This window comes from Elgaria multicarinata, chromosome 15, assembly GCF_023053635.1.
Source record: "Elgaria multicarinata webbii isolate HBS135686 ecotype San Diego chromosome 15, rElgMul1.1.pri, whole genome shotgun sequence".
NCBI lineage: Eukaryota > Metazoa > Chordata > Lepidosauria > Squamata > Anguidae > Elgaria > Elgaria multicarinata.
The window spans coordinates 27,476,163-27,547,622 of NC_086185.1; the positions used below are offsets into that span (position 1 = coordinate 27,476,163).

General features: G+C 42.9%; 3 protein-coding genes across 4 annotated transcripts in view; all 3 read left to right on the forward strand.

The window, feature by feature from the left end:
• Positions 1–24,165: 24,165 nt before the first annotated feature.
• On the forward strand, positions 24,166–25,623 carry CCDC160 (coiled-coil domain containing 160). The gene is made up of 2 exons (XM_063142084.1): positions 24,166–24,224; positions 24,630–25,623. Exons 1-2 carry the CDS (start codon positions 24,166–24,168, stop codon positions 25,621–25,623), a joined length of 1,053 nt encoding a protein of 350 aa, XP_062998154.1.
• A 4,273-nt stretch (positions 25,624–29,896) lies between these two features.
• Positions 29,897–49,756, forward strand: PHF6 (PHD finger protein 6). Of its 2 annotated transcripts, XM_063141594.1 has the most exons (11): positions 29,897–30,098; positions 38,336–38,519; positions 38,928–39,029; positions 40,015–40,148; positions 40,350–40,393; positions 42,262–42,422; positions 42,555–42,698; positions 43,618–43,722; positions 44,250–44,383; positions 47,608–47,737; positions 48,070–49,756. In XM_063141594.1, the coding sequence occupies exons 2-10, from the start codon at positions 38,382–38,384 to the stop codon at positions 47,735–47,737; spliced, it is 1,092 nt and encodes a 363-aa protein (XP_062997664.1). In that variant the 5' UTR covers positions 29,897–30,098; positions 38,336–38,381; the 3' UTR covers positions 48,070–49,756. The 2 variants fall into 2 exon arrangements, with proteins under 2 accessions (XP_062997664.1, XP_062997665.1); XM_063141595.1 differs by having other exon boundaries at positions 42,265–42,422; positions 47,608–49,756.
• Positions 49,757–59,656: 9,900 nt separating this feature from the next.
• Positions 59,657–71,460, forward strand: part of HPRT1 (hypoxanthine phosphoribosyltransferase 1) — a 21,006-nt gene continuing 9,202 nt past the window's right edge. Inside the window, exons 1-3 of the mRNA XM_063141705.1 lie at positions 59,657–59,779; positions 67,365–67,471; positions 68,664–68,847. Of these exons, the coding sequence (XP_062997775.1) occupies positions 59,723–59,779; positions 67,365–67,471; positions 68,664–68,847 (348 nt within the window). The 5' untranslated portion in view covers positions 59,657–59,722. The remainder of the gene's footprint in view (positions 59,780–67,364; positions 67,472–68,663; positions 68,848–71,460) is intronic.

Genomic DNA, 71,460 nt, shown 5'->3' on the forward strand with positions numbered 1-71,460 from the left:
GAGCTTCTTGCTGGGAAAAATTTGTAAAAATTTGAAATGGGGGGAAAAAAAGGAAACTGAAATGAGAGAAAGCCCTCTCTACTTTTGTCTTCCTCTTCTTTACAAGAAAAGTTATAAAAGAAGGGACATGCACCCCCAGATCTTCTGGGACCACAACTCCCATCACCCAACCATTGGCCATACAAGCTGGGGCTAATGGGCATTGGAATCCAAACCCTCTGGAATTGCCTACCCCGATATAACAGAACGGCTCCACCCCCCAGCTTTCACCCTCATATCTGGCTGTTTGGACACATGGCCCAGAAACCTACAAAATAGTGGGGCCATTTGGAGCTCCAAAGGAGAACCTGAAATAAAAGTTTGGGGTGTTTTAAAAGGGAATAAAAGGGAAGCAACCTTTACCCCCTTCTGCCTCCCCCCCCCCCCGCCTCCACTCTCTTTGCAGGGCTCACCACGTGCAAGCCGGGGAGGGAGAGGCGCGCGCGCGCTAGCCAGCCAGCCACCCCTCGTGCCGCGATTAAAGAGAAAGGGGCGGCCGAGGCATTGTGGGAAAGCGAGTCCTCCATTCAAAGTGCCAAAAACGCGCCAAGCCCGGCCTGCCCCCGCCTCCTCCTCCCCCTCCAACCCATCACCCCCAATGGCCGCGAAGCCCACGCGCCGCCCGCATGGCCCAGAGCTAGGGGGGGGGGAACGCGCCCCCGGAAAACGCGCTCCCCTCTCCAGGAAAAGGCAACCAGACCCCCCCCCAAAAAAAACCCTCCAGCGGGTCCCCCCCCACACACACACACCGAAAAATGAAAAGCAACCCCACACCCCACAAAATGCATCCCTGAACTTTCCCTGAACCCGTTGGGCGGGGGGGAGAAGGGGCGGCTGCAGAGGGAACCTCCAAAAAAAGCCGCTCCCATCCCCGCTGCAAACTTCCCCGCCAGCCGTGCAAGGGAGATAGAGGGCGAGTGCAGCGTCGCGCTTTTGCATCTTTTTCTTTTTTCTGAAAAATAAATAAATCCCCCCCCCTCGAGTTTTAAAACCCTGGTTGCACTCTTGCTCCAGGACGCTCCCCTCCCTCCCTCCTCCCGGGGAAGGGGCGCGCCCCCTCCGCAGCAGCCCGCGGAGCGTCCGGCCGGAGGCAACTCGGGGGCCCTTTGTCTCCGCGCCTGGGGTAGAAGCAGCGGCGGCGGCGGCACGGATGGGCAGCCAGCCCGGCCCTCCGGCTCCCTTCCTCGCCCGCCCGCCCCCCGGAGCGGGGAAAAGTTTGCCAATCCTCCCCCCCCCGAATTACCCCCCAGGCGACCAGGCGGTGGAAGCGCCCCGAAGGCTCCGTGCGCTCCGGAGCAGCGAAGACGCCGGCTGGCTGGCCGGCCGGCGTGCGCGCGGGGCTCCTGCTGCAGCCAAGTCTCCGCGTGTCCCGGCCGCACCGCCTCCTCGTGGTGGTGGCGGTGGGCGCCGCCGGGAAAAGGACTACAAGCCCCGGCGTCCCGCGCGCGCGCGCCCATGCGCAGTACCGGCCGCGCCCCCCTCGCCTCGCCTCCCCCGCCCCGCTTTCTTCTCCTTGCAGCCCGTGCAAGCCAGGGCCCGAACGCCAAGCCGCGGCGGCGGCCTCCTTCCCCGCGCCATGTGCACGCGCAACAATGGAGAGATGCCAGGATCTCTGGATATCCATCCATCCATCCATCCATCCATCTCCCCCCCCAAAAAAAACTAATAATAATAGGGCTTCAGCGTTTTTGCACAGCCACCCGGAGGAGGCGACGGTCTCCCCCTCCCGCGTGCACGCGCAAATACGCACCCGATTTCAACCCTCCCCTCTCCCCAACGAACACCACCAAACAAGGCTGCAGGGTTCCTCCAAAAGAAACACCCCGAAAGACAAAGGGAGAGAAACCGAAGCGTGCTTCTGCGGGACGATCGGGGGCCCCCAAAGAGAAACAAAGCAAAATAGGAAAGGCCGGGGGTGGGGGAGAGAACATCTGAGGAGTTATTTTTCCACTGCACCCCCGTCCGAAGGAAGCAGCCCCGGCGCTCGCACCGCTCCAGATACGCCTTGTAGTAGTAGTACTGGTAGCAGCAGCCATAAGCGCCATGTGAGTTTGGAAAAAGTACCGCCGCGAGCCAGGGAGAGACGGCCCGGCCAAAAGCAGCTACGTACATAAATAGACGGACGGCTATTTAGGTATAGGCCAGCCGGACCAGAGATCCGCTCGCCGGACCCTCGGCTGCTGGTTGCACACAGCAGCGCACTTGCTCCCCTACACACACACACACACACAAAGGCGCGCGCGCTCGGTCGCGATCCCACTCCTACAGGTGGCTTCTGGGCACACAAAGAGTCCGCCTTGCAAGGGAGCGCTTCGCCCCGTCGCCTGCGGGGTGGCCCCATCGCCGCCTACCCCCGTCCCCAGCCCGATCCGAGCCACCTTGCAGAGATTTGCACCGGGAACTGCGAACTAAACCTGTAAAGCAAAGAGCAGAAAGAGACCCAAAAGGGTCGGGGGGGGGGGAAAGGAGCTTTAAATAAAATGGTGTTTTAGAAGCCCAAATTCTCTATCCTCCCCAGTTGTTTTGATGGGAAAGGGAAGAGACAGATAAACGCGTTACCTTTTAAGTCCTGTGCAAAAGGCTGGAATAAAAAAAAAAAGAGCGAAAGAGAGAGAGATTTACGAAAGTGGCGCGAAGACATTATCATGTGATCATAAAGCTGGGCGTCCCCTTTCAGCAACCAGCCAAAAAGAGAAGAAGACGAGGAGGAGGAGGGTGGAATAAAAGGCGGGGGAGGGAGCACATCCGCTCCCCACGCAATTAGCATAATTAATTGTGTCCTGCAGCTGCAACCCACCCCACTCCGCCAATGGGAGCCCGGGCAAACCCAGCCTCCACCATGCATCTTGGCAAAACATGGACTTGCTTTATTTTTAGTTTTGTGTGTGTCTGTGTGTGAGAGAGAGAGATTTGGGACATGTTTAAATGCTGTGCATAAAATAAGCACCCCAAATTATCAAGGATGTGGATCGCAGAGAAGATAACGAACCCGATCTCCCTGGTGTATATTGGGTGTGTATTATTATCATCATGTTGATTAAACATCAGTTTGTAAATTAAAGTAGCTTACATTTTGATGCAACTTGTCAAGGTCTGTCTCTCGCCCCAGAACATTTGTGTTCATTTAGGATTTCTTGAGACAAGATATTGCTTTGATAAGGCAAGCCTTACGGAGGAGTTATTAGCCCAACGGAACAAAATGCCATTTATTCTTGAATAAACATGCATGGAATTGCACTGTTAATGTTTTAAGGGTTTGGTTTGGTTTTTGTTTCGCTCTTTTTATTACGGTGTATTTAAAGCAGTGGAGATCTTGGCAAACACATCTTCTTATCAGAGGTGATTAAAAGGTACGAGTGATTTACAGTGCAACCCTATGCATGTTTTCTCAGAAGTAAGTCCAAATGTGTTCAGTGGGAACTATTCCCCAATTGTTGTGCATTGGATTGCACCCCATAATATGTAATAATAAACTAGGATAATATGTAATAATAAATTAAGGTAATTCAGTAACTGGAGTAATCTCACACTTTTTGGTGGAATGTCCTAAAATACCCAACATGTACAAAAGATGCCCCTGATTCAAAACTCCCCTTTCCAATCAAAATTGGGTCAGGCAAAGTCTTAAAAAAATAAAACAACCAGCATTCCTCTTATTTGAACATCAGTATCTAAAAGGATTTGACCATTTCAGGGAATGGAGAAATCCTGCAGAACAAAAGCTACCCTAACACATTCCACATTCTTTACCCTCGCCCCCCACCTCCCAAAAAGTGTGGAGAATAGCCACAGTTCAGCAAAAAACACGTGATCCCCTCATGCTTAAAAAAAAATAAAACCAACCTTGTGCTGAGGCTAAAAACTAAGCGCTTCTGACCCTCCTGAACCTCATTCTCCTTCCCGCTCTCTGCAATGGCCACAAGAGAAGAGCTGTTTTGTTTTTCATTTTTAGGTGACCAGCAACTTGTCCCAAACCACACAGTTCCAAAGCACGTTGCATTGGATTTGGGAGTCACTCTGAAATCCCCTCTATTTTCCACTGCTAAATTGTATGAACGTTTTCTGGTGTTGTTGTTGTTTTTAAATCTAGATCTCTGCTTCTAATTAACAATAATACTTACGATCTATCTACTTTATGGTGCGTTTCAAGTACCCAAGGTATTTGACTTACATTATCGCATCAGGAATTAGTTAAGAAACAGTAAACAGCCAACGACGAGGGAAGGAAAATATGTCACAAAATATCTATTACCTTTGGATCACAAGGGAATGTGAAAAGTTTAAAAGAAGGCCACATACATTCTTTATCATAGGGGATATTTGTAAACCTGACTCAGCACGCAGGGCCCCCGAGATGGTGTGCCATCTCAGTAACAACATGAAATGCATATTTATGCAGAATTTGTACGTGTAATTTGCAGCTGATCTTAAATGTGCCTTTCTGGCACTGAGAATTAGATGCAAACCACATACACACACACACATACACATATATATCCATCTCTTCCAGTGTAGAACAGCTTTTATCTGATTCTGAAATAAAATTAGGTGCCTCATTTAACTCTAACCATTGGTATCTTAGATTAGAACAGAATCAAACAAAAAAACCCAAGTCCCCATAGAAACCACCAAGTATTATGTTTGTTACGCAAGTAGAAATAAGCTTTTGTTTAGCTGTTATTTACTACTGTTTAATTTCTCTTTTTACATTCTAAGGGCAACTTATTTTACATTTTAACAAAGAGTTTTCCAGAGTACCACTGTTGTTGTGTTTCCAGTGTGTATATTTGACAGAGAAAGGGGCCTGCAAGGAACCAAATGGTTCCTTGAACAAGGTGGGAGGGCTCTTGGGGCTGAGAGAGAGAGAGAGAGAGAGAGATGCTATTTTGTTACTTGATACATCTGCAAGAGCAATTTGAATCTCTGCAGCGAGCAGAAATGCACTTTTGTGTTACTCAGAATGTTTTCTCTAAATGAGTTAGATTTCTCACATACACTAAATGAAACATTTATTTGCCTCTTCTTCCATACACATACTCCACCACCCCAACAGGGTGAAGAATATAAAATATGGAAATTAAAAAATGACACTTTAAAGGCCTTTTAATTCATGTCCGCTTGTCCATTTCTGAGAAAATCAGATCACTGCTAAGAAAAAATAAAATACAGAACAACACTATAATAATATTTGCTGTGGCAGATGTTTTCCAGAACCATTCAATAGCAGACAGTAAGTAACTTTTAAAATAATCAGTTGCAACATCAATAGAGTTGCTGGTTAAACTATTAACTTTTTAAAAATATCCAGAAAAAGAGGATTCCCCCTCCTATATATACTATTTATACAGATCTGTTAGCAGTAAGGAATAAACTCATGTACCTTTCATGAGATAAATACTGCTCCTGTTGACGTGCACATAGAACATGTAAATTTATGAAAACAGTTTACAGAGCACACTTTGACAAAAAGTTAAGTTTTTATTTCTGTCAATTTATTAGAGACAATATATTTTGGAGAAATGGGCATTATTTTTATTTATTTTATTTTTTGGTAGTTTTATTTGTTTCCCATTCCCTCCTGCTGATTATCTAGCTTGGCATATAATCTTCTGGATCTGTAAATTTGCAAATAGCTAGAAGAAACACAATATCCATTCAGCACAAAAAGGTATCTAATATAAAAAGGCATTGTCTATGTAATTTTCACTCTGTCACAAGTTCACTGAGAAACAAGGTAAGTCTTTCTATGCAATGGATTTCTTGTAATGCGTAATTTGTAGTGTGCAAAGCTCTTTTAAAAATCTACTAAGATATTAACACATTATTCCTACATTCTAATAAAACTATGTCGAGTTTCCTTTGAAATTCTGTATCAGGTCACCTAAAGCATGATGGTTGTGTGCAGGCTATCAACAAACCACGCCCCCTTAAATTGTATAATATTGTTTTGAACATCCTTTTCCTATTTTCTTTCTTTCTTTCTAGTTAATGTGCTCTGTCCCCTGTGATTCACACTGTCTCAAATGATTACTTGGCTACTCACTACACATCGACTTCCTTTAAGAATGAGAAGAATAGTTCAACGGTTTTTGTGCTGGGGAGAACTAGTTCGAGTGAAATGTGGGGAATTACTCATATTCAGGAAAAGAAAGCATGTTAAAAGTGACAATAAAGTGCAAACACAAAAACAAAACAAAGCTAAATCCCAGTTTTGAAAGGAAGAAAGCTTTCAAAACAGGTTCCAGAAAGATCTCCTAATTAAAGAGGTCTGAAAACAAGACCACAAAGCTCTAGAACCTTGTTAAATTCTTTGCCTTAGAAGTAAAAATTGAGGTTTACAAAATAAAGGCAATACTTGATAGGTTTGCTGCAATCTCTTTGACTTGAGGGTATACAGGATTGTGTAATTCTAAAACAAGAGTGATGTGTCCTTCCAATATAGGTTTGGGAATAGGCTAAAGAGTTTTAAAAAATAGAACCTCTGGTATAAGATATATATCTTATATTTATCCTGAACAAAACTTCAACAAAACTTGTGTTAAATGTGTTTTTATTTTTAATTTGCTTTTCTTTCTTTTCTAAATGACATTCGTTTTTAACAGATTAAACATCTTCTCTTTCAAGGACAGAACAATATTCTTATGAAACACTAAGCTGTGCTCTATGTTAAGTTTATATATGCACAGTTTTAGTATTACCTTATTTACCTATTGGATGTTGGCATCCCCATAAACTGCATTTGTTGAACTATCTTTGCAACATTTAAAGAGTTCATTACTTTTGCATTTGCAAATGAGTCCTATCATTTTAAATTTTTGCTGCTTGCCCCTTTGTTCGCTGCTTAATTACTGAAAATCTTCTCACTCAACCCAAACTTCAAAAGTTTGCTAAGGAATGGGACAGTGTTTAGAAGCCTCTTCCCAGAGACTCTGATCTTGCACAAAAGCAAAAGGAAGAATAAAGAAATATCTTACTATAAATACAAAACATAAACTCCTAACTAAAAAAAAAAAAAGATTAAACCATATGCAACTGACTAGCAAATTAAAAATTAAATGGAATGCAATCAATATATTCCAGCAGCGGGGTTTATACATGTGCAAAATTTGTCCTATGGGCACAGAGCTTGCTTTTTCCTCACCCACCCACTCATACTTGTTACTTTCACAAACACATTTTCTTACCTGTCCTGAATAAACCATATGATCTAAGTGCCCCTGTTGACCAGGGACATTCAATTCTTTCTTTTTCCCTGTTACCTAGGTCCAGTAAACTACTCTTCTCATATTGTCCCTATTTTTGCCTTTGGGGCTCCGCATTCCTAACATTTGATTTATTTATTATTATTATTATTATTATTATTTATTTATATAGCACCATCAATGTACATGGTGCTGTACAGAGTAAAACAGTAAATAGCAAGACTCTGCCGCATAGGCTTACAATCTAATAATTTTGGGTATAATTTTGCCTTTTGGGTATCTTGTGGAAAGAATTTATTATTTATTTTTAAAGTATTTTTATGCCCTACTCAAGCCAAAAAGGCTCTTAGAATGACTTAAATTAAACAAGACAGTCTCTGCCTGCAGACACAAAAGGAAAAAGGAACGCGGAGGGTAGAGGGGAACATTTCTTGGTGTGAGTTCCCAGATTGGTCATTTTTGGAGGTTCACTTCCCTTGGCAAGTTCTCTAAAAGATCACAATGCAGTCCTGTAGATGCATTAGGATGCCATCCTATACATATTTAAACAGGAAAAAAAGTCCTACAACTCCCAGCATGCCCTAGCCATGCTGGGGCATGCTGGAAATTGTAGGACTTTTTTTCTGTCCAAAACAGCACAGAATGGTGCCCTAACTCAGAAATAAGCCCCACTAAGTTCAATGGGACTTACTCCCAGGCAGTGCTGTAGTAGTAAATTTTGAAGTACAGGCACTCATGGTGACAGTCGCCAGAACCATGCCTCCACGGAGAATTTATTTATTTATTTATTGCATTTCTATACCGCCCAATAGCCGGAGCTCTCTGGGCAGTTCACAAAAATTAAAAACATTCAAAGTATAAAACCACAGTATAAAACCATAATATAAAATACAATATAAAAGCTCAACCAGATAAAAACAGCAGCAATGCAGAATTACAAATTTAAAACCCCAGTTAAAATTTATTTATAGACTGTTAAAATGCTGAGAGAATAAAAAGGTCTTCACCTGGCGTCTAAAGGCATATAATGTAGGTGCCAAGCGAACCTCCTTAGGGAGCTCATTCCACAGCCAGGGTGCCACAGCAGACCACACCAGAAGGCCCTCCTCCTGGTAGCCACCTGCCTCACTTCCTTTGGCAGGGGCTCACAGAGAAGAACCCCTGAAGATTATTTATTTATTTATTTATTTATTTATTTATATAGCACCATCAATGTACATGGTGCTGTACAGAGTAAAACAGTAAATAGCAAGACCCTGCCGCTTAGGCTTACATTCTAATTAATGTAAGGATGACCTTAGGGTCCAGGCAGGTACATATGGGAGGAGGCGTTCCTTCAGATAGCCTGGCCCCAAGCCGTTTAGGGTTTGAAATGTTAATACCAGCACTTTGAATCAGGCCTGGACCTGGACTGGCAGCCAATGAAGCTGGAAAAGGACTGGCGTGATGTGGTCTCATCGGCCAGTCCCTGGTAGTAACCATGAATCCAAAAATGCAGGCAGTTGTGTTGATGCATATCAACAAACTGAGTCTAGCCGCTTTCATCTCCAGCAAGAGCTGGTAGGTAAAGCTAATGGGTCTTCAATGCCAGTTCAGGGACCACCCCAAGGTACTTCACATTGCAAAGGGGACAGCTCACAACAATATATTAGTTACTGGGGAAATCCATTCCCCCTCCCCAACTACTGTGAGGTGGTTGACAGATGCCCTCATCATTATTAAACTATGGAATTCACTACCACCTGATGTAATGATGGCCACCACTTTGGACGGCTTTGAAAGTTGATTGGACAAATTTCTGGAGGAGAAGGCTATCAATGGCTGTTAGATGCTACCTCCAGTATCGGAGGCAGTAAGCCTATATACACTGGTTGCTGAGGAACATGGGTGGGAGGGTGTTGTTGCACTCATGTCCTGCTGGTTGGTTCCTGGTCGACAACTGGTCAGGCACTGTGTGAACGGAGTGTCTCTAGATGGACCCTTGATCTGATCCAGCACGGCTCAGCAGTTCACCGGTTTCCTTAGCTCCTTGTTATAGTTAAACCAGTTTAAAACTGAAGTTAAACTTTTAGGATGCCACCTTATACCTGGGAGCAAGTCCTGTTGAACTTAATAAGACTTGCTTCTGGGTAGAGAAGTCTAGGATTGAACTGTCTGTCATCTTTTCCTTTGCTTAAAAATATATTTTTTCTAACTCGCCTGCTCCTATATATCTTTATTAACTAACTCTGGCCTAAAATGATACAGCCTTCAGACTTTTTCATAGGTGAGAACCAAATTTAACCACAGCCTGCAACCATGGAAATTCATTTCAGTTTTGTACCACAGATGTTATACATCTTTAGGCACTGGTATATTGTGTTCAAGACATTTGTTTGCCCCCTTTCCATAACTTTAGACTTACTGTTCAAATAACTTGACATTCACTAAATACGTAACAAAAGGACAATGATCCAAAGGGGAAAAAAATAACAACAATAATAGCAAAGTAGCCAACAACATGAAAAGCAAGCCAGAAGAGATGTGTCTTGCAGTGGAGGCTGGTGGCACCAATGTCAGGGGGGTATAGAATCCACTCCAGGTTTCAGTCAGAACCAGAGAAAGGTGGGGGGATTACGATTGTGATCAGGTGAACTGTGTACCTGCTGCTCAGCCTGCTATCCAGCTACTCACTGTTGAGGATGGGCACCTTCAAGATGCTTATTCTCCCTTCTTAAGGTTCTTTCATTTTATACTGGACATGGATTTGACAGTCCTTCAAACAGAGGACTGTCCTCTGTAAAGTAGTAGGCCACATGGTCACCCTGGTATAGACGATGTTGAGCCAAATGGACTAATGATCTGTGTCGGTATAAGGTTGCTTTCCGTGTTCGATTTTTAAAATTATAAACTGCCTTTTCATCACTTTGATGTTCAAGGCAAGTGGGGCGGCCCTACCATTTGGCAGAGGGAGGGAGGGAGGCAGCCACCTAACAGGTGGATGTTGAGGTGCAAGGAGCAGCAGCTGAGCGTTGGAGGGCAAAGCTGATTGTGCCATGTAGCCTGCCATGCATCACTTGAGCTAGCCTGCTTTGGGGAGAAGTTCTTCTGTCTGTCCTGCCACTGTTGGAGACATGTTTGACAGGACTGCAAAAGGGGCACCTCCTAGGCTCTGGAACTCTCTGCCAAGGATGGATAGCTCCATCTTTGATGTCCTTCCACTGTCAGGCAAAAACTTTCTTATTCAGACAGACTTTTGGCCCTTAAGCTGGTATCTGTGGCTGAAACAGGCTTTACCTGGTGGGTACTGTTTACTTTGTCATTTTGTTGATGCATTGTGCTTTAATTTTTTTAATTATAATTTTGCATTGTATTTTGTAATTTATTGCTGGTTGCTGCCCTGAGCACCATCTGTGGTGGAAAGACAGGATAGAAATTAAATTAACAAATAAATCCATGATCTGGATGCTTTGCGAACTGCCCAGAGAGCTTCGGCTATTGGGCGGTATAGAAATGTAATAAATAAATAAATAAATAAATAAATAAATAAATAAAGGAGATGCCAGAAATGATCCACCAACTGACGTTGCAGCCATGGATGTTAACCTAAGTCTTCATGAGTATAGCAGACTCTAAAAGCATCCCCAACCTGTGGTTCTGATCTTTTAATGGGAGAGCAACATCATCCAGTGCAGGTCGGGTACCATCTCCAAAGCCAACTACTTAATCTACCAAAAGTTTCTCGGTCTTCGGTGGAACAGAGCCTCAGCTCATCCACTTTCATCCAGGCACCAACTCAGCACATCAGTTTCCACATCTGGATTAGATTAACATGAGAAATAGAGCCGAGTGTCATCAGCATACAGATGACAACTCATTTGAAATCGTTGTATGATCTCGTTCAGTGCTTTCATGTAGATGTCAAGCTGCACTCTTAAGTCAATTTTGGTCAGTGAAGGTGTCTATAGAACAGAACAAACGGGAACACAAAATGCGATGGCCATGCAAGGGTGAAATGTATAGCCTGTATCTCTTTTGGACCCCACCAGCCCCTGTTTAAAAGCTTCATCCCACGTACCTGCTTCCCTGGGATTAATTGTTGTTTTTGCTACCAGGCAACAGCGATCCTTTGCATAGGAAGTGAGTTTAAGGAGGGAAATGTAAAAAATCATTAAAAAAATCAACGGATGACCCAATTCAATTCAAATTTGGTATGCTTAAAGCTCTCCCTAATATCTATTACTGTGCCAATTTTGGGGTCTTTATCTTTAAAGCTTACCCAGATGTAAGCATTTCTTTAAAATCCTGCTCCTGCGCCCCAGCGGCGGCTCGGAAGATATGCTCAAAACGTAGGAGCTAAATACGGCGAATCTTTTGACTTTATTGCACACTTAAGGCAGGATGCCTGGGAGTCCTTCACAATCAAAGCAGATTATAAGGTGGAAAACGTCTGAGTCCTTTGCATGCAATTTGCAGTGATTGCACAGTATAACGCTGGTGTGATAAGCTCTAAGAATCCCTGAAGAAATCCTTCTGAGGAGTCTTGCGAGCACGCATGGGTGGGTGGGGGTTGTCACAACCCAGGTCTTGAGAAGCCCTGGTTAGGCGGTGTTCACTGCCTTTGGCTCTTTGTTTACCCTGGACTTAGACGTTTTGCATCTTTAAGGATCTGTGCCTTATGAGGACATTCTATTTATCTTGCCCGTCTTTTTTAATGGAAATGCCCAAGTTTTCTTGCAAACAGGGATTTTATTGTGGAATCCTGGATCCCCTTGGAGAAGCTCATTTGACTGGACAATAGTTTCCCTTCGTGTCACCACCCTTTTGATTTCCCAGTGGTCACAGGCTATAAAGGTCACGCAAAGTGCATCCTTTTGTTATAAAGAACCAAGAATGTTGCACAGTGGGGTGGGGGGCGTAGGTGGGTGTAGTTAGGGGACCAAAAACTAATACAAAGCCTTTGGGCTAGCAACCTGAAAGGCCGTTAACTCATATGAATTCTACTCTGCCTATAAATTAAAGAGCTATATCTTGTTTATTTCATTTTATCTTTGGAGTAATTGCTAAAATGTGTTTCCAAAGCTAAATGTGCTGTACAAAACAAAAACAAGACACTCTCCAAAATTACTCAGTGCACAACATTACAATCCATTTATTGGTATTCCTAGAGTGCCATTCATGAGAGTCAGTGCGGTGTAGTGGTTAAAGCGTCGGACTGGGAGTCGGGAGATCCAGGTTCTAGTCCCCACTCAGCCATGGAGACCCTCTGGGTGACTTCGGGCCAGTCACAGACTCTCAGCCCAACCCACCTCACAGGGTTGTTGTTGTGAGGATAAAATGGAGAGGAGGAAGATTATGTACGTTGCCTTGGGTTCCTTGGAGGAAAAAAGGCAGGAAATAAATGCAATAAATAAATAAATGTGTGTGGCACATTACAAAACTGAGAGGATGGCTCCCTGCCCCATAGAGAAGACAGGTCCAAGGATGATGACCAGGAAGCCTCGCTACTAAATGATTCCTAGGTTCTGCAACATGATTTCCTAGGTTCCAGACTGGCTCCATCCACCCAGGCTGGCAATCAGGCCTGGCTAAATAGGAAGGTTTCTTCTTTGAGCTCTGATCTTGCCCAAGCAACTGTTGCCTTCCTGGGCATTGTTTGTTCTTTGACATTGATTCGTGGTTCCCAACTGCACCATGACAGCTGCCTGCACAGCTCAGGAAGGGAGATGACAAAGAAAAGGGGGAAATGGAGGCAGCAGGAACCCGGGACAGACACGTATGTGATTGCTGCAATTTCACATGCTTCAGCTCAGTTACAGCAGGATACGGGGACTCAGGGCTTGTGCCAATCATGGCTTCAGGGGAAACGGGCTTTCAGGAGAGGCTTGTAGAAAATGAGACAAGGGTGGGCAACTTGTGGCTCACCAGCTGTTTTGGCCTACAACTCCCATTGTCCCTGACCATTGGCTATGCCAGCTAGGGCTGATGGGAGCTGTAGGCCAAAACAAGTTGCCCACCTCTATGCTAAGATCTAGATATGATGGAGGCTTGCTGGTTGTTCTGTACCCACCTTCTGGAAAATTGGGAGGCAGAAAATGTGATACCTCCTAAAAATGCACATGTTCACCCAGGCTTTTTAAGTATTAAAAGAGGGAAAGAAAACCATACCCCAAATTACAGCAAAGTTGAATGAAGACAGCATTTTTTAAAGCTATCCAAGCAGCAGAATCAAAGCCTAGAGAAATGCCTTGCCTTGCCAATGAAAAATCAGCAAAGTCTGTCCTGAGCATTTCATAAGAACATATGTAGGTAGCTTCCTTATGCTGAGTCAGGTCACTGGTCTATCTAGCCTTCTTGATACAGATTGCAGCAGATCGGAGATCTTTCCCATCAGCTGCAGTCTTGTTAGCAGAACCACCTCCATTTTTAACAGGAAACTGTAAAATCTCCATTGCACACCAAGCAAAATGTCATAATGCCCTGTATGAGAATGTCTCCTTGTGTGCATCCTTGCATCCTTGATTACTAATATAAACAAGAGTCCTGGCTCCAGCTGTCTGTGTCGAAGTTAACTCTCTGTAACTTACTGTCAGGCCAAAGGTATTGTTTACAGGACTGTTTAGCATAATTAGCTATGCCTCAGTGTTATGTTCTGATTGGTTAATGCTGCTACTGGGCCCTGCCCCTTGAAAGCTTTAATACTGTACCATATTCCCTATGTCTTTTGTCTGATTGCTCCCTTTGAAGAGACCAGGCCTTGATTACTAATCAATAAAGCGCTTTTGAACCCTCTGTCGTTGGAATGGTGGAGTCGTGCTTAAGGGCTGTTTGGATCTCGTCCTTGGGTGAAAAGAACATTGATCTAACAGTCTGATGCGTCAATGGGAGATAACATGGATTGAACTTGGGACCTTCTGCATGCAAAGCCACACCTTTAAAACTGTGGTGCCACCACTGAGAAGGCCCTGCTGTGACACATACACACACACACACACTCACTCACTCTGGATAGCAAACATGCTGAGGAGGTAAGACCTGAAATCAAGCCCAAAGATAAAATGAAGAAGGCACTGCTTACTATATATACAACCAAAAGCAACTTGATCTAAGCCCAAAATCGATCTGGCAGCCAGGGTAAAGTTGCTAGAATCAGCATGCTACATTTCCTATGTCCAGTTGCTGGTGGCAGTCAAGTTTGCCAAATTTGACTAATTTTGCAGTTGAGGTTTCTGAACCACCTTCAAGAGCAGCTTTATGCCTTGTGATTACCAACAGAAACTGGGATGAAATCCTTACTCCTGAAGTAGCAAATGGAAATATACTAAACTGAAAGACAGCTTCCAAACAATTCCATTGTAAAATGTATGCGATCTGTTCATGTTCCCTTTCTCATTGAAACACTGAGTTCCAAAAATGGGCTTCATTTGTCAACTAGCAAAGTGCCCATTCATATGAAAGGCTGCCTGGACTTTCTCCCATAAATGTGAACCGCTTTCATTGACTTCCATGGGAGAGGATGACATAAGTGGGATTTATTTTTTTCTTCTTGTTGTCTTCAACCATTTTTGTTTTACTTTTTTATTTTTATTTTTGCAATGGAATCTACATGCAACCACACCTTGAGTAACTTGCCTCTTTTTAAACACTTGCTGAAACCATAGCGACAGCAAATTACTCTGCAAATGGGACCCCTTTTATGTCTTATAAATCCATTGGATTCCTCCTACTCAGTGAGTGCAAAAGTAATTGGACATTGGAAGAAAAACTTAATCGGAAGGGAACTGGGACCATAAATATTTTTATGTGTATTTCCAGAAGGGTAAGCACTATTAGTCTGTTATAGCAAAAAAACAACAAAGAGTCTTGTGGGACCTTGAAGACTAACAATTTATTATGTCATATATTTTCACGGACTGCAATCTTCTTTATTGATGAAATGTTCTGTTCATATACAAATAGATTATATCTGGAACCGTTTAGCCAGTCCCTCTCCACCTCACACCCCGAATGAATCAATGAACAACCTTCTGAATTCCTTTTAAGTCTTATTTCAGGAGCTCCAGAAAAAATTAAATTGATACCCAATTCTGTTATGATGTTCCAAGGCATCTGCAGTCATAAGATCTGTTCTGAAATTTAACCCATAAGTACAAAGCTTCACAGAGGCCCTATCTCCTGTCTGTTTAATTTCCCAAGCTTCAATGGTACCTGTGAACATTGTACTCCCTTGATCTGATGTGGATGAGAAGAAGGATTTTCTTGGAAGTCCATTTAAGCAAGAAAGAAAAAAGTAATAGGGGAGTGCACCAGAATCTTGATGACACAAGTCATGGGCATGAACAGCGACACAAAGGCCGCTGGGATTGTATTGTGTACTCCTGGTGCCTCTTGAGGCGCCTTCTTTGACTGGACAATAGCTTTCCTTCGTGTCGCCACCCTTTTCGGTCCCCAATGGTCACAGAGTCCCAAGGTCAGGAAGAGGGCAATCTTTTGTTCCCAACCCTAAAACATTCTCTACAAAAAGGCTAGTTTGCAAGGTTCCTGAAGGTGGGTAAGAAACGGATACTATTCTGTTTTGCAAAAGTTTGTGGGGAGAAGGACATTAAAAAGACGGCTAGCAATTAAACATTCATTCCACATTTCCTAGCAATTCAAACCATAGCGGAAGATTCATCGGATGCACCACTGTTACGTGGAAATAAATAACCAGTGCCTGCTTTAGCTGAGGAGATGGATGCATTTAATATAAAATGGGATTCAATTGCATTAAAATAAGTTTGTTTTTTAAATGTCAAAATTATGTTTGGCACTCGCGGAGAAAACCCCCCACCAAGTGCAGCTAAAAATACTGTAGATCTAGGGTCAACTGAGCTGTAACCAGTCACAACAAACCGAATCCTGGTTTGGGATCCTGGTTTGAAGGCAAATTAACCAGGATTTGCCCCATTTGGACAAAATAACAAACTGGAAGCAGAATCTTCTCATCTCTTCCCCTATTGTGTAAAAGGAGACAGATGGGGAAGATGTAGTTCATGAGGTTCACTCACCGTTGTTCATTCTCATGACCAGAACCAGTGTCAAGGATAGGCATGGCCGGGCAACTGTCGAGGGCCCACACCCCAGCAGGGGGCCACTAAGTATCCCATGGAGTTGCTCCTCCTTTTCACCAATCAATGGAAGAGGTGAGAAGGGAGAGCAGGAGATGCCGCTGCCTACCTGCTCCCTGAATTTCATAGAATCATAGAATAGCAAAGGTGGAAGGGGCCTACAAGGCCATCGAGTCCAACCCCCTGCTCAATGCAGGAATCCACCCTAAAGCATCCCCGACAGATGCTTGTCCAGCTGCCTCTTGAAGGCCTCTAGTGTGGGAGAGCCCACAACCTCCCTAGGTAACTGATTCCATTGTCGGACTGCTCTAACAGTCAGGAAGTTTTTCCTGATGTCCAGCTTGAATCTGGCTTCCTTTAACTTGAGTCCATTATTCCATGTCCTGCACTCTGGGAGGATCGAGAAGAGATCCTGCCTGTCAAGATTTCTGCCTGTCGAGGCAGCAAGTGGGAGCCACGATGAGAAAGAAGATGAGGAGCCAGAGCACCTGGTGACAATGGCGGTGAGAAGGTCGACTCACGAAGGGACAGTGTCTTGCACTGCTCATGACAACAAACTATGCAGTTATGTCAGAGAGCTCCATCACACCCACACGTTTGTCCTGGATTGCCCTTGATTTATCCGCCTTCATTTCCGTAGCCTATGAAAGCCTGAGCACTTACACCTTTGCGCTTTTACGTTTCATTCATCTTTACACCTCTCCTCTCCTGCGCACCAGCGTATTGCTGTTGTTCCATTGAGATGCACTCTCAGATCTCCTTTGTACCTCCCCCTACAGTTCATTGGTTGGTGGTAGTTGGACACCTCACCCTCCCTAGTAATTGACATGGGGCACTCCTGGTCTTGCACTGCTTTTTCCTAGGACGTGGCTTCTCTTGTTACTAAACTCACTTTGGGAAAACTCTGTCTCTCTCCTACGTACTTTCATGGTTATTCCCTGTTGTCTGGGCCACGCCCACTCCCCTCACCCTGCCTGGAGGCTTTGAAGCGTGAACTGGAGAGAGTTTCAGGGTTGTGTAAATCCCATTGATTTCAACTGCATTTACATCCAATTCATACTGAAATCCAACGCATGCTTACCTTTGAGTAAACCCCATTGAACAGAGACAGACTTGCTAAAATGGGGTTCACTCAAAGGTAAGCATGCATGAGATTTTAGTATGAATTGGATGTAAATGCAGTTGAAATCAATGGAATTTACTCTTGAGTAAAGGAACCAGCAGATCACTATTTTATAAACGTGAAAATGCACAGCTTAGCATAGTCAAACGATCGATTCTTCGCACTTGATAATAATCAAAGGATGGACCAATCTCATTCAAACTTGGCATGCTGAATTCTACTTAGGAGCTATTGCTGTGCCAATTTTGATCTCTTTATCTTTAAAAATGAAGGAGCGGTGGGCAAGGAGGGTGCATTTTCCACATTTCTACTAAGGTGAAAATGTACCCCTAGTTATACCTACTCAGGAGTAAGAACATAGAGTTAAATGGGACTGTTCTCCCTCCCCCTTCATGGTTGAGTGGAGAATCACACCATCCTCTTCTTTTGTTAGCGAGACCGCCTTAGATACACACGCCCCCAACAAAGAATGGGATGGTGGATAGAACGCAACCACAGAAATTCACAGGAGGGAGGAGAGCATTTATTCACAGGGAGGGGAAACAATCCAGACTTTCTGTGCTGCAAAAAGAAATGAAACATGGAGGATAAGAGCTGACATGAGTGCAGGATGTGGACAACGTCATGTGGGTATCGGGCTGAAAAACTGCATACCAGGCAGGGGGAGTGTTGTCTGACAGTTGACTGGCCCAATCAATATGGACTAGTAACCTCTAGAATTTTCAGGAAATTAAAATCAATACATTTATTAACTTCCAAAAAGTATTTCAAAGTGATTTACAATGAAATAAAATGAACGCAACATAAAACAACTGGAGTTAAAAAACCAAATAGAACAACAGAAGGACACTGCAACCCCACCCCCACCCCCACCCCCACCCCCACACAACAAAGTATGAAAAGCTGCCATGGCAAAATATAACCTAACAACCAAAAGGAAGCCAAGTTGAATATGGTAGAAGTTGTTGCAAGCCCTCCTCAGCTGAATGTTACCTGCGGCGGGGCGGCAGTGTTTAATATAAGAAATATATTCATAATTTTGTATTATTTTTCTCCTTTCGCAAGTGCGGAAGAATACGCTTTCTCCTGTCTGATATGTATAGTATTGCCTGGTCAATTTCCTTGTAGGTTGCAGCTCTCAACAGGAGCAGGGAAGTAGAGTAGGTAACATATAAGGAAATTGACATGAGGAGGCCACCTAATAGGCTAATTTGCGCACAGTTGCAAAGGACTGGGGAGAGAAATAATAGCAAGAGAAAGGGTGGACCCAGTAGCACAATCCAGAAGCACCGCAAATGGGTGTGAAAGGGAAGAGCAGTAAGTGTACCAAAGGGTAGGGTGACCACTTGAAAAGGAGGACAGGGCTCATGTATCTTTAACAGTTGCATAGAAAAGGGAATTTCAGCAGGTGTCATTTGTATATATGGAGAACCTGGTGAAATTTCCTCTTCATCACAACAGTTAAAGCTGCAGGTGCCCTGCCCTCTTTTAAATCTGGTCACAGTATAGCTGCAGTATAGCTCCTGCAGCTTTAACTGTTGTGATGAAGAGATAATTTCACCAGGTGTGACATGCATACAAATGACACCAGCTGAAATTCACTTTTCTATGCAACTGTTAAAGATACAGGAGCCCTGTCCTCCTTTTCATATGGTCACCTTATACCCTAGCTTCTCCAGTCCTTTCACCACCCACTGGAATTCCCCGTTTACCCCCTCTCCGAAGTCAAACTCCCAACCTTGGAGAGGCAGCTGGCTTGGTTATTTATTTATTTATTTATTTATTTATTTATTTATTACATTTTTATACCATCCAATAGCCGAAGCTCTCTGGGTGGTTCACAAAAATTAAAATCATGAAGAGCATAAAAACAACCAACAATCTAAAAACACAAATACAAAATACAATATAAAAAGCACAACCTCTTGGATCCGAGGTTGGAGCACTGTCTCTGATCTCAGATCCAAGAATCCAAAAAATCCTATGCTCTCCCCCCACCCCCCGACACTGCCTAGGGGCTACACGATTGCTCCCCCCCACCGCCCGCCAACTTTCCCGGTGCTATGCGAAATCTTTTTTTAAACCTTTTAGATGGTTTAGCTTGCTACCTGTTTTACTCGTCATGTTTTAAAATTGCATTGTAAACTTTTCCTTCTCCATGCTGCCTTGAGATTTATCTTGCTTTTAAAATGCTGCTGCTGCTGCTTTCAATTTCTTTTGTTTTTAAGCAACGTTGCTGCTTTTATTGGGTTTGTTTTGTTTTGCTTGTCACCCTGAAAGGTTACAGAGATTCAGAAAGAGACTGTCCCTGGTACACAGAGGGGCTTGGGGTGTATAAACACAGCGAGCCAGGGTTGTGGTTTGAGCAAAATCCCTCCTGCTCAGCTTTGTGAAAGTATTGGGAGTGCCTGACGCCATCAATACTTCGCAAAGCTGCAGAGGGAAGGCCGGGCAGCTTTGCAAATGCAGGCTGCTCTTCACAATAAGGGACGCTTCGCTTGACAGGGGTGCTCCCTTCACTGCCTTTCCCTCCCAACTGCCATGGAGGCTGAGGTCTTTCCTCTCCTCCTAGGCCTCAGTGTTGCTACGTAAGCCCTAGCAACCGCCGCTCCACCTCCTCTTCGTCTTCTTGCAGCCGGTTCAACAACTGGGGAACGAAAGCCGGCTCCAGGGGTGTCAGGTAAGTCCAGAGAGGGGTGGGTGGGATTCCTTTAAACTGCTTTAGAGCACATTGTCTCTATTGCACCATGCAGACCTGGTCATCGGCCTTTTATTTACTTTAACCTAGCGTGGACGGCATTTATACCTATATATTCTGCAATCTGTTTTCCTTCTCTTTTCTCTTCCCCGCCCCCCATCTTTCCCCTTGATGATTTTTCTGCACAACATTGTCTGTTTTTCTTGGGGAATTTGATCTCCTGCCAGCATTGTGAGCATCTTCTTCTTCTTCTTCTTCTTCTTCTTCTTCTTCTTCTTCTTCTTCTTCTTCTTCTTCTTCTTCTTCCTCTTCATTGTAAACAGTTCTCATATTTATTCATTTAATTATTTTCTGTGGCTATCAATACATACACAAGGACAATGTGTATGGATATGGATGTATGGATATGTGTGGATATGTATGGATATGGATGTATGGATATGTGTATGGATCGTGATGGATATGGGTTACCTTTCACGCGTCTGCTCCACTCACATGAGAAGTGGGTGGTAGGGCCTTATTTTAATTATTATTATTATTATTATTTATTTATTTATTTATATAGCACCATCAATGTACATGGTGCTGTACAGCGTAAAACAGTAAATAGCAAGACCCTGCCGCATAGGCTTACATTCTACTAAAATCATAGTAAAGCAATAAGGAGGGGAAGGAAATGCAAACAGGCACTGGGTAGGGAAAACAGGCACAGGGTAGGGTAACAGAAAAAGAGCATGCAGGAGAGGGGTGTTGAACCCTCCCCCTAGCACCTTTTAACCTTTCCTTGGTTTGTTGCTAAAGCCGCTGTTCTTCATTCATGGCTCTGGTATTTCAAGTGAGACGGGACTGGAGTCACAGAGCGAGGAGAGGATAAGGGCCAGTATGGGTGAGGGTTCAGCAGTCCTCTCCCATTCGCTTCTCATGCTGTTAAAGTAAGGGCCAAATTAGACAAGATGACAGAGAGGCATGATCAGATATCTCTCATCTGTTTAGGTTTTCGTAAAAAGCCGCAGAGAAAGGGGATGCATCAGATTTTGATCTGGATTGCAGTGGTGGCAAAGAGGGTCAACTCTTCTGCCTGAACCACTTTCCCAATGGAAATGCACCCCTCCCCCAAAGTTGCTATATTCCCTGTTAGGGAAAACTTACATGTACCCATATGATTTCCCTAACTGGACAAACAGCATTGAGATGTGTATGTATGTGTTTGTGTGTGGGTTTTGCTGAGGAAACGATGCCAGGATTGGGCGCTAAACCTCTCCACCAGTGCCGTGATCCTGAATCAAAGCACCCTTTCCCCTCTTGCCTTTCTGCCGAAATTTAAAGAGATAGAACAGGTCCCAGATCACTGTCCTCTCTTCTACGTTTGGCCCTAAGACACATGCACACACCACTTTCTGGTGTGGCTCTGGTCAGGGCCAGTTTGGCCCTGTGTCCTCCTGGGTGGTAGAGAAAAATGGGTTTAAACGCATTTTAGGGCTTGCGCTGTTTTATTTTGCTATGCCTTTAGCTGTGTAAGACAGATATTCAAAAGTTGCAGTCTCCACTATCAGGAGAAAACTTCACCTGTTGAATCTTCTGCTGTAACTAGAGAGTGGTGAGAAGGAAATAGCAACCTTAATTTTTTGGCTTCATGTTTTACTTTGTGGGTCATTAGTGGGGAAGCCATAGCAAATACTTAAAAAAAAAAATCTCGAAGGAAGTTTTCAGCAGAAAGTTAAACTGCAAGAAATACTAACAACAAAGAAATATTTTTTAAAAAAACTTCAGTGCAGCAGCTAAATCATACGTTTGTGCAATTGGGCAGATTAGATTCACAAAATATTCAACTGAACAGATCACAGAAGGTGAAGATTTGACAGGAAAGACAGAGGGAACTATTGTAAATATATTTTCAATCTAAGGTCCTAGGAAGAATTTCTGGTTTTCCCGTAACCATAGATTTATAGAGATAGATTTATAGTGCTGGGTGGTATAGTGCTTTCCCAGATTTGGAATTCGTATATGCATGTTTTCTCAAAGTTGAGTGAATCCACTGCATTTATCCTAGCAAGCCAGCTTGTGCCTGATAATCATAGCGCACACTTTAGACAGCAATTCTATGTGAGTCGAGGCCCCATTGCATCCCGGGGCTGCTTTAGCTTCCAGAAATAAACAAAATCACATCTTTTCATGCAAGGCCCCTGAGCACCCGCTTAACGTATTCCTGGCTTCACACAACATCCGAGGTTCATCTTTTGAGCTGAGTAATAATAGGGAAAACACGGTTGAGCAAACAATTTTGTGAGTAAATGACACAGTAGCTTAATCCACAACTCTTTCAGTTCCGGAGGACAGCAATTGAAACCTTGCTTTATTCGCCCGCCCAATGCCATCGCTGGGCTTTGCGTTTCATTGTGGTGTTTAATGAACCCGGGTTCTCGTCTTACATATTTCAAGCATCTCTGCACAGTTGGGGAGTTGGGGCTCAAAAAAGAGGAGCGCGAAGGGAATATGAGGAATGCCGAAGGAGAGGCGGTTGGCAGCGTTGCAAGAAAACTTGGAATGCATTGTTGTTTGCTGCTTACATTGTAAATAGCAGATTTATTTGCAAACAACAATTACCATATAGAACATATAACCCGGCTGGGCAACGTCTGGTGGCCAGACCTAATCAAGCTCAGGTTGGTTCCTCATCCTGCCCACGAAGACTGTGAGCCCCAGTCATTCCCGTCCCAATCCCTGCCCCATGGCCTGGAGGTTATTGGGGGCATGGGGAGAGGAATCCCTTTGCAGGAGCACCTGCATGTGCTGGTGAGTCCTGCAAAGATGAGGGTGTAGCCAGGGGACCATTATTATTATTATTATTATTATTTATTTATATAGCACCATCAATGTACATGGTGCTGTACAGAGTAAAACAGTAAATAGCAAGACCCTGCCGCATAGGCTTACAATCTAATAAAATCATAGTAAAACAATAAGGAGGGGAAGAGAATGCCAACAGGTACAGGGAAGGGTAAGCAGGCACAGGGTAGGGAAAAACTAACAGTAGAAAGTAACAGTAGAAGTCTGCACAAGAGGAAGGAGCCACAGAAGGCACTTTGCTTAGAGTCTTTAAAAAGTCTCTGGCTTTTAAACTGATGGGAGAACGGGTCCAGATCTACACTAAGCAGGATGAAAACGGTATATGTAATGTGTCCTGGGCCCAAACAGTTGTCAAAACCATTATAAACCGTTATAAAGCAGTAGTGTAGATCCTGCCCAGGTGATCACAGGGTAAATGCGTAAGAATATAGTAGGGTGACCAACTGTCAGGATTGCCCCGGATTTGTCCTGGTTTTTGTTCTTTCCATGGTGTCAGGGGGGATTTTCTATAATTTTCAATAATGTCCTGGAATGACACACCTTCCCCTTTAAGGCTGCCATTAGCATGGCAGGAGGGAATGACATGCTTTCTTGTGGCACATCATTCCCGGACTCCGAGGTCTTAAAGGGGAAAGTGGGTCATTCGTGGACATTATAGAAAAGGCACCAATTGGAGTGGATGGTGGTGGTGCAGAATGAAATCCTTTCCCCTCCTCCACTCCAATCGAGTTCTTTAAGGTGGCGGGGGAATAACATACTTTCTGCAGGACTCAGAAAGCTGCTTCCCCACACACACACTAGGTGTCCTCTTTTTTGGTTTCCCAAATATGGTCACCCTAGAATATAGAAGGCAGGTACTAGTTCCCTATGATGAGACTGGGGTGTTACAAGACTGTCCCTGTTTTCATTTATGAAGCATTGGATGGGACATGCTCAATGAACTGGAAATAAATTTCATTATTCAGTACTGAGTAAAATTCCAGGTGCTGGTTATACTGTTTAGGGCACAATCCTATGCATCTTTAGACAGAAGAAAGTCCTACAACCCCCAGCGTGCCCCAGCCAGCATGCCCCGGTTGTAGGATAGTTTTCTGTCGAAACATGCATAGGATGGCACCCTTAATCGGCTCAGGCCTAAATATCTGAAGGAGCACCTCTTCCCATATCACGATGTTCAAAGCTTCTTCGAGTTTTGTCAGTGGGAGAAATACAGTACGCATTTACAAAAGGTAGTGTCTTCTCTGTGTTGGCTCCCTGGCTTTGGAATACCCTCCCAAGGGAGAGAAAATTGCTTTCCTTGCTTTCTTTCTGGCACCAAATCAAAATGTTCCTGTTTGCCTCAGTATTGGTGGATTTGTGTGTGTGTTTGCTGGTTGAATAATTCATATGTATCTTACTTTGTCACAGTATTGTTACTATATTGCATTTGTCTTCTTTAATTTGATGTGCACCCCCTTGAAATCCCTTGCGGATGAAAGACAGTTTATAAAATTGTAAAATACATACATAAATTAAAACCAGTGGGTTTTTACTTCCAAGTGAAGAATCTTAGGAATTTCCTTTTTAAAACTTACTAAAAGGCCCTAAATATATCCTACTTGTTACTGATTTTATTTTGTATTTTAATTTCCTAGTGACCAGGCAAAGGAAGCTTTTGCAATGGAGAGCTCAGATCACCATTGGTTGGAGAGGCTATTTCCTCCTCATTTCAGTGAGGAAGACTTCTTTCGTGGAGCCCATCAGCCTGAACCACTAATTTGCGAAAAGCTGGCTTTGGAGAGAGCAAGGAGAACTGCAGAACTTTACAATATGGCAACAGCCAAGCTTCAAGCTGACCAATGGTTGCAAAGGAAGGGATCTCCTTCCAAACTAATTATAAATGAGCATGAGCCAAGCTTAGCAGGGACAAAGATAAAATCAAAGGAGGAAACAGAAAGGGATTCTGCCTGCTGCAGATCCACTAATTTAGATGCTGCATCTGAAGAAGGCATGGTAAAGACAAAAGGTCACTGTATCTGGAATGCAAAGGAATTTGCGGCTTTAAGGCAACAAATGAAAAAGGAGCATTCAGGAAACCTTGCTTTAAAGCTTCAGCTGTCCTTTCTAAAGGCCGAGTTGGTGGAACTTAAAGCCAAATGCAAAAAATTAGTGACTGAATTTGAACAAGCTCAGGAAGAGCTGAGCCATTCCAGAAAAGAGAGACTGTGTCAGGCTGCCCAGTCAGAGCAGATTCAAAGGCAATGCTTCGAAAAAGACTCCAAGATCGAAGCTTTTCAACGAGATCTATGTGAGAAATCGGGAAGCATCAGAAGCCTGAAGAAGGAGCTACAGCAGGCCCGAGAAGAAATCTTGCGCTTCGATCTTCAGAAGAAGGATTTGCAACAAGAGTTGGAGAAGCTCAAGGAGCAGAGAGATTTTGAAAACAAGTTAGCGACCGGAAAGGTGAAACTGCATTATGATATGAAAGTTAGAAAAATACAAAAGGAGTTGGAAGAGGCCAAAAGGGAACTGAGTATCGAGAAAGCCTTGAACACTAAAAATACTAAAGCCCTAGAAATGCTTAAGAAACATTTCTCAGGCCAACCATCATCTGATGTTGTTCAAAATCTGAGGCTCTACTTTCTTTAATGCAAATACAAAGTAAAAGAGATGATTATATCTCCCTAGTACGTGATTTCCGTTCTGTCTCTCTCTCTGTGGTTCTAGTCTGGGGATCTTTTAAAAATGCAATCATCTGTGTTGTTAAAACAGCATCTCTTTTCTTCACAGAGTCTTGCTTTTGCAGAGATTCTGATCTGATTCCATCTCAGAGAACTCTTGTGAGTCTTAAAGCCACAGGCCTCTATTATGTCGCCTACTTGCAATACCAGGCAGTTATTTTCCACATGAGAACAGCTCTTCCAAGGAACACTACTTCTTATTGAGAGAATCGTATATGGGATACCGAGTTTGAATGCACCATTTTATATTCCTCTCTGTTTATTGTGCAAATTCACAAAGCATGGATAAACAAGCTTTTACGATGCTGGAATTTGCCTGTATAGTAATGGGTAAAATTAGAGAAATCACCTATTAAGGTGTTGCTGAATGATAATGTAGCGGCTACCATCTATCTCTAACCTGATTTCCTTCCAAACTTTTTTGCCACTTTTTAGAATACTGCCAAATTGCCTGGGTGTATTTATTTTGTCAGTAGCACATGACATTTTAATCCTTAGCCAGTAGGGGGCAGTCCTTGCCCAGCTCTTTGCAATTTCTATAAGGCGTCTTTAATCTTTTATATGGACATCTTATATAGCATACGGTAGTGTAAGGGTTATTACTTGAGATCTACCAGAATGATTTTGCTCATTTTGGTTTCAAACTGAAGCTTGAGCAGTGTAGACATGCAGAAAATTTTGAAAGTTCGAAAAAGTTCAAGGCTTGAGGTTTAGTAGCCAAAGAGTATGTTTCTGTGCCCTGGCTAGGAGTCTGAGGTGGTTGGGGGATCACAGAATCATAGAATAGCAGAGTTGGAAGGGGCCTACAAGGCCATCGAGTCCAACCCCCTGCTCAATGCAGGAATCCACCCTAAAGCATCCCCGACAGATGCTTGTCCAGCTGCCTCTTGAAGGCCTCTAGTGAGGGAGAGCCCACAACCTCCCTAGGTAACTGATTCCATTGTCATACTGCTCTAATAGTCGGAAGTTTTTCCTGATGTCCAGCTGGAATCTGGCTTCCTTTAACTTGAGCCCATTATTCCGTGTCCTGCACTCTGGGAGGATCGAGAAGAGATCCTGACCCTCCTCTGTGTGACAACCTTTTAAGTCTTTGAAGAGTGCTATCATGTCTCCCCTCAATCTCCTCTTCTCCAGGCTAAACATGCCCAGTTCTTTCAGTCTCTCTTCGTAGGGCTTTGTTTCCAGATTGCAGCTCCCATGTAGCTCCGTACTGTGCAGGCATGCAGGCAGAATAGCACAAAGGCGGGCAACAGAGGGAGGGCCTGGGGCTTTGCAAGTCGGTTCTCCTTTTGAAGCAGCCACATTGGGGCAGGGAGGCTGATGGAGGCGATTGGCAGGGGAAGCCACCCCAGGAAAAGCTGGGTTTTTAAATGTGTGTGTGTGGTGGTGGGGAGGAGGAGGGCCTGAGGGGAAGAAACAAATGTCGTTCAGCAGCGATGGGTGTGAGGAAGTGAGGGCCAAAAGTCCTCAGTGGTGTTGAAGGACTTCTTCATCTTCTGGAAGACTGACAAATAGCACGAGTCAAGGAATAGCATTTTTTTGCCCTCAGACTACTAGTGCACATGAGGACATGGGCTTTACACTAGTATTAAATAGGAGGCTTTTTTATTGCTGTTTTTTTTTTTGCTGATGTGAAGATGTGCAGATTTTGGACTCACACAGCAGTTTTTGTCACACTTCTGTTTCTGAGTGGCCCCTTTGGATCCCAAATCTGTCTGCATTCACCTCCTATTCGCTATTGGAGATCCTTCTTCTGATGCAAGTTCTGTCTAGCTACGGTGGCTGATAAGACTACCTTTCACCATGACTTTATTTAATCCTTTTAAAAAAAAGCCATCTAAACTAGACAACCATCACCATGTCTGTTGAAGTCGAATTGTGTAAGTTAAGTATACATTGTGAGATAAAGCATTTTGTTTTGTTTGTCCAAAGCCTTCTTTAAAGAATTTAATTGGAGGGGACATGCCAGTTCTAATGTTATGGCCGTTAAACTTTTCTATCTTCATTGTATTCTAAAATGTGCAGATTTTGTATCTCATAAGGCTCCAGCACTTCTAAATGCAGCACAACAGAATAATCAGTGCGTTGTAGGGGACAGAGTGTGGGCGTTGGAGGCCTGGGTTCAAAACCTCCTCTTTACTGGGAGGCTAATCTGTACCATCTGAGGATGATGGGAGTTGCAATCAAAGACATTTGGGTTAGGAAGGCTGGCTCAAACTAACCTAACTTCCCAAAATGAAGAGGGGAAAGGGGCTTGTATTCCATCGTGAATTCCTTGGAGGAAGAGTGGGATAAAAATAAATCACAGAAAGTCAACTTGGTATACTCTAGATGTGTTGGATGCTGGCTGGATGGGGACAATGGGAGTTTTAGTCCATAGAACCATAGAATAGTAGAGTTGGAAGGGGCCTATAAGGCCATCGAGTCCAACCCCCTGCTCAATGCAGGAATCCACCGCAAAGCATCCCTGACAGGTGGTTGTCCAGCTGCCTCTTGAAGGCCTCTAGTGTGGGAGAGCCCACAAAATCCCTAAGTAACTGATTCCATTGTTGTACTGCTCTAACAGTCAGGAAGTTTTTCCTGATGTCCAACTGGAATCTGGCTTCCTTTAACTTGAGCCGATTATTCTGTGTCCTGCACTCTGGGAGGATCGAGAAGAGTTCCTGGCCCTCCTCTGTGTGACAACCTTTTAAGTATTTGAAGAGTGCTATCATGTCTCCCCTCAATCTTCTCTTCTCCATGCTAAACATGCCCAGTTCTTTCCGTGTCTCTTCATAGGGCTTTGTTTCCAGACCCCTGATCATCCTGGTTGCCCTCCTCTGAACACGCTCCAGCTTGTCTGTGTCCTTCTTGAATTGTGGAGCCCAGAACTGGCCACAATACTCTAGATGAGGCCTAACCAGGGCCGAATAGAGAGGAACCAGTACCTTACGTGATTTGGAAGCTATACTTCTATTAATGCAGCCCAAAATAGCATTTGCCTTTCTTGCAGCCCTATCGCACTGTTGGCTCATATTCAGCTTGTGATCTACAACAATTCCAAGATCCTTCTTGTTTGTAGTATTGCTGAGCCAAGTATCCCCCATCTTGTAACTGTGCATTTGGTTTCTATTCCCTAAATGTAGAACTTGGCATTTATCCCTATTAAGTATTTGAAGATTTATTTCTCAAGGGTTGGGGAAGGCGAGGCACAGTTGCACCATCTGTGCCTTTGTGTGCAAGTAAAGCCGCACAGGTGGAATTCCTGCCATACAAGCTGGAAGGTGCAGGATTCCTAGCCATAAAAGAAATAGTTGTGATCATATACCTGGAAGTAAGTATTGCTGAACTCAATGGGATTTCCTACTGGGTAGGCATACATAGGGTGGCGGTAAGGGTTTTTGCTTTGTATGCGTGTCCAATAAAATGAATGTTTAAAGGGCGCATGTTTAGAGAGAAGAGAAATTGGGGAATGGCTGGGAATTGCAGGCCTTATTTAATTTCTAGTCATACATTTAAAGTCTATGCTTTAAATTTTGTAAGGCCACCTTGAGGCTCAGTATTGGGCAAAAGGCGGGATACAAATTAATATTATAATAATAATATAATAATATAATAATAATAATAATAAACCACACACACACCGCTTTCCGCTCTAGTTCCATTAGATTTACTAACAAATGTCCACTTAATGTCATTTTATAAATGGACAATCAAAAAGGAAGAAGAAACAATTAATGTGATCGAGGGGGGGAATATACACCCCCCACAAAATTTAAAGTCATGGCCGTTTCGGATGTTTTTAGGAGAGAGAGACTTAAAACATTCAGAAATTGAGTAAAATCACGCAGAAGGCTTTGCGCATGCTCCGTGCGCTGTAACCCTTTTCGAACCAACTCGCCCCGTCTCCTCTTGCTTTTACTGCGCCTGCGTAGAACTCCTGGTTGCCTTGAGTGGGAAACAAGTGCGCACGCGCGGCTCCTCCTCTCACGCACACGCAAGGCGGGCTGCTAGTGTCTTTCCCCAACCGTCGTACACGCCCTTCCAATCGCCATGTTGCGGTTTTTCCCTTCCACCCCCTCCCCTCCCCTGTGGCGCATGCGCTTTGAGGGCGGCCGCGAAAGGGGTGGGGCAAGAGAGAGAGAGAAAAATCCCACCAGGCCGCTGGACGCGACCGACGCCGTGACGTAGGGACGCCGGTCTCGCGGCTCGCGTCCGCTTCCAGCGCGCCGTACGTGCTTGCGTCGGGCTCCGCGGCGCAGCGTCCTCTCGCCTGCCTCTCCGAATGAAAGGGAAGGTCCCAGGCGCCGAGCGAGCGAGCGGCTCTCCAGCGCACGACGGCGGCGGGTCTGGTTCAGTTCTGAGGGGCTTCGCGCCCTCCTTCCTCGCCCTTAGCCGGCCCTGGTGAGTTCGACGCCCCCCCTCAGGCAGGACCCGGTTGCCATGGAAACCACTCCTTCCGTGCCCCCCCTCCGAGGCCATTGACCCTGGATGGATGGAGGGATGGATGGAGGGATGGGATGGGTGGGGGGATGGAGGCGCCCACATGTCTGTGGGGCAGCTGGACACCGCCGACCCTCCCCAATACCGTGGGACGTCACCGTCGCCCCCTACCACTGCTCTCGGGGGAGGGGGATTTCCCCTTCCCCCCCCAATGGGGTGGGGGTGTGTATGTGGGTCTTCCTGAGTTGTGTTGCGTTGCATTATGTGTGTTGCGATCTTGCCTCCTTCCCTGCCCAGGAAAAAAAAAAACCGGGGGGGGGGAGAGAGGGGACCCTCCCCCATCCCCAGCATCTTAGACCTGGCCTTAACCAAAAGAGCTTGGCTGCAGCGCTTGGTCACCTCTTGGCTGGTTTTCCTTACAATTCTGCCACATCTTCCTTCTTTCAAGGCGCTCGAGGCAAAGTATGTGGTTCCTTTCACCCCACCTCCCTCTGTTTAATCCTTTACAACAACCTTGTGAGGTAGGTGGGTGGATTAGAGCGAGAATGTGTCACTGGCCTATGCTCACCCACTGAGCTTTGTGGCTGAGCAGGGGTTTGAAGCAGAGTATTGTCTGTTCTAGTCAGTTACTCCAGACTTTTGTATGTGTGAGTGTATGTAAAATGGGTGTGCAAGGCCTGCTTTTTTGGAGTAACCCCACAGTGAGCTCGGTGGGATGTATTTCCAAGTAGGCATGTATCTGCCACTGTATGAACAGAGTGCTAAACTAGATGGACTCTTGGCCTGATCCATCATGGCACTGCTTATATTCTTATAGAATTCCACTGACAGACATGTAAAACTGCAGAACCTGACTTTCAGAGCTGCCTTGTGTAGGCTTAGTTGGAGGTGAGGCCCACCATGTTCATTGGAGGTTCTCCTTACTAGCATGGATTGCAACGTTCAACGTTAATGACCTCTTCATTAAAACAGGAATCTGTATTAGTAATATAGAATAATAGCTACCTAGCTATTACTATGTGCAGTGATAGAGCACATTTTAAACTCTACAGAGTTCTTGGTGTAACTCAGCTATCCTTGCAACAGTCCAACAAAGTAGATTCGTTTTCTCCCCATATTGCAGATCCGAATGTGAGGGAACAGTAATCTGCTGATGGCACAGCCCCATGTATTCAGTGCAGCTTACTTCCTAGTAAGTGAATTTAGGATTGTTGGAGGCTGAGGTCCAAGAAACTGGGGCTTCTAACTGCTACACGCTGTCAGCGGTGTCTGCTGAAGAAGGGATGCCTCCCCTAACCTGTTACCCTATTATCCCATCCACTCCTTGTTTCAGTCATAGTCTGTTGAGCACATCCTTTCCCTCCAAAGCAGGACATGATGGCAATAGTGCTCTCCTATTGTTCCCCAGCAACTGATACGCGGCGGCATGCTGCCTCCAATCCTGGAGGTAGCTTATAGCCATCATGACTAGTAGCCATCAATAGCCTTATTGTCCATGCCTTGTCTAAAGCTGTCTAAGTTGATGGCCATCACCAAATCCTGTGAAAGTGAACTTCATCGTTTAACCATGCACTGTGTGAATAAGTCTGTCCTGAATCTCCTACCGCTCAGCTTCAGTGGATGACTCCAGGTTCTAGTATTATGAGAAAGAGAGAAGTTTCTCCATACCATCCATAATTTTATAACACCTCTCTCATGTTCCCTCTTACTTGCCTTTTTTCCAGACTAAATAGCCCCAGCATTGTAACATTTTCTTATTGGGGAATCATGCCATAAATTTGTATACAATATTGTATTCAATAAGGCATTACAATTTTGGCAGTTTTATTTTCATCCCTGAAGAGTTCTGCTGAAAGTTTTACTGCTCCCACTTCAAGGGAGCTGAATACCCTGGCTGTCTCCAATATTTTCCATGTGGCTGTGTTGTCTCTCCCTGCCTCCAAAAACAAGGATGTTTGTTGGGATCTTGTTATAATAAAAAGCCTCTGTGGATATCAGAAGCTGCTCAGATCTGTACCATTGGAGGGATCTTCATGATCTCTAGAGCCTATAAACATTTGGGTTATGTGTCACTGGCCCTAGATAGAAATCAGAATCCATTGAGCTGCTTGGAAGTGTTGGGCCTTGAGCAATTCTGTCAATGTTTGAGAAGACAACTGGTTTAGAGGGCTTTGTCCAACCATCTAAGCAACATTCAGGGTTTTAATAACTGCATTGTCTTTTTAGGTCGCCAAAGCTTATCTCCCATTGGATTGCCAATGGTTGGCACTTGTGTTCAGTTTTGAGACTCAGTGCCCTTAATATAAAAATTACATGGGGCTGTTTTCTCAAAGATTTATTTCTTTGGCCTTCTCTCAAAATATTTGGAGATCAGTCACTTCCTAGCTATCTCCAGCTGTCTATACCTGTGGAAGAAATTACTTTGACTTGACAAGTACACGGTTATTGTGTCAGTAGTTACACTGTTTGTATTCTTCTAGGTATTTTAAGTCCTATGAAAATGTAAGCACCTAAAGAAGGTTTTGCTAACTCATAAGATCAACTCCAGATTCAAACAGCAGAGGGAAAATGGAAGGAGTCTGTTTTCCACAACATTGTGCCAAAGCAATTTAGGGGCTCATAGGTTAAACCCAGCACTTTTGTGCCTGGTTCACAATAGGGAACAATGTTGGACTACTGGTGTAATATGTTCCTGGCTATTTGCCATTGCTGGTGGTGTGTACACAAAATGACAACTGGGAAAAGCACAGGTGCCATTTGGCCTGACCTCGGTGCCTTTAAGAATTAGCCAATATAATGCTAATTATAATGCACAATATATCAGTGAGTGACTCCCACTGTCAAGTTACCCAAGAAGTACACTTTTAGGGGTGCAGGTTTACATTCTACACACATACATGTGAAGATGTCGAAGCATGAAAATAGTAAGTGTGTATCTTGTTTATCAAACAAATGTACAGGTTGAAAAACCAGGATTGACTGCAGTTTCCTGTTGAGTGCACTGTTCGTAGCAAACCTACTGCATACATTCTGTAAGCAACCGCACCGTTTCTGAATCTTTAGAGCTAGCATCATCATTATGTGAATGACATGCAAGCTTTACCTCTCTTTTTGAACTTCTAATCTCATGGTGATGATGATGGAAACTGAACAGGTGTCTGGCAGTAGTTTGGGTATAGAGGAGGGCAAAGATGAAACTTATATCGAAACAAGACCAGTGTTGTGGGTCAGAAAATTTGCAGGTCTGGGTAATGGTGTACAATTGGACTTGCGCTCCCTAAAGGGCCAAGTACACAGATTGAAAGCTTTCTGTAGAGGTGTAGGTGTCATCGGTGGTCAGGAGTGCTTTTTACCAGTTTATCTAGAGAAAGTCAGTGACACATGGGATTATTGCCATGTGCTCTGTGTGAGGCCACCTTAAAAGATACTTCGGAAGTTTCAGTTGATGCAGAATACTGCAGTGAGAGTGCTTGTAGGAATCAGGTGTTCTGATCATCACATTACACTCATTCTATGTCAGTTGTATGGTTTCCTATTTGTTTCCAAGCCTAATTGAGGGTACTGCTAATAACCTTTAAAGCCTTAAACAGTTTGGGTCTGCACTTAGATGTAGCTTGCTAAGTTTTAAGATTGACATCTGAGGCTCTGCTTTCTGGTCCACCAGTAAATGCAGCAACCGGGCATTTTCTGTGGTGACATCTCTGGACTATCCTCCCCAGGGGAATAAATTTGGTCTCCTCCTTGTTGAGGCTCCCCCTTATTTGGGCTCTAAAGTCCTTTATATTCCACTCAGCTTTTGGATTATCTGTAGCACTGTAACTGATTTATCTGTTGCTTCTATTAATGTTTTTATTTGTTGCTGTTATTTTTAGCTGATTGTTTTATACAATCAGATTTTAATACATTAATGTTATTCTTGCATTGTTTTACTGACTATTGTAAACTGACTTGGGAGGATACTTTTCCCTGAAAGGTGGTTTAAAAATCAGTTAAACAAATAAAATAAATAAGTGTCCTGTTTTGGATCCAACTATTAATCTTTTTCTTCTATACTCTCATAGGAGCAAAGTTATGATTTTTAAAGTCTGATCAGAGTAAATTGTACTGATTTAAGCACTTGCTTAACTTTTCCATTAAAGTCAGAATGCTGAATATTGGCTAGCTTGTGTTCATATTATTTTGTTAAAGGTGTTTAAAACAGGAAACTAGTTTACAACAGATACCAACTTTTTTCAGAAATAGATTTTAGGATGCTTGTTTTGCAATCCCAAAAAGTATGTTGCCATTTTCATTTATTTGCTTTGCGTTTCTGAAGACCAAACATAAAGGCTTCCAGTTTAAAGCATCTTTCAGAAACAATGTTAGTTTGTATAATACCTTTGGTCTAAAAGTATGTACTTGATTTATTGAATAGATGCATATTCTTTTGTATGTATCACTACTGCACAAGGTCTCTTACAAATGTGGGAAATCCTAAATATTTTTTTAAAATTTACTTATAACCTGAATTATTTGGAGTATAGAAATGAAACACACTAAATGTTTGGCCTTTTTGACATCTGTGAAGTGCAATCCTCTTGGGAAGATGACATGCTGGGTCTTGACTCAAGCAGCTAAATGGAGCATGACGGCAAGCTCTTGAATTTCCCTCCTTACTCTTGGCTTAGGTGACATCACTGCTACTTTCCCTCCTTTGGTGCTGAATAAAGTCTGCAGCTTGAGTGTGGGGCGGTGGGTTTTTTTTGAGCCAGCCCCCTCCCCCCCATGCTTTAGGAATCTGCAGTTTAGAAAAGTGCAGTGAGGCCACAAGCAGGGCTTAAGACACAATAGGCTTTCATGGGAGGAAACGGTCACATTTTCATCTTTGTTTGCACCAAGAATGCCATGCTATTGAGAAAAAAAGGGCTAGAATATTATTACCAAAAGAGGTGTGTCTTCCCTAACCAGCCTTAATCTGCTAAAGTTGTCGGGGTTATCAAAACTTCATAAGGAAGCCCATAGCTTAGAACATTGTGGTGATACTGTAAATATACATGGTTAACTTGATTTCCTGAGTAGTCCTGCAAGTAAGAAGTTAGGATCCTGAGTTTGTCAATGAAATAACTCTGGAATGCACTTCAGTATGTTTTGCAGCTGCAGTCTTGAATCCGTGATCATTGTGTTCCGACAGTTGGTGTTCCTGGGGGGAAATTTATGTCATCTAGGGTATTACGCTGAGTGCCACAAGTATGACTTGCTGCCGGCTGGGCAGAAATTGTGTGTGCTTGGTGTAGTAGGCTCCTGGCTCTCAAGGAACAAGTTTGCTTCCTTGAAGCCAAGGTTGCTGACCTGGATTGGCTGAGAGAGGCAGAAAACTCAGTGGCCACAACCTTTGGGTACCAAATAGCAGTGTACCAATCCCTGGGTGATAGTTCTTCTGTCATAAAGAGTGGGGGTGGGTGGGAAAGAGGAGTGTCATTTTGAGGAAGAGGGAAATTATCCCTTAGAAAGGGACCCTTCCATCGGAACAAATGCCCTCTCCAACTGAGGATGTGCCACCGGGGGGGGGGGGGAGGGGGGCTTGTGACAGCGGGAGATTCAGTCATTAGACAGATAGCTGGGTTTGTGATGGGCATGAAGACCACATGCTAAATCATCTGCCTGGTATGGAGGTGGTGAATATCATGTGCTGTCTAGATAGCTTTGTAGATAGTGCAGGGTTGGAGTCCGTGGTCGTGGTTCAGGTTTGGTACTAATGATATGCTGAGAAACTGAATAAATTTCATCTGTCTTCACGACAGAAGATTTAGGAAAGATACCTGTGCCTATACTGATGTTTTCAAGAAGGGAGTCAGAGGAACTGAGACAAATAGTGGTGACAAAAGATGACGTTCTCAACCTTATTGACAAATGGAAAGTTAATAAATCACCAGGCAGAGGTGATATCCATCCTAGCGTTCTTAAAGAACTCAAATGTGAAAATGCTGATCTTCTAATCAAATATGCAACATGTCCCTAAGATCAGCCTCTGTACCAGAGCATTGGGCGATGGTCAACGTAACACCATTTTTTAAAAAGGGATCTGGGGGGATCCAGGAAATGACAGGCTGTTTAGCATAATATCTATTCCGGGTAAATTGGTTGAAAGCATAATTAAAGGTAACATTGGTAGGCATATAGCAGGACAAGCCCTACTGAAAAAGAATCAGCAAAGGTAAGTCATGTCTCGTTAACCTTTTAAAATCCTTTGAGAGGACAAAGGTGATCCAGTCGACATAGTTTACTTTGGAGAATGGGCATATAAATGGCGAATTCAGTACAATGTCAGCAAGGGTAAGGTGATGCGCTCTGGGGCAAAACAACACCAATGCTTTGTGCTTTTGATTTGCTGAAAGATCGATGGCCCTGGCATAGAACGTGCTGCATTATGCTGTAACTATAATTCAATATATTAGGACTGAGTTTTTAAATCTGGTGCCCTCCAGATGTGTTGGTGAACAACGGTCATCACCCGTAGTCGCCAAGATATTGGTGACCTACCCTGATGCCCCATCTAGGGGGCACCAAGATGGGGCAGCATTAAGAGAACTGTAATTCTAATGTGGCGCATTGGTTTCCAGAATTTTGATCTTGTATTGTTATGATTCTTTACAATCAGTGCTTTTTGTAGTTCATAATTTAAAGTGCATTTACAGCTAGGTGCAATACATGAGACAGATTCTGGCCACAGATGTAAACTATTAATTACACTTTGAACAAGAATGACCAAATGTTTGATTCTAGAGAGTTCTGTCTTATCAGTATGGGATCAAAATTATTTCTATGAGAGTCCACCTGTTCTAGAATATTGACACTAAACCAAGCAGGTCAAACACTAAATAAACAGTATAGACATAACAGCATTTCGATTCATTTCATTAAAAATGCCTTGGGAATAATAACATCTGAATCCGAGGTATTTTAGTTCTTGTTTCATAGAGTATTTTGCTGTGCTTGCATTTCCAAAGTGTGAAAATGCCTATTTTGGGGGTTCTCTTGCTGACCCAGATCCTTTGCTAGTGAGCTGAATTCTCTCGTTACTGTGTCAACAAAAGTATGCACAAATTGCTATGTCTATTGTGAAATGAAGGTGGTTAGGGGAGTGTGTTTTCAGCAGGGCTGAAAATCTCCCAGGTGCCTTTATCATTCAGTTCTTCAAAACTTGATATTGGTGCCTAGGAATTATTGCTTTTTCCAACTCCCGCGTGTACACACACATACACTCTAGAAGTGTTAGGTTCTTTTCTGGATGTGCACATACACTTGGTGAGATCATTCCATTTCAAAGCTGGAAAAATACAGCCAAAATGATCAGGGGGCTGGAGGAACTCTTCTACGAGGAAAAACTTCAACATTTTTGGGCTTAAAGTAAGACTAATAGGGGGTCATATTAGAGGCTTACACAGTTATACATAGTGACGAGAAAGTGGAGAGCGAAGCTTCCCCCCCTCCATCAGTCATAATACTAGAAATCTGGGCATTCGATGTTCACTGAGACCAATCTTTATTGGGCTGCTTTGGTGGGGATTCCCTTAAGACGCTTTTTCTAAAGAGTCTTATACTTTTGCAAGATTTGTTTCCCCTGTGTTTGCTAATATTTCCCTCTGGTGCATGGATGGTGCCATTTTGGTTAAACAAAGATTCGTGTTCACTCAGAGAAGGAGTTCACTATTAGAGTATTGGATAATTGCTGAGGAAATTCTTTAGAGCCACCTTGGGTGCCAAGTGTGGAAAGGAGATGTATAAAAGTACATGTGTGTTTTTTCCTATGCAAAGTTTGGATTTTTTTCCCTTTCTAACATTTATACTCCGACCATCAATGCCACCCACATTCTCAGGGCAGCCTAAAATATATGAATAGCAAAATGCAGGGTAGGAGGCATGGCTGCATAACATTTTCCTCACAGAGTTGAAGTGGACGTGACATCTGTTCTTCTTCCCTGTGTCTGAGTCTTAATTTTTCAAACTTCCTTTCTTTGGGGACTCTTCCTTTCTGGATTTCTGACACAATATTTATTCCTCAGAGAATTACAGCTTTGGAAGCACACAAATTTATTTGGAGAATTATATTAGATGTACCACCTTCAGTGCTTCATCTTGGAGATGACTTTGTTAAGGAATGTTGCAAAGCTGGTGAGGTGGACATCGGCTAATGCTGTTATCTTTTTCTTTCGCTGTAGCATTGGCAAGGATTGAAGTGGCATCCTTCAAGCCGTTTTAGAAATCATGTCAGGCTCCGTTGGACAGAAAAAGGGGCCCGGGAGGCAGCGCAAATGTGGCTTTTGCAAGTCCAACAAAGATAAGGAATGTGGGCAGCTATTGCTGTCTGAAAACCAGAAGGTGGCAGCACATCTTAAATGTATGGTAAGTTCCCCCAAAGAATACTGGAAGCAGCTTCTGTTGCTTTCGGGTTGGCGCACTAATAGACGGCTGAGGGAGGGCATAAGACTGGCTTTTGAGTGAACAGATGCGTAGGATAGGGCTGTACATTAAATGCTTTAAAATGGAGCATGAGAGATACATACATCACTTCATAGGGGTATCCACAAAGAGTCTTCGGATCTATTATGGCATAAGCTTTTGGGCATGCAATGAAGTGGATTCCAGTCCAGAAAAACTTATGACATAATGTGTTAGCCTTTATGGTGCTGCAAGCCACTTCGTTGTTTTTACTCATCATTTAATTGAATTTAGTGCTGTACTTTAAGAATGCACTCTGAAACGTAGACATGTTCAAAGTTGCACATCACTTTTTTGTTATTGTCTGTCTAGCTTTTCTCATCTGCCCTGGTATCCTCACACTCCGATAACGAGAGTCTTGGAGGATTTTCTATTGAAGACGTGCAGAAGGAAATAAAAAGAGGTACCAAGTTGGTAAGTTCACATTTCTGGGTGATAAAAGTGAAATGGTTGAACTTCTTATATATACAAGATATGTTTCCTGAAGCAGTCAGATTATGTTGAAAACCATGGATTAATTTTGCAGAACTCAAATCTGCAGTCGTCTTTCACTTACATCTGATATATTAAGTGAACTGTGTTAATGTGCTCATGCCATTCCTGTTGATTTTGGGGGAGCTTCTGCAGAAACCTGCCTCTATGCCAAGCCATCATTCCATCTAGCCAGGTACGGTTTCCTCTGACTGGCAGTGGCTTTGTGGGCAGAAATCTTTCTTGTTGAGATTGTTTTAGCTGGAGATGCCAGTATTCAAATTTGGAACTTCCTATGCACAAACCGGCAGAGAGCGCTGGTCCTTCCCTATCCAAAGATGTTAAAACTCTTAAAAATAAAACTTTTAATTTTGGTTTTCAGGTTGCTGTCTTTAACTGGCTTAGGCTAGGTTGTAGCAGTTATTGATAAATCAGGATTCCTGTCCCTGAAGTATCTTTCCGTTCTTGGCTCTCTAAATGCAGATGCTGCTGCTCAGTGTAAACAAAATGCCTTCTTTAAATGCTCAAAATCTCACACGAGCTTGCTGACCTTTGCAGCAGCCCTGTATGTTATCCTAGTGTTATCCCCATATTTATAAAAGGGGACCTGAGCCTTAGTGATGGGTGTTTTGTTTGCCATTCAAGGCTGAACTGAGATAAAACGGGCTTGTAGCTCATATTTGTAACCCTGACACCATGCCAGGAGCTTATGTATATGGGCCCACAGAAAGCTAAATCTTTCCCTCTGCCTTTAATTTGATGCAACTTCAGTTGATTCTCTTCGTTTTTGCATGTTAAAATAGCAATGCACTATCACAAGTTCAATAGGCTCCCTTTCCCTCTATTAGTTCATCTCTCTCATCTTTTAATTGCCTTTATTAGTGAGACAAAAGGCCCTAATGGGATGTCTTTTCCTTTTCTCTTTCAGATGTGCTCATCATGCCATTGTCCAGGGGCAACCATTGGTTGCGATGTAAAAACCTGCCGCAAGACATATCACTATTACTGTGCAATGCGTGATAAAGCTCAAATCCGAGAGAAACCTTCACAGGGCATTTACATGTAACTACCACTTGTATTTCTCCTTTGTTAAAATGTATTGAACGGATCCAACAGTTGTTATTTAAATAGAAGTTTTGAATGGTAGCTTTCCTTTAGTGCAAATGCTGCTGTGCGTTAGGTAATGCACCATAATAGTTCCCAAACAGATAAAAAAGCTCTGTATCATGGCTGATTTGGCTCTCTCCAATGTTCTGTCCCTAGGATATTATGTCGAAAACACAAGAAAGCGCCGCACAACTCTGAAGGTAAAATTATTCACTCTGTTGCTGTTTTTAACCAACTCTGCATCAAATACTTAGGCTTTCTGTTCAAGAAAAAGGAATAGAACAGAAGCAGAGAAGTGAAAAATAAATCACTCTTTCAGTAAATGTTCCTTGCATGCAAGTACAAGAAATAAGCAGAGCCCTCCTGGTTCAGCTTGAAGGTCCATTATTCCCACCGTGGCCAGCTAAATAGCTCTGGGAAGCTATTCAGAGGTATACTGCCCCTGAACATGGAGGTTCCATATAGCTGTGTCGGTTAATTGCCTTTGATAGACCTTTCCTTCAACTCCATGAGTTTGACTAATCCTCTTTAAAATCCATCTAAGCCAGTGGCCACCGCCAGTGAATTCTATAAACATTGTGTGAAGAAATACTTCTGATCACCTAATGGATTGGAATGACATGGAAGGGCGACGGAGTTCTCCCTCCACACTTTCTCTGCAACATGCATAATTTGATAACTCTCTCCCACCTCCTCCCTCAGTTGCCTGCTTTCTAAACTGAAGCATAACACTGTGCACAAGTAGGCATAGGTGTCTTCTGAGCTGTAGAGAAGCCATGAGGGTGGGTAGAAGGTAGATCTAGAGCTATTGCTAGATCTTTCAGTGACTTGCAGTAGATGAGCAAGGGTTTCAGGCTCCCAGTTTAATGATAACAGCCACGAAATTATTCCCACCCACGCTGAAATTATACTGCTAAAATTAAGAAAGATTGGGGTAACAGGAAATTTTTTTGTGCAGAAAGACCATGAATTGCATTTGTTATAAATATCACAACTGAACACAGTTCACATTCTTCCATACGGAATTCTGAGCCCTTCCTAGGCATGTGTACAGTAATTTATAGTGTAGACTGGCTGTTATCTTTAAGAAATGGAACAAGTGGGATGTGGTGGCTGATCAAAGACATCTTTTTGTACGACTTGAATGGAAACCCAGAGTGGGCTGCTTGCAAAACCTTCCAGTATCTGCCCAAATTGCCACCGTGCCATAAAATATCTACAGATTCAGAACCACCTTTCCCTCTAACCTTACAAAAGTCTTGCCGTTCCCTTGAAGGCATTTCTGCCACTGTATCTGTGTGGCCTTGCCTGAAGCTGGTTACCTTGAAAAAAGAAGTGCACAAGATTTTAGTCAAAACTATTTGAGCAGATTGTGCTGTGACCCTCAAGAGAAATGACAGTCTGCATGCTTTGGTTGATTCTCAAAAGACTTATTAGCAAATGAGAACAGAATAGCAATCTGTTCAGTGCCAAGTGCATTGAACAACACGATCAGCGAGCTCAAATGGGTTTGAGTTGGGTAGACTTTTTAATAACTACACTGTTCAAAGGACTATTGACTGATGCAAGGAAATACTTATTTTCACTATTTGCTTATTCTGGGAACGTGTAATGTCCACTCAGATATAAGTAGGAGACTGCTAGTACTGACAACCCCTTCCTTCCTGTGACAAAAAATAGTTTAAGTTGTTTGGGACTTCCTTTGTCTTGTTACTGCAACACTGTGTTGAAAGGGACCTTATTTATTTTATTTATTATAGTACTTTTTTATTTATTTTATTTATTATAGTATTTTTAGCCAAAAAGGCTCTGAAGGCGGCTTACAAAAATATTTCTTAAGACAGTCCCTGGCCACAGGCTTTGCGTCTGATGAATCAGATTTTTAATAACGAAAAAGGGTAAAATAAGGAAAGGCCCAAGAAGTTGTCTGATTTGAGATGAATCTGCTTTTTCTCTCCAGCAATTCTAGTGTGCCAATACTTGTACTTTGCAAGAGTTTGTGTACAATTGTTCAAACTCTTGTGGTTCTGTTTTGGATTGTGTGTGTATGTGTGTGTTTTCTTTCCAGCAGATTTAGAAGAAGGTCTTAATGAACATGAGTTGGAACCGTCCCCTCCTAAAAAGAGGGGGCGCAAAGGAAGGCCCAGGAAAATGAGTCTCAAAGGGCAGCCCGAAGATGCTCGATCAACATCTTCACATGGCACAGACGATGTAGAAAGCAGTTCTTATGTAAGCAATTCGTATGTTTAAAAACCTCTCAAATATAGGTTTCTGTTTTCAAGTGAGCTTTCTTGGCTGTCTTCTGTTGAAACCATATTTGTTGTCCTGGCATATTATTTTAGAAAAGTGTTTTTCTTTCAGAGAGACAGATCACCCCACAGAAGCAGTCCCAATGATACAAAACCTAAATGTGGATTCTGTCATGCAGGTGAAGAAGAAAATGAAGCTAGAGGGAAGCTTCATATATTCAATGCCAAAAAGGCAGCTGCACATTACAAGTGCATGGTGAGAAAGATAGCTTTATCCTCACTCTGGTATTGCCTGTGTTCTCACTAAACAGGTGTGAGCAGTGCACTGTTGGCAGTAGTATTTATTTATTTATTACATTTTTATGCCGCCCAGTAGCCGAAGCTCTCTGGGCGGTTCACAAATATCATGAATAGGGTACCCCCCACCCCTTGAGAGCTCCACATTGACTAAAAAGGTGGCTATCTACTACACCGTCCACTTAGCTAAGACTTGTCCAGATCAACGGGTCACTGACTATCCTTTCCCCTGTGATGCAGGGGAAAGTTAATAAGCAAATGCATCCTCTTGCACACTTCGCATTAGCACCTGGTTGAGAGCCAGTGTGGTGTAGTGGCTAAAGTGCCGTACTGGGAGTCGGGAGATCTGGGTTCCAGTCCCCACTTGGCCATGGAAACTCACTGGGTGACTTTGGGCCAGTCACAGACTTTCAGCCCAACCTACCTCACAGGGTTGTTGTTGTGAAGATAACATGGAGTGGAGGAGGAGGGTTATGTTTGCCGCCTTGGGTTCCTTGGAGGAAAAAAGGCAGGATATGAATGCAATAAAGAAAGAAAGAAAGAACGTAAGAAGAGCCCTGCTAGACCAGACCGGAGTCCATCTAGTCTAGCTTCCAATCTTTCTCTTCAAGAAGCCCAAAAGCAGGCCTTGAAGGCATGAGCTATCCCCCATTGTTTTTCTGGTCATGCTGCTTCTGAACCACAAGGCTCTCCTCCCTCGGTTCGTCTAGTCCCCTTTAAGCCATCTAAGCTGGTGACCATCACCCCAGGATTCCTAGATGTCTGTAGTCCTATCTCAAAACACTGCCACCACCTGCCTGTCACATACACATCTTTTAAAATGCACGTGGCCAGGGTTTCCCACATGCCTAATGTTCTGTGTATATTTTTCTTCCTAGCTGTTCTCTTCTGGCACTGTACAACTGACAACAACGTCAAGGGCAGAGTTTGGTGACTTTGATATTAAAACTGTACTTCAAGAAATCAAGCGAGGAAAAAGAATGGTATGTCCTTTTTTGAACCTAAGCTGTTTTTATCCTGTTTTTCCTCCAAAGAGCTGAGGGATGCATCCATTTTTCCTTACTGCCTTTCTCCTCAGACAAGTACTAGGCTGATACAAGTACTGACTAAAGTAACCTAGTAAGCTTTGTGGTCAAATAGGGATTTGAACCTGGCTCCCTGGTATCAGTCCTACACTCTAGCCACTACACAGAAGTCAAAGTTTGAATGTTGATTAGCTAATAACTGTTTTTAAAGCTGTTTTTAATAACACCTCTATCAAGTTGCTTTGAGAATACACTGGAGTGATTCATAAATCCGCAACGTCTTGTCCTGGCTCACAAGTTCTTGATACTAGCTCTGTCTTGAGTTGCAGTCATTCAGTCATCATGCAGGCAAACTGCTAGTATTCCTTTGGGATGCTTTACCAGAAGCATGATCTTTGATAATATGAAGTTGAATATGAAGTGAAAAGAGGTTGATTAACAGCCTAACTCAGCTCACTCTCCTATCTTCCCCTCCTCCATAACAGAAGTGTACACTCTGTAGTCAGTCTGGCGCTACTATTGGATGTGAAATTAAAGCTTGTATCAAGACTTACCATTACCACTGTGGAGTCCAAGACAAAGCGAAATATATTGAGAACATGTCACGAGGAATTTACAAGTAAGTGGTCCCTCTCTATTTTTGGCACAATGGCTAGAGTCTTTGACTTCCCAAAACTAGGACATTTCTGGAGACTGATCTGTCACTGCACCAGCTGTAGGGGTTTTGAATTGGGCAGTACTTGTTTCCTGACCTGGGCTTAAAAACAACACTTGCTTGCCGATAATATTACGTCAGTGAGTAGTTCCAGTGGAAACGATGCACCACATCGCCAATGTAGGGTTGATAACAGGGCACAATAAGAACATGATGCATGGCTTTTGGAGATACGCTAAGCACTCTAGTGACGGCTGCCAAAGTTAAATTTCTGCATTTTAATAATGTTAAAAGCTTAGTCGTGAAACCTTAAAATCCACCCACCCTTAGCTGTTCATCAGACCTTTTTTGAAGCGGTTGAAGATGATGATAGTTGGCATTTGTATAGCACTTTCTGTACGTTTGCTGAATAATCTAAACTCAGTATAGTAGGCTCCTATTCCCCTCCACACACTGCAAATGGATTGGAGAGCTGGGATGAGGGTTTTTTGCCTGAGCCTGTGACTGGAATGAAATTACTGAAAGCTGCCCTAGCCCTTCTGGTTTACTCTCCCAGGTCTTAGGCAGAAGTGCTTAGTGCCAGTTTCTTTTCACTGGAGATGCCAGGGATTTTTCTGCCTGGTATCTTCAGCATGCAAAACATGTGCTCTGCCACTGATGGCTGTCCCTCCCCTAAATCCAAACTGAGATATTATTATTATTATTATTATTTATTTATTTATATAGCACCATCAATGTACATGGTGCTGTACAGAGTAAAACAGTAAATAGCAAGACTCTGCCGCATAGGCTTACAATCTAATAAAATCATAGTAAAACAATAAGGAGGGGAAGAGAATGCAAACAGGCACAGGGTAGGGTAAGCAGGCACAGGGTAGGGTAAAACTAACAGTATAAAGTCTGCACAACATCAAGTTTTAAAAGCTTTAGGAAAAAGAAAAGTTTTTAGTTGAGCTTTAAAAGCTGCGATTGAAGTTGTAGTTCTCAAATGTTCTGGAAGAGCGTTCCAGGCGTAAGGGGCAGCAGAAGAAAATGGACGGAGCCGAGCAAGGGAAGTAGAGGCCCTTGGGCAGGCGAGAAACATGGCATCAGAGGAGCGAAGAGCACGAGCGGGGCAATAGTTGATAGAGATATCAACTGAGGGTTTAATTCACGATTAGCCACGATGCCTGTGGTACCCTTCCTAGGGATGACCGCTCCCTTGGCCGTGCTCAGTCTGCATACTGAAACAGCCCAACCTTTAGACTTAATGCGTTTGTAGCTGACCCTAATGGTTGCCCACAAGGGGGCATACACTGATCAATGTGGTTACAAATCCTGTGTCTCCAAGCATGTATTGATAGCTTGGTAATTTCACTCAATGTTGAAGCCTCAAACAAGCCCTTTATTTGCCTTTCCTTGTTTGAGCATCTTAGTTTGATTTACCGATGGCAAGTTTAAATGAATACTTACCTTGAAAGTGGGTTTTAAGTGTTTGACCAGAGACTGGGTTGGCTGGTTTTTGATTAAGTGATATTTAGTTCTGGTTTTTTGTACCCGTCAGATTTGGTTAGCTCCTCATCTAGCCTGCAGTTCTATACACAGCTACCTGGAACTAAGTCCTTTTAAATAAAGTGGTACTTAATTTCAAGTGATCATGTATAGGATTGGGCTGTTAGTGTAGTGTAAATGTGGTTTATTGATTTCCCCCACCCCACATCAAATATTTCATGGTGCTATATAAATAAATAAATAATAATAATAATAATAATAATAATAATAATAATAATAATATTGGAAAAACTTGAGAGGTTTGTACAGTGTACTTTTTAAAGTTTGGCTGACTAAAGTCAGATGTACAAAACCAGATTCGATTTGAACTAAGTCATTAGATAATTTAACTGGAAAATTATCCTCTAAAATGTCTTGAGAAAAACCACATCACTGTTTTGGAAATGGAAATGTTTGCTGGGGTAGCTATGCTAGTCTCTAAATGGAACCAACTTTCTTAGTGCTTTTGGATGTTGCCACCTTGATGTAAGTTAAAGTGAGAGTTTGGGGGACTTTGCTCCCATCTTATTAGGCATTAGGCAGAAAATTGTAACTCTTATTTTTTCTTGTTGAAACTCTTCCCTTGATTTCCAGTAATATGTCAGTTGAATTTTTTTAAAAAGGCTACCATCCTGGTACACTTATACTAGCCCAATATAGATGGAGAACTTAATGACCTCCAACAGTTAATTTGTTTTCTCATTTTAGATGGCAAGTAACTGGTTTAAAGTCATCTTCAGGCAGAGTCTTTAAAAGTTTCACAGAAATGCCACCTTTGGCTTAAATGGAATGTTATAGTTAAGTCGTGTAATTCTTAATATGCATGAGAGGTTTTTTTAAATTGCTTTAGTTACTGCTTGATATTTATTGCCTCTTTGCTATTATTATTTTCAAAGTTTGCTGAATGTATAAAGAAGAATACTTTCCACACCCTCCTCTGTAACTACCCAAACTGTCTCTCTGGCAACGGAGGAAACATAGTGCTGTAATCCATTGTATTTCACAACTATATGTTTGGCTTTTCAATAAGCTTGGCTGCCCAAATGTTGTTTGAGATGAATGTGTGACCTGAATGTGGGCTTACTGTACAAAAGATCCAGCAAGAGCTGAATCAGACCAGAGGTAGCCAGCTTCTGTGTTCTTCAAAGCCGTTCTACTCTCCAGGCAGAAGCCTGATGGAAGCAGTGTATTTTGCCACAAAGGGGGGGGGATTGGGATGGCCAAACATGGCCCGTGAATGACTTGCCACTGATACCTTCTTAGATGAGTTACATCCTTTTCTCTCTTCCCCTCTACCCCGTGAAACGGCCTTATCCCAGTCTACAGAACTTAGCCCCACGTATTTACAACTGACAGTGAGAAAGAAGTAAATCAACCCTCCTAAATAGATGAAGAACAAGGAAGTTGTGCCCTTCCGGAAGTGAGAGCCATTTAACTAGCTGCCCAGACAGTTGGTGTGAATATATATATATATATTTATTTGGTTATGTATGTAAAATGTCTGCATGTCACCCTTCAGATAAAACATATCTGATCTACAGTATCTCATAAAACAGAATCGATAAAACCTATTTCGATAAAACCTAAATGAACATTCTGTAACATGGATTGTTTTGTTTTTATTTTGTTGTCTTTTTGTGGCTTTGCATTGTCTTTAGGCTTTACTGTAAAAACCATAGTGGGAATGATGAGCGAGATGAAGAAGATGAAGAGCGAGAAAGCAAAAGCCGTGAGAAGTCAGTAGCTGACCATAGTGGAGTTCCTCAGCAGCAGCTCAATGGAAACTAGGTATGGAAAGTCCTCACTTGCCAGCTTTCCACCTGAGACACCACTGTACAATTGATATAGTTGTTGTTAGTGGTAAGACATCTTGAGCTGAGCATATGCCAATAAGTGGTTTTTGTTTTTTGGTTGTTCTTTTTAAAACAAAAACAAAAAACTGGAGCCCTGTTGCACAAGAACTGGGGATATTTCTCAAATTCAGCTAACTTTAAGGAAGATCCTGCACTTCTGCCAATAAACATAGCTGTCATGTTCAATTTGGTAATATGCTTTTCTCTTTTATTCTCTTGCTATTTTAAAATCTACCTTTCCCCCCTCCCCCATCATCTTTCAAACAGGTTCAAGTGACAGAATTAAACTGGGAATGAATAAGACATCCATAATTACTAGCGTTTGTTTTTTTAAAAAATGCTTTTTAAAGTCAGAAAGGGGTTAGTAACTCTTTTTTTTTAACTGCCTGACTGTTAGAAATGTCATTGAACTGCCTGAAATGTTCTTGTGTGTGAGCGCCTTCAATGAGCAGCAGAAATTTTTTTTTTACATGTCAATATTATGTAGTTAGTTAGTCTGCAGTGTCTGGAGAAAACACACTCACACCCTGAAACACTATATAAATGAGATGTAACATGTACAGTGTCAAAGTTGAGACAGACACGGAAATAGTAAGTTCTGTTTCTGGACTGATTTGGGATATGTTAACGTCAGTGGATTTGTGCATCATGTGAAGGTCGGACGTTTAACTTGCAAAGTGGATATGCCTGTACTGTGACAGCAAGGCTGTAAATGAGTGCATTTTGCATTTACCTTCACATTCAAACTATGAAGGCAAATCAGGAGGGAAGCTGCTGACCTTTTTGCAGAAACACCCCAGGAAAATCTAAAAGGAATTCTGCAGCTCCAGAAGCGTGCTTGAGCTACTTGGGTTATTCCCGCTACGATAGTTTCTACTGCCTAGCATTCCTTGCTGGAGACCTCTCAAGCTGCCGTCGGCTACAAACTGTGAGCTTCACTACTTCATGCCAAAGGGCTGTTGTTCATTCCTTTTCTCCCACCCTGCCCATCCACTTCTCGTGTTCCTCTCCCTGCTTTACCAACAACCTGTGGCTAATTGCAACTGAATACTGAGTGGTCACTTCTGGAAGCTGCAACCCCTTCCAAACTCTCCTAGATCTCAAAGTTATTGCCTAACTCTCACTATGGAATTTAGCCACCTTTATTGGACATCATACCTCAAGTGCTCTGTGCTGCGTGGAACACATCATGTTTTGTATGCTGTAAGAAGAATGCAGAATAAGACTCTGGGTTTTTCGTTTTGTTTTGGGTTTTTTTTTTAAAAAAAAGAGGTCAGTATTTATTTTGAGTCTTGTGACCACTATATGAGAATGTTTTCGTATTTGATTAAGGTTTCCTGGCAAATCAGCAAGACAATGTTGTTAAATCTACAGAATGCTCAATTAGCTTGAAATTATGCCAAGTCTTAACATCCCAGTTTGATGTCATAGAATCCTGGTACTCCTAGTAGTTTCTTCCACTGCTCTAGTCAAACCTATTTTAAATGCAACCAAAAAAAAAGTCATACTTCTTGTTAGCAAACTAGCAAGTTCACTCTAGACTTTATTCTTATCTCTTGAATTTGACGCAAAGCAGCAAATGGAAATATCCTAACAATTGGATGGAAAACAAAAGATTCACAAGCAGTTGATTCTACAAAAAGCTTTTCATGATATGATCTATGTTTCTGAAGCCTTGTTTAATTTCATATTTTTTTTAATCTTTTATTGTCTCATTTTTTAAAAAATGCATTTCATTGTCTCAAGGGACTCAAATTATTGTGTATAAGAACTTCAAAGACTCTCAAGTTGGAATTCAATCCATTTAGGTTTGAAAACTTCCTGGAAGAATGCTGTTTTAGTATAAAAGTTGTGTATAAAAATAAATCTGTTAACTTGCTCTTATGCCATTGACCAATTTTTTTTTTATTTTGTATTGTAACTTTCAAGATTAAAGGCGCAACTTGTACTGAAATAGATTTTTACCAGACTGTGCGCTCTTACAAAAGTGTGGGTTTTGTGTCTTTTTTTTAATGCTCTCTAATTGGGGTTTTCGTTTGTTTGTCAGGCATTATTCTGAAGATCCTAGGCAAGTTTCATGTTTCAGATAAACTTCACAAATGCCAACAAACAAAATAACCTGTCAACCACAGTAATATCTCCCTAGTACAAAAGTTTTTAATCTGCTAGGGCTCAGAGTCAGTAGGAATGCAGATCTATGTATCTTCGTCAGATGGAAATAAAGTTGAAGAGGTGGTCTAGGTCAACACTGATATCACTCCAGTTTAGGAAGGAGACAAGCCTCTGACATACTCAGCATTGCCTTACCCATAGCATACACTCCCATTTTTTTGTTGCCAGCAAAAATGTACATCCTACTTTTCAGCTGAGCTTGCCTCTGAAAGCAGAGGTACAACATAACTAGAGATACATTGGCACATGTGCAGTAAGCACCTTTTGTCTCTGGTAACTGATGCTACCTCTTTCCTCTAGTGCAGGAGTATACAACAGTTTTGGCCCCAAGGCCTGCATCTGGCAGAGGCAGAACATACCTGCATGCACTTATTCCATGTATGTGCGCATACTTGTACACACACACACAAAACACACCCCGTAGCAATCAAAGATGGAGATGTTTAAAGCTCTCCGCCCTGTCGGCTGAAATCTAGAGTTTGCTGTTGTGTATATAGATCGAAAGTGTCTGCTGTCCCAGTAATTGCCACCAAGATTGGTAGAAAGAAAACAGTGATCTCAAAAACCAAGGAGCAACAATTTTTTCTCCAGGAAAAGTAAGTGGAGGCCCTGGCAACTTTGGGGGCTGCACAGGAAATGGCCAAAGACTGCAGGTTATGTACCCCTGTCCTAGGGGGAAGTGGCAGGAAATATAAGCAGACATGGGCTGGCTGATGACTAGGATGCCAACAGGTAGAAGCAGCCTTTACAGGTCACGGTGATTGCGGATAACAGCTCATTTCTCTGCTCTTCCATTTCAAGGGAGATCATTCTCTGTCGCAGGGAGGCAAAAAGCCCACGCATAGGGTATATCTGCCAGTTTGCTCATGTTAATTGTTAACTGTGGCTGCTGCTGGATTTAATAATGAAAGTGGTTCTCTCTTAACAGAAGAGTAAGTGACTCTGGGCACTACCCTGTGACATTTTGATGGCTGTTGGAAATACTTATGAATTAAAAGTGTTAAAGTTGACCTTGGAAAATGTTTTGCCATGAGCTTCAGTCTCAGAAACTCGCTTTGTGTGCTGGCTGGTTCCAAGTGCGTTATGGTAGATGAATGACATGTTCACACACCCATCACCCAAATGGTAACAATAACCACGAGGAGGGGGATTAGCAGGCTCCTTGAGTATTATTTGCTACCAAAGGGCTTATGACCAAACAAGCTGTTTAAAACATTTAGACCTATCTGTGATGTCTTAACTCTGCCCCTTTTGGGGTAGGTCTCTAATCCTCATCAGTTACCAAGTTCCTTCTCCCTCAGTATATCGTGAATTCTTTCTTTTCCCAATTTACCATTAAAGGTGTAGTATCTAGCTTAATGGCATGTGGTCCTGTCTTAATTTAAAAATACCATTTTTGTTGCTGAAATGGTATTTCTGTCCACATGTAAGGATTGAAAGAACGGAAGGAAATAAATTGTTTATTGACAATGGTCAAAGATGAAATACAATTTAAAAACTCTACTCAGACAATTAAATTGGGCACACACAAATTACCTTACAGCAGGCAAAGGAGGGAAAACTCAAATGTCTGCTGCAGAGCAAAAAGCAAGGAGTCCAGTGCATGTGATGGAAGGGGGAGATTCCTCAGCAGCCTAGGTGCAACTATAGAGTTGGCCACCCATGTTAACTAAGCCTCCCAGTAAAGGTGGAACGTGAGCAGAGTTTCATACAGAAGCAGAAGGGTCCTTCAAGTATCCATGCCACAAGCCCTTTAGGACTCAAAAGATCACAATCAGGGCTTTGTATTGGCCCCAGAAAGTAATTAGCCGTCAATATAGTTATTTACAATACTTCTATACCGATTCACATCTAGACAGCTGCTGGAGCAATAAACAATAAAAGATAAAAAATAATATATATGCAGCTGAAAATGTATTGGAGTAATTGTGGTCCAAAGAATTAGGTTTTGATCTCTCTCTGGCAGCAGCATTCTGAACAAAATTCAGTTTTATGAACACTTTTAAAAGACTACATTGAAAATATAAGTTCATAAAATTAGAACAGTTGAAGTGTTTCATAAATAATTTTTAGCTTAAATTAAATAAACAATGATTTGGAAGGAAGTCTGAAGACTTTACCAACAAATCATTTCAGTGTGAGAAAGTTAGGGCATGTTTCCTTAAGTCATCGTAGAAAAAGGTCCAGATAACATGCCAGAATTTAAAACAAATGGGTGTTTGCTACATTGATGTGGGAGGATTCACCTGAGGACCACTTCCAAATATTGTTCCAGGCCTCTGATGGGGTTGAAATCTGGATGCTTAATTTTTTCCCCATGTGGAATATGGCTGCAGCTGTAACTACCAACCCAAAGACAAGTGCAAATGGCAGCTCTTATGTCTAGTGACAATTGGGTGGTATCTTTGTTCATGGCCAAGGATTGCCACAGTAAAACAACTCTCAATAGGTAAGGTGCAGGAAGTGATAACTTGCCATCTCTGTCTCGGTGTTCTGCTTTATCAATAGAGGTTTTTTTATGGGTCTGTCCTTAGGGATGCTTCATAGTGACAATAGTAGATCCTTTAATCCACTTCTTGACTTGCAAAGGAGTATTATCAGAACATAGCGTGTGGTTTTGTTTCTATACAAAGCAGCCAAAATGTGCTTTAGAGGCACCAAACAGGCTACTGTAGCAGAACTGAAACTGATCTAGAAGATCCTGGTTGGTTGATTGGTTGATTATTATTTTTATTTATTAAATATATATCCTGCCTTTCTGCCACAAGTGGTACTCAGGACAGCTAATAGCAACATAAGAGCCAGTGTGGTGTAGGGCTGGGAGTTGGGAGATCCGGGTTCTAATCCCCACTCGGCCATGGAAGCCCACTGGGTGACTTTGGGCCAATAACAGACTCTCAGCCCAACCTACCTCACAGGGTTGCTGTGAGGATAAAATGGAGAAGAGGAGCTTTATGTACGTCACCTTGGGTTCCTTGGAGGAAAAAAAGGCGATATATATATATATATATATATATATATATATATATATATGAAATCCATAAAATAAACAGCACCATTTAAGGGCTAAAAGCCGGTCTTGCAGTCTCACCAAATGTGCCTGACCCTCAGATAGACAAGGAGTTAAAAATACGTATTTTCTGGCTAGAAAGCACAGTGCCAGCATCATCCATATCCATTTGAAAAGACTGTGTAGCTATTGTCAGTGCTATGTTTCTTTGGGACATCTCCATCTGTAAGCCTTCTGCTCCCTTACAGACTTTCCCAGACACAGTAATGTCCTGTAAGCAGTTCTTTTCTCGCCCCCCCACCCCCTTTTTGAACAGCATTCTTGAGCATAGAAGTGGCTACAGCTGGGGCACCTGCCTTGACTTGCCCTAAGATAACATGGCCTGCCTGATAGGACAGAAACCAAACGCTAATCCAGCAGTCCTGACTTGATTTTTAAAAAGTCGCCCTCTGATGGTAAGCCCAAACAGAGTTGAGAATCACCAAGGTAGTGGCCCTGTTCAGAAGACACTTTAAACCACAGCTTTCACCACAGTAAATAAGGCAAAAAGCCTTATTCACCATGGTTAAAGCCGTGGTTTAAGGTGTCTTCTGAACAGGATCTATGTCAACTTTCACCAGTTTTATTTCAGTAATATTGATATTGTCCATGAAAACACAGATTACCTAAAGAAGATGTACACAGCATCTTGACCATGAAGGAACTTTTGTCATTTGAAGTATTTATTAGTATTGGTATCCTTGGATATTTATTTCCTAAACATAACTCATGTTGTTAAAGCCACAATATTCACCAACGGTTGGATGATGCCTTCTGTTCTAATTTTTATTCAGTTTTCTTTTTTTGAAAAGGGTAGGTGATGGAACATTCCTGCTCCAGTGGATGTGAAGACCTTTAGTCTTCACTTTAATTTAACTTCCTTTTTAATTTGTATTCGTGCATGAGAGAAGCAGACAGTAGTGGAAACATCTTGTGGACACAGTTAAAAATAGGGTGATGTTATACATGCATTTTCAGTAGGAAATTCTCTTCCCAGCCTAATTTCAACCTGCTGTAACTTTCCATCCCGTGACGTTGACGGGCTGAGTTTCAAAAGATCTGCTTCTGTTACTTGCTCAAAACTTCTCAAACTCGAATCATTACTAGAATGTTAACCACTGATCTACCAACTTAAGAACAACAAACACACCCACCCAAAAAACACTACAAAACAGCCAGCTCCAATGTAAGGGAAACGCTTGACTCCTCAGAGGACTACTACAAAATGACCTGGTTCACACGTAATGACAGCTCAGTGTAGAGGTTGATGCCTTACCAAAGTTTACCCATGATTTGTCTGCCGAATGATAGCACAAAGTGCAAGCTGTTTTTTCAGTTCCAAATAAGTAAATACAGGGAGGGAGCGTTACTTTAGGGCAGTGGTTCCCAAACTTTTTCAGGTCACCGCCCCCTTGGTTCCACAAACTCATGCCCAGTGCCCCCTACCCTACACTATAAAAATCATTCAGAATAGCGGTTTTCAACGACCCACTAAGGAAGATAACAATAAAATTCAAAACAGTAACAACTGAATATTTATTCAAAATCCAATTACCTTTTTTTTTAGTTTATTCAATTAAACTTGATCCAGTGATATCATCTTTTCAAAGTCTGATAGTCATTTAGCAAGAATATTAAATATCACATTTAGTAACTAGGGTAGAGTACTTCACTATTCTGTAAATTCTTAATGTGATGGATGGGCTTGATAAAGTGATACCAGTTTCCCAATGTCTGGTTTAAAATCACTTAACAGGAGTCTTAAATCACCACGTTTCGTAATCTAGAGTCGATTTCTTTGCTTGGAGACAAGTAGGCAGACCACACTAAAACCACATCCCACCAAATATGATGTTGGAAATGCAACCAGGAGCTTCTGAACCACTCTCCATAGTGCAGGAGAGCGATCAGAAATTTCCTTCTGTAACCAAAACTCCTGCTACGGAAAAGACCACCTTGAGTGCCCCCCCTGCCACCCCTTTGCCTCTTAACGCCCCCCCTATGCAATCCCACGGGACCGCCCCAAGGGGGCAGTACCGCCCACTTTGGGAACCACTGCTTTAGGGCTTTCAGCACGGAAACTGGCATTTTAATTGGACCAATAAATAGACTGGCAGCCAGTGCAGATGGCAAAATACTGGTTTACATACATCCCTATATCAATAATGAGTAAGAATCTGGGACAGCCTCTCTGTGGCAAGGAACATTTCAATACAAAGAAGAATATAGGCCTCCCCTCCCCCCCCCACTCCCATATTAATCACTGTGAATTTGGCCACCATCAATGCACCCAAGGCTAATATTTAATGTCATATCCTTGTGCTGCCTGCTGTAGAGCAGACAGAAATTACAGGGAGTCCCTGCCCAGGGGGCTTTACGAGCTACATTTGCATTGCCAAATGAGCACACACAAAGGGAATTGTAGCATCCCGTACAACTCACGCCACCAGTTTCATGGGATTAAAAGCTCCAGAAGGTGGTGCTGGAAGCAAACCAAATTTCTTTCACGAATAGGTGCAGTTTCTGCTTTTAAATATAAAATACGCATACATAGTGTACTCTGTACACCACAGAGTGCAGCACCATGGCAGGAAGAAGAAAAAAATACTAAGAGTTCAAAAGGATAATTGTTCTGATCACTTGTGATTGTCCATTTCCCCCACTTGGATGACGGTGGGGGAGAAGGGCAATTATTGGCATATGAAGCTGCTTTCTGTTATTTTATTTTATTTATTTATTTATTACATTTTTATACCGCCCAATAGCCGAAGCTCTCTGGGCGGTTCACAAAAATTAAAACCACAGTAAAACACCCAACAGGTTAAAACACAATTACGAAATACAGTATAAAAAGCGCAACCAGGATAAAACCACACAGCAAAGTTGATATAAGATTAAAATACAGAGTTAAAACAGTAAAATTTAAATTTAAGTTAAAATTAAGTGTTAAAATACTGAGTGAATAAAAAGGTCTTCAGCTGGCGACGAAAGCAGTACAGTGTAGGCGCCAGGCGGACCTCTCTGGGGAGCTCGTTCCACAACCGGGGTGCCACAGCGGAGAAAGCCCTCCTCCTAGTAGCCTCCTCCTAGTAGTAGTTAAGTTGTACCATCGGTCCTCTTAGCTTAGTACACTTTGCTTCAGGTGGCAGCAGCATTCAGATGGGGTGGGTGAGGGATCACCTGCTCACTCATCCTTTATTAAGACCCTAGGGATTAAACCTAGTCTATGCAGGGGTCCTCCTCTCCCCATTCTACGCAGAAAACCAGATCCAAAGTGTGCCCTGCCAAATCAGTGGGGCCAGGTACTAATTGGGCAGAGCCATAATTGCCATCAGGGCCATGGAGTCCTGAGCCACTCTAGACAAGGTGGCCTCAGATTGTACGTTGAAGTCCCGCAGCAGAACAATCTTAGGACACTCCAACACCAACCCTGAAATCAACTCAGCAAGCTCAGGGAGGGAAACTCTTGAACAGTGGGGTGGGCGGTACACCAACAGAATCTGTCTTCTGTCCCAAACACTCATCTTCGAATATACACACTCACAACTGGAAGATGGCAGGAAAGTGCACCTGGACAAGGGGATAGAATCACAACAGACCACTGCAACTAGTCGGTCTTAGGTCTGTCCCACTCATAAGCAGGGATATTGAGGCTGTAATTCTCATTAAATTATTGGCCAGAGGTTTGTAGACACTGTAAATTGCAGAAACCATACCCATACATCAGTGACACCTACACATTTTGCCCTTCTGAATTTAACAAGCCTCAGTCATGAAGTTTGCCAGGGTTCCCCCCCACCCCCGCTTTTCTGAGTTGCTGTGTCCTACATTCAGCCTGAAATCCCAGTGATTACTGCAGTAATATGGACAGATCATTTGAGTAAATCTCATGCTTTTTAATCAGCTAATGAACTTCCTGTAACTGCAGCAATTATTTCTGCTTTTACAGAACAGTCCGACCTTTACTAACCTCATGCTACCAGAATCAGGAGTTGGTTTAAACTACTGTATGGCAGGCAGAATAATAATGACCGATAGATAGATTCCCACAAAGTAATCAACCAGGAAAGTGAAAATAGAACTTCTGTTCAAGGATTTTGTACACTAAGCAAATAATTCAACAGGAATAGTGCCAACCAATTTTACATACAACCATTAAAGCAAAACTGGGTGCTCTAGAACACGTATTATTTTCGTAAGATCCCATGTTCAGCCTTCCGCATCTCTGACTTAAAATGATACCTGATGGGAATCCCTACCTGAGATCCTATGGAGCCACTACCAGCCAGGCTATTACCTTCCCTTCAAGGAACTCTGTGTGGTCTGCATGGTTTTCATCCTCACAAGCATAGTCTTAGACCCATTCCTCATACCAGGGTCCAAACAGTAGGAGAACTTCAGTGCAGAGGCAGTTGGGGTAGCTCCAATCAATATTAGCCACAAGAGTTGGGACAAAAAACAAGCAGTAGCCGGAAGGAAAGATACACAAGTAAGATTCCTGCAATGAGCAGGGGGTTGGACTCGATGGCCTTATAGGCCCTTTCCAACTCTACTATTCTATGATTCTAAGATATCTGCTGGGAAATGGTGTCCCAGCAAAGATCAGAAACTGAGAGGTTTTATGCTAGACTTGCCAGATAATCCGGACTACCACTGGGCTACAAATTGCACCTGGTGTCTTCTCCTCTTGGGTAGACACTTCTTTCTGAACCATTTTCAGATGGGTAGCCATGTTAGTCCGTTGCCACAAGAACCACAAAGTCTTGTGTCACCTTAAAGGCTAACAAATTTATTCTGGCGTATGAAAGAAATGCTATTGAGAGTTTCAGGTATTCAGTATGTATGTGGGTGGGGGGTTGTAAACAGAAAGAAATTAAAACATGGAACATTTAAAATTTGTAATGCACCCTCTATCCCCAAGGGATCCTAATAGTGTACAAAGACAAACAGGAACAGCAATAAAATTACAAGTTAAAAGGCATAGAACTGATTCAACTAGCAAATCAATCAGTTTTTAAAAGCCATTTAGGATGCAATCCTATATATGTTTAGACAGAAAAAAGTCTTTAAACTATTCTGGATATTGTATATAATCTGTATGCTTTGTACGGTTTTACATTTTGTATATTTGTTTTTAATGGTCCGTGTTTTAATCTTTGTAAACCGCCCAGAGAGCTTCAGCTATGGGGTGGTATATAAATATAATAATAATAATGAAAAATTAAATGCATAAAATACTGCTAGTGACAATCGCATAAGCTGTGGCCATTTACAAAAATTCTTATTACAAAATGGGTAATACTGGGAGTTTTACGAGTTTTTTCTGTCTAAACATATATAGGAGTGCATCCTAAATGGCTTTAAAAAAATATTTGCTACTTGAATCAGTTCTATGCCTTTTATCTTGTAATTTTATTGCTGTTCCTGTTTTGACATATTACATTATTAGGTATAGAGCCCTGGGGTCCCTTGGGGATGAAGGATGGTTTACAAATTTTAAAGAAATAAAGAGCAAATGTAGTTGAACTCAGTGGGGTTTATTTCTAGGCAAACAGCTTAGGGCTGCTATCCACAGTTGAATAGGGATGCAAACCTTTGCGTGTTTAGGCAAAAATAAATCCTACAATTCCCAGAACCCCCCAGACAGCATGTCTGGTTGGGGCATGTTGGGAATTGTAGGACCTTTTTCTGGGTAAACAGAGAATCATAGACTCAATAGAATCATTATTATTATTATTATTATTATTATTATTATTATTATTATTATTATTTATATAGCACCATCAATGTACATGGTGCTGTACAGATTACACAGTAAATAGCAAGACCCTGCCACATAGGCTTACAATCTAATAAAGTTGTAGTAAACAATAAGGAGGGGAAGAGAAGGCAAACAGGCACAGGGAAGTGTAAACAGGCACCGGGTGGGGTGAAGCTAAATAGTATAGAGTCAGAACAAACTCAATATTTAAAAGCTATAGGGAACAGAAAAGTTTTTAGCTGAGTTTTAAAAGCTGTGATTGAGTTTGTAGAATAGCAGAGTTGGAAGGGGCCTACAAGGCCATCGAGTCCAACCCCCTGCTCAAGGCAGGAATCCACCCTACGGTGACATGTATAGGACCGCACCGTAAATCACGATATACAAATAAGAAAAGCCTCAGAGAGGTGTCGTTGGTTTGCGCGATTGATTTGTATCCTGCTTTTCCACCAAGAAAATGGCGCTCAAGGCGGCTAACACTCACGGAAGCATTAAAAACAAAGATCAAATAGATTAAAAACGCATATTTAAAAAACGCCAGGAGTTGGTGTATGTGTGTGTGTGTGTGTATGTATGTATATATATGGATATGTATATATGTGTATATATATTAAGCGTTCTACTCTTAAAAGCGGCCTAAAAATAAATAAATAAATGGGTGGGGGAGGGGGACTTCCCCCCCCCCCCTCAGGAAAGCGCAGCAACGGCCGCTGGGATCCCGCCAGGCCCCTGAGGCGTCTTTCCTCCCCGCTTTCTGAGGCGACAGCGCGGCCATGTTGTGAGCGGGCGAGGGGAGCGGCGCGGGAGGCGGCAGGGGGCGGCGCTGGCTGGGGCTGCCGCTCCGCCTCCTCGGACCCGGCGGCAAGTCGCCGCACCTCGCAGGCCGCCGCCGCCGCCGCCGCCGCTTTCCCGCCGCTTGCGGGCCCCGCGCGCGCACTGCCATGGCCGGACACAGCAACGCCAACAACAGCAGCCCCGGGCGCGGCTCCTGCATTGTGGTGAGCGCCGCACGGCGGGCGCGGCCCGGAGGCCAGGCCGGGCTTGGCCTTGTGGGGAGTAACGTGCGCCTGAGGGTGGTGGTCGTGGGAGGGAGGCAGGGAGGGAGGGAGGGAGGGAGGGGAAGGATCTAGAGGCAAGGAGGGAAGTGGTGGGGGGCTGGGGAGAGTGCCCCCCAAAAAAAGAAGGGGTTGAAACGGGAGGAGGGAGAAGGATGTTGAGGGAGTTTTAAAATGGAAGGATGGAGATGTGGGGGTGCTGGGGACAGGGTCCACTCCCCCCCCCCCAAAGAAAGGGTTGAAAGGGGGGCTGGGGAGAAGGATGTGGATGTACTGAGGGAGTTTATATTGAAAAGATGGAGATGTGGGGGGCTGGGGGAGTGTCCCCTCTTCCCCAAAACGAGGGGTTCAAAGGGGGGCTGGGGAGAAGGATGTGGATGTGCTGAGGGAGTTTATAATGAAAAGATGGAGATGTGGGGGGCTGGGGGAGTGTCCCCTCTCCCCCAAAACGAGGGGTTGAAAGGGGTGCTGGGGAGAAGGATGTGGATGTGCTGAGGGAGTTTATAATGAAAAGGTGGAGATGTGGGGGGCTGGGGGAGTGTCCCCTCTCTCCCAAAATGAGGGGTTGAAAGGGGTGCTGGGGAGAAGGATGTGGATGTGCTGAGGGAGTTTATAATGAAAAGATGGAGATGTGGGGGGCTGGGGGAGTGTCCCCTCTCCCCCAAAACGAGGGGTTGAAAGGGGTGCTGGGGAGAAGGATGTGGATGTGCTGAGGGAGTTTATAATGAAAAGGTGGAGATGTGGGGGGCTGGGGGAGTGTCCCCTCTCTCCCAAAACGAGGGGTTGAAAGGGGTGCTGGGGAGAAGGATGTGGATGTGCTGAGGGAGTTTATAATGAAAAGATGGAGATGTGGGGGGCTGGGGGAGTGTCCCCTCTCCCCCAAAACGAGGGGTTGAAAGGGGTGCTGGGGAGAAGGATGTGGATGTGCTGAGGGAGTTTATAATGAAAAGGTGGAGATGTGGGGGGCTGGGGGAGTGTCCCCTCTCTCCCAAAATGAGGGGTTGAAAGGGGTGCTGGGGAGAAGGATGTGGATGTGCTGAGGGAGTTTATAATGAAAAGATGGAGATGTGGGGGGCTGGGGGAGTGTCCCCTCTCCCCCAAAACGAGGGGTTGAAAGGGGTGCTGGGGAGAAGGATGTGGATGTGCTGAGGGAGTTTATAATGAAAAGGTGGAGATGTGGGGGGCTGGGGGAGTGTCCCCTCTCTCCCAAAATGAGGGGTTGAAAGGGGTGCTGGGGAGAAGGATGTGGATGTGCTGAGGGAGTTTATAATGAAAAGATGGAGATGTGGGGGGCTGGGGGAGTGTCCCCTCTCCCCCAAAACGAGGGGTTGAAAGGGGGGCTGGGGAGAAGGATGTGGGTATGCTGAGGGAGTTTATAATGAAAAGATGGAGATGTGGGGGGCTGGGGGAGTGTCCCCTCTCCCCCAAAACGAGGGGTTGAAAGGGGTGCTGGGGAGAAGGATGTGGGTATACTGAGGGAGTTTTAAATGGAGGGCTTGATTTGAACCTCAGCTTTCCCACCTCACCCCCCAATAGAGATGGGGGAGAGGTAGGGGTGTCCCCTTTCCCACGGTAAAGCTTGGGGGGGACTGGAGGTGAAGCAGGGAGTGAGGGTGATGTGTGTGGGGCATTTGAAGGGTTAATTTGAACCTTAGCTCCCAGCCCTACATTACAAAAAGGGAGGGGGCACGCTCCCCCCCCAAAAAAAGAAGATATGGGGGCAGCTGAAAGTGGACCTGGGAAAGGTTTAGATATGTGGAATCACTTGAAAAGGGTGGCTCGACATAAATTGGATCCCAGTGCTCACATTTTCCATAGAAGGGTTGATGGTAGGAATGCCCCCCCTCCCCTCCATACCTACCAAAAATGGGGTTTGAACTGAAAGTGAATCCTTTCCTCCAAGGTTATTTGGGGCAGGGTGTGTGTGTTAAAGGATTCAGATTTGGACCAGGGCGCCTCCCCATCCTACTATAGAAGAGGTGGTAATAGGGGGAGACGCCCCCTCCCCCCTAAAAAATAAGGGATTAAACTAGGGGCTAACTTGGGGCAGAGGGAGGGGTAAAGATCTGGTTACGTTCAGTGAGCTTAAGGGGAGGTTTAACTGAAACTCCCATCTCTCTTGGGTGCCCACCCCCAAAAGCACTTAAGAGCGCAATCCTATGCATGTTTAGATGGAAAAATGGCCTGCAATTCCCAGCATACTTTAGCCGGCATGATAGACTGCTTAAGTTTGGGAAGCAGGGGATCACATTATAATTATTGTCAGGGCTTTTGTGTGCTGTGGGTTCTGATGGTTGAATGTGGGTGGGACAAAAAGTGTAAAGAGTCACATTGGCATGGATATTTGAGACCGAAATAACCCGTAAAGGAAATTTTGAAGCATTGCAAATATAATATTTTATGAACATTGTGGTATGTATGAAAGATTGTCTGTGTAAATAAGTCATTAATTTATCCCCGTGTTTTTACAAAATGCACAATATCCTGTTAATTTTTAAATATGAAGCCTGCAATTCCCTTCATGTTAACCCATTAAGCTCGGTGGAACTTATGTCCTAGCAAACCTGCATAGGATTGCATACACCAAGCACCAAGTAACTTCCTGCTCAAAGTTTGAAGGGCATTTCTAGTGTGTGCTTGATTTTGTTAGGCTTCAGCTAGGTATATCTGACTTTGAGGCAAATATAAAGGGTGCAGAATGGTTGCTGAAATTGAAAATGTCAAAACCATTCAGGAGTTGGCAAACACAACTCTGTAACTTGGGGATTTTTTTTTATATTAGTCCAATGCCTTGCTTTATTTTCTTTGAAAACCCAGAATATGACAATGGATTTTGAGTATTACCTTTCCTTCATAGCTCAGTAAAGTTATTTCTTCTCCAAAACTCTGTTTCTGCTGTACTGGTTTTTGGTGGGATAAGGATCAAAGAGTGTTCAATCAGCATTTATGTCTGCTGTTTTAGAACAAGTCTATTAGGAAAAACATTGTTTATTTAAATTGTTTTTAGCTGTTTACATTGTTTTAATTTTTCTATGCTAAATATTTTTAAAGTATTTTAATTATGTTGTATTTTTCTGTTTTTATGAATTGTTGTATACAGCCCAGAGAGCTTCAGCTATGGGGCAGTACAGATGATGATGATGATGATGATGATGATGTTGATGATATGGCATCACATCAGGGTTTTTTAACAGAAAAACTGCAGAAACTGGGCCTACCAAAATACATCCACACCAATATCCAGAAAGCAGTCATACTTAAAACATGTTCAGTAGTCAGGAAATTCCTGAATCGATAAGAGACAGCATGACTTGGCAAAGGCCATCATGTCCATCTAGAAAAACTGCCATGAGCAAGAAATGAGAGAATTATAAAGAAGGTTTAGAAGGCAGAGCAAGGAGTGGGTTGGGAGTTTCAAGACCTGTTGCATTTTTTGCACCCAGGGCTGCTGAATTCAGTGCCTGACCCTCATTTCTATTTAAGATGTAAGAGCATAGAAGCAAAGAAGACTTAACTGCTGCAGCTGATTCTCTCTCTCTCTCTCTCCCCCCCCCCCCAGTATGCAAGTAATCATAGGACCCTGGGAAGCTGCCTTATACTGAGGGCTCATCTACACCAAGCAGGATATTCCACTATGAAAGTGGTATATAAAAGGCAGGAGCCACACTACTGCTTTATAGCGGTATTGAAGTACACTACAGGATGTACACTAATGCTTTATAGTGGAACTGAAGTGCACTGACAACTGTTGGGGCCCATGACACATCTACACTAAACAGGATATAACACTATGGAAGTGTTATGAAAGTGGTATGTGTCATGGGCCCCAACAGTTGTCAGTGCAGTTCAATACCGCTATAAAGCAGTAGTGTGGCTCCTGCCTTTTATATACCGCTTTCATACCAGAATATCCAGCCTGGTGTAGATGAGCCCTGAGTCAGGCCAGTGATCCATCTGGTCCAGTATTGCAGTACTGCGCTGAATCCAGGGCTGTGAACCCAGGTCAAGTCCCACACATTTCTCTCATATTAGGGCACTGAAAGTAAGGACAGAGCTAAAAGTCTTCCAGACAAGAGTAATGTCCTTTCATTTTTTGTTTCTTATGTGCTCAGTCACGACTTCCTTCTCCAGCAGATACAAACGCATACACCCAATGCAGTGGAAAGGCCTGAAAATCATCCTTGGAAAAACCTAATAATGAGCATAAACCCAACATGGTTGTGCATAAATCCCCTGAGAAATCTGAAATGCTGCTGCTTATGAATCACAGCAATATTTACACTGGGTGCTAAGGTCCCCGTGGGACATAAAAAGCAATTTTCAGCGCCTGTTTTTTATGGGGTGGGTTCAGCTTCTTTCTACCAAATGGGTGTCAACCAGGTGCCTTCTTATGAAGAGACAGAGGAAGCAGCCTGCTTTTATTTCTTCCTTTCAGAGGCAGTGTACAAAAGTAAATCTGTCTTGCCTCTACCTCAAGTAGGTTGTTTGTAGTTTCACCATGTTTCCCAAGAGACTTTCACAACAAGGAATTCCTTGTATATATTATATTATTTATTTATTTATCATACTTATACCCCGCTCCTCAGCCAAAAAAGGCTCTCGGAGCGGCTTACACTTAGCAAAAAAGACAGTCCCTGCCCTCAGGCTTACAATCTAATAAAGACATGACACACAAGGAAAAGGAGTCAAGGAGGGAGGGAGGGAGGAGAGAGAAAGAAAGAGAGAGAGAGAGAGAGAGAGAGAGAGAGAGAGAGTCCAGCAGGAGCAGGCCCCGATGTTACTTCTGCCTGCTCCTGTCCCCTCGGTCCTTCTTCTTCCCCACAGGGCCAAGATGGCAGTTTGCCCTGGGGGGGGGGGGGAAGAGTCCAGCAGGAGCAGGCCCCGATGTTACCAGCATACAACTTATATAGTTGTATGCTGGTGCTCAGTAGCACACAGATACAGTTGGCAGCAGAAATGTAAATACAAACAAATGCTTTTGGTAATGGGATTGCTCCCTTCCTCCAATCATTTGCATATTGTTGAATATATCTTCAGAGATATAAGGCCATGGAGGGCAGACTTCAGGCTTGTGGGTTCTACTTTGTTTTTTAATAGAGCCTGTGAGATTCACCAGTTAGAGCCAAGTGCAAAATAGTGGCTCATGTGGGCTGACAAACAGTAAGAATTGAGGAATAGGGTTCCCCTGAGCACATGCTCAGCCCAGGAACTTGTGATCAGTATCAGAACCAAGCACACACAAAAACACACACCTTCTTTCTCTTAAAATGTTCTTTAATACCAACCTAATCTTTTTACTTGTTACTATTGTTAGATAATTGGGAATCAGAAATCCTTGTGGATTTACTGCAAATCACTCAAAGTTCTATCAGTAGACCCTGAGCTACCTTCTGTTCACCCTGGGTATAAGGGATAGTCACTTGCCTCTGTTAAAACTGAGGTTTTAAAAGCCATTTTAAAAATAATATGAAACACGGTTTCATTTTTGTCACTCTGCACTTATGCCTCTTTAAATGCTTCTTTAAGCAGAGAATCATGGCTTACAAATGTTAAAAATAAATGAAATGTATCAAACTTCTGTTTAACAAATCCCTACTCAGAATTGTAGGAGCTGAAATAGGTCTGCATAAGCCTTTTGGGATCTTGGAGAGACTCGCACATGGGATCAGTCAAACAGAATTAAGAGTGTTATCTTATAACAGAGTCCTTGCAAGTTAGATATATTGTCAGTCAAAACTTTTTATAACTATTGCTAAGTCGCTTGGCATGAGTGTCTTCTGATTATATATATCAGAAGCTGCTTCTCTGGTGGGGTTTGGTTGGTTAGAAGATGCTGCTGTTGCAAAGTGAATTTATTTTTACTTTTGCCTTTTGCAGCATATTAGTAATGGTGAGCAATCTTTGCCCCACCCCCTCAAACAAAGATACTGTTCCACTTTGCAGTGGCTTAAGCATGTCACATCTCACGAAACAAGTCACTCTCAAACCTTGTTGTAATGACACCTTCTTTGCCATTTTGTTTCCCTATCCCTCACTCTCTTCTCTGTGCCTTCTGCCATGTTGCTTTCCATATCCAGAGCAGCTATCCCTACCTCATTTCATCAAGCCACTTCCCTCTCTTTCATGGCCTTCCTCAGAATCCACTTCTTAGCAAATCCTCTCCCAAATTTCCTCTCAAGCCTCAGGAAGCAAGATGAGGCTTGCTTGTCTTCTTAGGAAGAATCCTCATGTTCACTATTCCCCATTTCACTCTGCTCCTGCCTTACCCCTGCAGTAAAGGCTGTAAAAACAAGTACACTATTGGTAGGTTTTGTGCAGTCACAATCCCCTGGTCAAAGCTGGGAAGCAGATTGTAGTTGCATGTTGTCTTCCGCTGGTGTATTTATTTATTTATTTATTTATTTATCATACTTATACCCCGCTCCTCAGCCAAAAAAGGCTCTCAGAGCGGCTTACACTTAGCAAAAAAGACAGTCCCTGCCCTCAGGCTTACAATCTAATAAAGACATGACACACAAGGAAAAGGAGTCAAGGAGGGAGGGAGGGAGGAGAGAGAAAGAAAGAGAGAGAGAGAGAGAGAGAGAGAGAGAGAGAGAGAGAGAGAGTCCAGCAGGAGCAGGCCCCGATGTTACTTCTGCCTGCTCCTGTCCCCTCGGTCCTTCTTCTTCCCCACAGGGCCAAGATGGCAGTTTGCCCTGTGGGGGGGGGGGAAGAGTCCAGCAGGAGCAGGCCCCGATGTTACTTCTGCCTACTCCTGTCCCCTCGGTCCTTCTTCTTCCCCACAGGGCCATAATTTCTCCAAGAGTAAATTGAGTGAGGCCATAGCTAGTCCTAACGTTTTTCCCTGGATCGTTCAGGGGTCAAACCTGTTCATCTAGGTCACACACAGGAGATCCATTGCTCAGGCAGGGGTGAACCCTGGATGATCCCAGGATAAACCTTAGGTCTAGCTGTGGCCTGAGTCTTGGGTCAAGGAAAAGTAGGATGTGAGCTCTGTGGGGGCACATAGATCTGTGAGTAGCAGTATATCTTATAAATCATTCTGCTTGCATTCCTAGAAGAGCTCTGGTTGATTTCCTTTCATATAGCTTAAGGGGATATAAGGCGCCACTTTGTACTAAGTGAGAAATTATGGCACATCCAGCCCTGTACTGGACCCATATATGCAGCTTCTCAACGTCTCTCCCTGCATGAGGTTTCTTTGGTGTTATTTTAATTTAGCAACTTTCATTATAAATAGGAAACCTCCAAAATTGCATAAACTATATGCAAAACTGTATCTTTTCCTTTGACTCACGTACATTGGTCAATTATAAAAGCATAAATACCACACCCTGAGATCTTTTAACATGTAATGCCAAGGAAGAGCCCTCAGGCCCTTGTGTGTAAAGGCTGCCAAGGCCAAGGGATTATAGCTTTGAATTTTGGAGTAATCCTAGATTATGGGGTTTTTTTCTCTTAGGTTTTTGATCTCTGGAGGGATGTGTAATATGTTGTATCTGACCAAACCTATTCTGCTTTCTTTTAGATTGGAGATGATGAACAAGGTTATGACCTAGACTTGTTCTGTATACCAAAACATTATGCAGACGATTTGGAAAAAGTCTACATTCCTCATGGACTTATTATGGACAGGTTTGTTGGATTTATAACAGTATTCTAAACAAGTTGTTTCCATGCAAACCTCTGCATGTTTGTTTTAAAGAGATTTCTTTTAAGAATAGTTCTTGCTTCTTGTTTGTCAAAAGTGTAAAGTTCATTCCTCTTCAACTGAGTGTGAATAAATTCAGTTTGTAGACAGTAAAGGCAGTAGATAAAGAAAGGGACGTTTTCTGTTATATTAATGTTCTCAGATGAGCACAATTCCTGCTAGCTTGTGGCTTAGATCATTGCACAGTAACAAATTTTGATCCATGCTAAACAGGTTGTTATAATTTGAATGTGTTCCTGCTACAAATAATAGACATTATACTTTTATCTGGAAAAATCCCAAATATGAATGTTTTTCATTCTTCTGTGATAGTTTCTAGGCAGTTGCATAGCATTTGAAAGATATAATACAACATTTGCAGGTATATAGCCATTTCAACCAGGTACAATATATCTTTGTTGCTAACATGTGAGACTGGTGATTACAAAACAAGCAAGTTGAGTCTCAGACCTGAAAGCATTCTTTTTAAGTTCATGAAAAAATGAATAAAAGAAAGGAGTGTAAATTAAGCCTGTGTGTGTAATATTACATATATAGAAAGCCCATATCACTGGCATTCTAGTCTGTAATATCTTGAAAGCAAGACTTCTAAAATGTGAATGGTGTTCTGCTCCCTGCTGCCTTATTTCTGAATTACTGGGATGTCTTATTGGTGCCTCAGTAATCAAGTAAAGGCTGCAATATGCTTTAGAAATGGAATCAAATGTACCTTCTCAGAATCTGTATGCTTCATATCTTTGCAAGCTATCCAGTAACTAGGCAAAAACTCAGATTTGCTTTGGCACACACTACCCTATAAAATCAAGGGAGTTTGGCAGTGCTGCTATTAGATTAACCTTGACAAGTGAGAAAAAGCAGAATGTCACTGACCAGTAAATAGTTCTATTCACTGTCAAATGGGAAGTAAATACTATATTGAGTGAAGAGCCACTGTTTGTTTTACCTTGGAATGTTTATTTTCTATGATTGAGCGCAAGTCTCTATATTAGTCATGCACTAAGCAGATTATATGATGTTGTTGTTAGTACTAATACTACTAATAATTAAAATAATAATATAGTGTCTCAACACTGGGCCCTATACAGTAAATTAGATTGTCTTTATCTCTCCTCACAGGACAGAAAGATTGGCACGAGAAATTATGAAGAGTATGGGAGGGCATCACATCGTAGCTCTCTGTGTACTTAAGGGCGGCTACAAGTTCTTTGCTGATTTACTGGATTATATCAAAGCCCTGAACCGAAATAGTGACAAGTCTATTCCTATGACCGTCGACTTCATCAGGTTGAAGAGCTACTGTGTAAGTGGTCTGCAGGAGTTCACAAGTCTTGACTTGGCTTACTAGCCAGCCATGAGTTGGGGCTAGCGATCCCTCTCCTATCTGAGGTTCTCTATGAGCACAAGAAAACTGGGGTGGGTGGGTTCTCGTATCCTGCTGAACTTTGAAGCAGTTCATGCTCGCTTCTGTGTTAGTGCAACCAAAAACCTTTGGAGCAGGTAGCTAGAGGGGAGGAGAACCTGCGACAAGTTGCCTGCTTCAGAACTTATTGTGATGAAGAGCAGGTAATTTCTCATGTGCTGATTAGAAGCTCTCATCTGTGGGCCAAAGGCACTGAATTTGTGGAGTCTTACGTGGCTGTTAGTATTGCTTATGTTTTCATCCCTGTGGTAAGATGCCTTGAGTCTTCTTCTGAAAAAGACATCTAATAAATTTAATTAACAATAATACAAGTAATTTGGAAGTGCTGGTTTAAACCTAACTTGGTAATGTTACCCATATATGCCACGGACTATGTAGATAGGTCAGAAAGAAGATTTGCTAGTAAAAGGCTGGCCAATTTGTCATTTAGGAGCCAAAATATGGAAAATTGATGTTATGAAGCATGCAAAGGGGTCTATAGACACTCACCTTTAAAGTCAGAATGTCTGGGTCAGTCAAATGAATAGAGAAAAAGTTAGGATTTAAAAACCAAAAGTCTAGGATTGTTGAAGCCACTCCTAGGTCCACTGCACACAGGATAGTTTGCGTACCAACACCACTTGATGCAGTGACACATTCATCAAAACATGAGTACATGTTAGGAAGACGTAATTGGCTGCAGTTTTCCATTTCATGGGTTGCAAGAGTGCACACACTAGCACTGCTCTGGAAGTTGTTATTTCAGAAATATCCACTGTCAGTGCAGCCTTCAGTTGGAGTCTAGCTAACAACTGGAGCTATAAGGAAGAATGTTCATTGATGTCAAGCATATAGCTGAAGCTTTAGTCCAAGGGGGGATAATTGTACTTCCTTTTAAAAATTATGAACTTTGTTTTTGAGGCTTTTTCGGATAGGAAAGGCTTCTATTTATTTACGTAAAAGGTAAGGGTTTGGTGATTCCTCTGCATAACGTTTACTGTTGGAAAAAGGAAATACTTGAAGCTTAATTTTTTCTGCTTGTGTAAGAAAAAGCTCAACCAAGATTCTGAAGAGCAACATCTGGAATATATTATTTCTGGGATTTGGGTATTGCACCTCTATGATTCCTCACTCCCTTATCTACGGACCTGATTAGAATAAAGAACAAGCAGGAAAATATGTGGAAACAACTAAATTGGAAACATAATTCCATAATTTGGTTGAGTTGTCTGCGAAATTAGCAGTTAAATTGTTTACAGAGTTTAGAAGACTGGCATTAGGAGGGCTTATGAAATTGGGTATTGATGTTCCATGAGTGATTAATATATTTTCTTTTTAATATATATTTTTAAAGATACAGACACAGTTTTTGAGGCAAGTCTAGTTTGCCTTGATTATGAACAAAAGCAAGGGTGCTTGTATGACATCTTCCTGTTTCTTGGATCTGTGTACTCACCCGATGGTAAAGTGCTGCACAAATGGATGGTTATGGTGGTGGGTGCAGGGGCAACTTCCAAGCGCTTTCACATTTTGACTGTTGCAATTCTTTGTATCTGGGGCTACCCCTGAAGACTGTCCGGAAGCTTCAATTGGTGTAAAATGCAGCAGCAAGGCTGCTAACCAGTGCATGGTGTTGAGACCCTATTACAGAGTGTGAAAGTCCTGGCCTGAAAGACCTGCACTGGTTACCAATTGTTTTCCAGATGCAATTCAAGATGTTGGTCTTAACCTTTAAAGCTCTAGTTGGCATAGGACTTGGCTATCTAAGGAACCACCAGTCTCACTATGAACCTGCCTAATTATTGACCTGCAGGAAAGAGTTTTTTGAGGGCATCATTATCCACAGAGGCCCATTTGTCAGGGCACGCTTGAAGGGGCTTTCTCTGTGTTGTCCCCAAACTATGGAATGGGCTCCCTCAAGAATGTGCTATTAGTCAAGGACGGGAAGGAGGAAGAAAAGAAAAACTTATTGTGTGCAGAATATGTCCCTGGGTTACTTTGGCTCATAGTAGTTAATAGTAGTTCTTCGTGGTGTCTGTGCATCACACACATGGATCTGCGCCTGCGCAGAGCCATAGTTCAAACTTTTTTATAGCTAAAGAGTTTTGGACGGGAACCCCTCCCCATGCTAGCATGGGTTAACAGATTTTTAAAAAGGTTCATTTCCAAAAAGTGTTTTATTTACTACTACTTCCTTTGGCAGGGGAGTTATATTAATTAGTTATATTAGTCGTTGGTTTCTGTTCACCACTCTGCTGCTAAGATCATCTTCTTGGCTCGCCGCTCTGACCATGTTACTCCACTTCTGAAATCTCTTCATTGGCTTCCAGTTTACTCCAGAATCCAATATAAACTTCTCCTGTTGACCTACAAAGCTTTTCACTGTCTAGCTCCTTCCTATCTCTCCTCTCTCCTCTCACACTATTGCCCCGCTCGTGCTCTTCGCTCCTCTGATGCCATGTTTCTCGCCTGCCCAAGGGTCTCTCCTTCCCTTGCTCGGCTTCGTCCATTTTC

Excerpts from the sequence above, each read along its gene's own strand:
- CCDC160 (XM_063142084.1), top strand. The coding sequence starts at position 24,166 with ATGTTCAAAGCTTCTTCGAGTTTTGTCAGTGGGAGAAATACAGTACGC. Across the intron at positions 24,225-24,629 it reads ACAGTACGCATTTACAAAAG|TGACCAGGCAAAGGAAGCTT; the intron begins GTAGTGTCTTCT and ends TTAATTTCCTAG.
- PHF6 (XM_063141594.1), top strand. The coding sequence starts at position 38,382 with ATGTCAGGCTCCGTTGGACAGAAAAAGGGGCCCGGGAGGCAGCGCAAA. Across the intron at positions 40,149-40,349 it reads CCTTCACAGGGCATTTACAT|GATATTATGTCGAAAACACA; the intron begins GTAACTACCACT and ends TTCTGTCCCTAG. Across the intron at positions 44,384-47,607 it reads ATGTCACGAGGAATTTACAA|GCTTTACTGTAAAAACCATA; the intron begins GTAAGTGGTCCC and ends CATTGTCTTTAG.